This window comes from Camellia sinensis, chromosome 3 (genome assembly GCF_055761805.1).
Source record: "Camellia sinensis isolate YWXY chromosome 3, ASM5576180v1, whole genome shotgun sequence".
Taxonomy (NCBI): Eukaryota; Viridiplantae; Streptophyta; class Magnoliopsida; order Ericales; family Theaceae; genus Camellia; species Camellia sinensis.
The window spans coordinates 42,297,548-42,369,636 of NC_138963.1; the positions used below are offsets into that span (position 1 = coordinate 42,297,548).

General features: G+C 35.9%; 1 protein-coding gene across 1 annotated transcript; it reads right to left on the reverse strand.

Moving 5' to 3' along the window:
- Positions 1-25,007: 25,007 nt before the first annotated feature.
- LOC145822499 (uncharacterized) lies at positions 25,008-34,819 on the reverse strand. The gene is made up of 7 exons (XM_082919626.1): positions 34,600-34,819; positions 33,653-33,676; positions 28,316-28,360; positions 27,697-28,111; positions 26,298-27,138; positions 26,161-26,205; positions 25,008-25,473 (listed from the first exon to the last, which is right to left on the reverse strand). The coding sequence occupies exons 4-5, from the start codon at positions 28,031-28,033 to the stop codon at positions 27,086-27,088; spliced, it is 390 nt and encodes a 129-aa protein (XP_082775752.1). The 5' UTR covers positions 28,034-28,111; positions 28,316-28,360; positions 33,653-33,676; positions 34,600-34,819; the 3' UTR covers positions 25,008-25,473; positions 26,161-26,205; positions 26,298-27,085.
- Positions 34,820-72,089: the final 37,270 nt, after the last annotated feature.

A 72,089-nucleotide genomic window follows, 5' to 3' on the forward strand; every position in this document is an offset into this window, starting at 1 on the left:
ATAATACTATGCGGCATTATTTATAAAATTGATAGATGAGTTATACAAAAACACACTAATCAAGTATATTGTCTCAAAAATTATTTAATAAAGATGGATCATTATTGTCTATATTATAATTTTGAACACCACATACATAATCTTATGTAATATTTCGAAATTATTAAATGATCACATTTTTGTCTCAATAAACTATTATTAATTATTATATCTGAAAATTTGTTTAAAGTTTTTGAATGATTACCTCAAGACAAGAAACATGATCATTTTTCAACCTATGATGCTATACGCATTAATTGATATATCAATTAGTGCACCAACATATGTTATGATATTATTATTTTAAAATTATGATCTCATTGATTATACAAATAACAAATATTCAAAATTTCTAAAATTATATCATATCATCTATTAATATATTAATTAATATACCAATTAGTTAATATAGCATTATTCTTTTTTAGCATAGCAATTATTATTTTAAAATTATGATCTCATTGATTATACAAATAACAAATATTCAAAATTTCTAAAATTATATCATATCATCTATTAATATATTAATTAATATACCAATTACTTAATATAACATTGTTCTTTTTTAGCATAGCAATTAGTATTTTAAAATTATGATCTCATTGATTATACAAATAACAAATATTCAAATTTTCTAAAATTGTATCATATCATCTATTAATATATTAATTAATATACCAATTAGTTAATATAGCATTGTTCTTTTTTAACATAGCAATTCGTAATTAGTTAGCATTATTAATTAATATACCAATTAGTTAAATTATATCATAGCATTGTTCATTCTAATTATAATCAATTTGTTTTCTCATAAATGCTAAAGAATATCTTAGTGCATTGTTTGGTATTGACATTAAATGAAAAATGTTTTTAAAAATAACTCAAAAACTTAAGAAAAGTTCTGAAATCAAAAATGTACAAATTTTCTATAGATTTATATATTGAAGATGGGAAAAAAAAAAAGAAAAAAAAAACATGTGTTACTTTATATATATATTGAAGATGTTAAAAAGAAAATTAAAAAAAAGAACATACACAGAGAGAGATAACCTTAAGGAGATGATCTTCAATATATAAACATACGCAATATATATAAACATACACAGATTTAAACATGTTTACATATCTCTACGATATATGCAAATCTGGCACATGTTTTATCTTGCTACGCAGTATGACACATGTTTATAAACATACGTAATATATATTGTCCATAATACTTGACTATATATATATATATCTACAGATTTATTTTAACTTCATTTACAGATTTATCAATATAACTTCATCTACAGATTTATGAATTTAACTTGATCTACAGATTTATCAATATACATTCATCTATATATATATATATATATACAGAGAGAGAGAGAGAGAGAGAGAGAGAGAGAGAGACTCGTCGCCCGACCACCGCTACCTGTCGTCACTGCCGCACCACCACACCACCGCTAGCATGCTCGCCGTTCGTCGCTCGTCCAGAGAGAGCCGTTCGCCTTCGTAGCTCGTTTGAGGATTTTGGGGGAAAAAAATTTGTTTCAAACATTTAGGGATTTGGATCAAATGATTGAGTGGCAAGATGAAAGGGAAGAGCAGGGGGCCAATTTTTTTTTTTTACTTTTTGCGACGGTACGTTTTACACCCTCGCAAATGGTAACTAATTAGTTCATAAAACGACGCCGTTTTCATAAGCCTTTTTTGCGACGGACATTTGCCGTCGCAAATTGTAAACTATTTGCGACAGCAAACAAATGCCGTCTCAAAACAATTTTTTTTGGCGACGGTAAAAAACGCCGTCGCTAATGCTTCCGCATTTACTACCCTATCCGCATAGTTTTATTACCGATGGGACAACGCTGTCGCTAAAACCTTTATTTGCGACGGTTTAAGCTGCCGTGGCAAAAAACCATTTTTTGCAACGGGAGACGCGCCGTCGCTAATTCTTCTGTGTTTTTTACTCCTTTTTCTTGTAGTGCCCCTTGTCCGAAATTTTTTATTTAACAAAATTAACTAATTTTTTTTTAACTGTTATCCTATATAATGACAAAATTACTTGAATCATTAATTGAAATAAATTTTTAACATTATTAAAAACTGTTAATTGACTTAATGATTAATTAATAAAATGGGCCATTTGTCATGAGATTAGAAACTTCAAAGGGCGAGATGTAATATTCAGAACTACAGAGAATAAATCGTATTTTAAGTAAACCTGAGGAGGTTTATTATAATTCACTTGTTTATTTATTTATTTATTTTTATTTATTTATTTGCAAATCTCAAAAACTGTGATGTAGAAAATATAGAGTTAGGAATTAATATATTTGAGAATGAGTAAGAGTAATACTGATAGAAGATAAGTTGAGAGAGAATATATTAAGATGGCTTGGTCATATACAATAGAGACAAACAAACGTAGTAGTGAAGAGATGCGATACAGTAACAGTAGATAGAAGTGTTAAGGGAAGGGGCAGATTCGACTAACGAAATAGCCTTGAATAGAGTAGAGTGAAGAAGAAGGATTCATATAACTGATTTCGTTTGATGGGATTTAAAGCTTGTTTTGGTTTGGTTTGATTTTATAAGTATTATAAATTAATAAAAGACATTATATAGTTAAATTTTTATTTTAAAAAAAAATTGAATTTTTATAATGTCCTTAAAAAATGGACATCAATTTTTATGGTGAAATTATTTTATAAGGGTAAGAATAATTATTTATAGTATTTTATTATTTATCTTCTACAATGGCTATGTGATTGCCTTTATTTAATATATATTTTAGGATGAATTACACTAGTAGTCCTTATGGTTTGGGGCTCGCGTCATTTTGGTCCACTACTTTTCAATTGTGACACATTTGATCCCGAATTTTGAATCTTGTTTCAAATAAGGACAATTGAAGATATCATTACTCAATTTCAATGACAAAGTCGTCAATTTGGTAAAATATAAACTAATTTGACAAAAATAAATGTCAAAAAAATATTTTTGAATTTTTAAAAATAATTTCTACCCACCAATGATAAAATTACGTAAAATTGATAAATCTTTTAGACATTTATTTATGTATTTATTTTGCAAAATTAATTTTTATTATATGTTTGGATGATGATCATGTAATAGGTGGTTGTTAGGCTTTTAATGTGTAATCGATATATTTAATGTATGAAATATTTTTAGTTTTAAATTTTTTAATTTAATAGATTGATTTAATAATGATATCAAAGTTATCGCCATATTTAACTTTTGAAAAAATAGAAACTAATTTAATGGAAATAAAAACAATCACCCATTACAAAATTATCATCCAAACACATAATAAAAATTAAAATGGTAAAATAAATAAATAAATGTTTAAAAAATTTATCAATTTTTTATTATTTTATCTTTAGTGGTTATAAATAATTTTTTAAAATTCAAAATTTTTTATGGACATTTATTTTTATCAAATTAGTTTATATTTTATCAAATAGACGATTTTGCCCTTAAAATTGAGTAATGGTATATTTAATTGTTTTTATTTGGAACAAGATTCAAAATTCAAGGTTAAATGTGCTACAATTGAAAAGTGAAGTACCAAAGTGGCAGAAGACCCCAACTATAGAGACCTTAGTGTAATTCACCCTATATTTTATTCATAGTTTTTAATTGATTATTTTTAAGTTTTTTTTTTTAAATCTTTTTTTATAACTTAATTAATGTATTGTTTTGTTCTATTATTAGTTACAGTGAAGTGTTATTATTTAAACTATCTAATTCTATTTTTGTAGTATATTTAATACTCACATAATTTTATTGGTGAGATAGAGAAATCAAACTCTAATACTAATTTAAACACCGAATGAAATAAAATACTTTTCAAAAATAAAATAAAAATTTAAATTTTTTTATAATAAAATATTAATTAGTGTACATATATTTGTATATATTTATATATTTTAAATTAAATAAATTTTAATTAAATATTTTAAAATTTTAATAGATTTAATTAATAATTTAAGAAACAAATAGATTTAATTTATATACTAATAGTTTAGAAATAAAAATAAAAATAAAAAGTGTGAGAAACAAAGCCCTAGAGGTAGGAGTAGCAGCAGCAAGCAAATCAGCGGCTAAGGGTATAATTTTGGCCCAACTCGGCCTGACCCATGTCGGGCCTTACGGGCTCCTGCCAAAAAATTGGGCAGGGCCGAGCTGGCCTACGGGCCAAAAAACTAGGCCTAGGCCCAAGTCCGGGGGTATTCGAGCTATGTGCGGGCCAGTGGGCCGGGCATACCACGGGCCAAAAAACTAGGCCTAGGCCCAAGCCTAGGCCCAGGCCCAGGCCCAGGGGTATTCGGGCTATGGGCGGGCCAATAGGCCTGGCCTAAACAATTTTTAAAAATTTTTTCTACCAAAATTTTATTATTTTTCATTAAAAATAACACTGGGCCTCGGGTGGACCGGGCGGGTCGAGCCTCGGGTAGGGCTTGGGCCTAAACGGGCCTTAACGGAAAGGGCCTATCTCGGGCCGCGAGCGGACTTCGGACCACCAACGGGCTGCGAGCCAAAATTACAGCCCTATCGGTGGCAGTGGAAGCGGCGAGGGAGGCTGAGAACAACCAGATGAGCGTAGGGTTTGGAAACTTGCTTGATCTTGAGTTTGGGCTTGCCCTCTGTTGATCTAAAACTATGGCCATCTCTTTCATTTCCTTACATTTATATATACAAAAGTAAATAATAATTTGATTTAAAGTATTAAAATGAATACAAACATTAGTGGATGAAAGGGTAAATGATATGCGATTAATTTGATTTTTTACAGATATGTTCTACGTGATCTATTCTAAAATGTGAATAGTTCAAATTATCTAAATAAATCCCAAAATAAATCTATTTAGATGCACAACAGTGACTGCTGTGCGGATGCGGTCACCCCAATCCATGTATTTTGGTCTCAAAATATAGCCCCAAATGGCCGAGTTTAGTGCCTCAATGGGCTCTAACGATGGATCATTAAAATGTTTGGTTTTTTTTAAAAAAAAAAAAAAAAATCAAAATAAAAAAATTAGATTGCTTTTTAAATTAATTTCCCAAATGGTCAAAACGGATTTGTAAATATGTTTTCAAATACGTATTTTACAAATACGCTTTTTCATTCAAAACGTATTTTGTAGATGAAAAATAAAGTAAAATTTCATTAAGAAAACGTATTTTGTAAATAGAAAACATATTTACAAAATACATTTTCAACATAACTTTTTTTTAAATACTTCAAAAAAAAAAAAAAACTGAAATCATAAGTTTTTTTTTCTTATAAAATACGTTTCCATAATAATTTGTGAAAATGTATTTACAAAATACATTTTCATCATAATTTAAAAAAAAAAATTAAATTGTGTTGAAATGATAAAAGTATTTTGTAAACACGTTTTCAATATAAAAAAACTTATTCTATTTTTTTACAAATGCAAAGCGTTAAAAAATGGGGTATTTTTTTTAAGGTCCCTGATATTATGATTTTACAATATAAAGGACATCAAATATTTTCATGATGTCTAAGGTCCCTTAACATCAATCCAGAGAAAATTCAAGTCAGAGAAAATTGATCCAGAGAAATTTTCCTTAGCCTTTCATGGACTCTAGAAATTTCTCTGCCGTGGGTTTGATCCTCCACCATTGTTGCTATTGTTGTTACCATCTCCACAGCCACTCGAATCTCAGATCTAATATGAGAAACTGGGCAATGCGTTTAGGTGAAAAGAAGTTGCCTGTGTCTAAGAATACAACTTTCCCCATTTTCGCAACATTTGAGGCAGCTTGTAGGCAAACCTAAACAATTATAAGATTTTGTATCATCGATACTGTAGTGGTGATCACAGGTAGGCCAAGCAAGCATACAATAATAATTTAATGATAGAAAAACTAATAACATCTTAATCACAAAACTCAGAAGCACATTTAATCAAAACTAACTAGGAAAGTTTGGATAACTTCAGTTGCGAGTGAATGGATTCATGCCTGTGTTTTACAAGATGACGACGGACACCAGAGAATTTCTCTGGATTTAAAACCAGAGAAATTTTCTGCATCACCAAAAAAAAAAAAAAAAAAACAACAACAACAACAACCCAGAGAAATTCTGTTTTTGGTCTTTGAAATTTCTCTGGACACTTCAACCCAGAGAAATTCAATTGGGTTGATCCAGAGCAACTGTGGGGGGCCGACTGGAACGGGGCCGAGGTGGTGAGTGACGGCGAAGTTCTTCGATGGGAACTTCTTCGGTGGAGTTTTGTTTCCCATCTGCAGAACAATTAGATACGAAACAAGTGCGATTGGTCTTCGATCGAGTCGGGAGAATGAGGGATTTGGAGATGGAAGAAGAGGTTGGAGAGGAGGAGACAGAAATCGATCGATGCAAAGAAAGAGAGAAGTTGGTGTGGGTTCGGTGAGAGCTGAGAGGAGAAGAAAGAGTGTGAGAGAGAGCTGTCGAAGCCATTGATGTCTGAGCAGAGAAGAGAGAGAGAGAGAGAGAGAGATGAGAGACAAAGTCAATTTTCTCCGATATATGTTTAGGGACCTTAGACATCAAAAAATAATTTTGTGGATCTCTTCCATTACAAAAAGTGGGAGAGGGACCCTAGACCGATTTTCCCTTAAAAAAAACTAAGTTAAAAGCATGTTTTTAATATTAAAAAAAATTATATTGAAAAAGAGACAAACCACGCAAGTGACAGCCAGGGATTTAAAAAAAAAGACTTTCTTGTAGGTTTTACTAATGCTGGGTTTGGTTGGGGGATTTAGAACGGGATTTAGAAAAGAAATAAAAAATGTAGGTGAAATACGAATAAAATATACTTACATTTTACCTAATTTCACACATTTCCCCCTTTTCCTTTCCAAATCCCTTCCCAAATCTCCCAACCAAACCCATCATAAGTAGACTTGTTGTTCAATAAGTCTTATGATAATTAATGACGTATTTTATTATACACTATTAAAAAAAGTCATTAATTATTAAATTTCAGCGATAATTTAAAAATTGTCACAAAAATATCACTAATTATAAGTTTTAACGACAGTTTAAAAAAATTGTGACAAAAAAATCACTAATTTTCAACTTTCAGCAACAGTTTAAAAAATTCGTTACAGAAAAAGTCACAAATTATAAGTTTGAATGATCATTCCATTTGTACGGGGAGCAAATATTCAGGCGAGCCCGCACTCCTTTCTTCCAGGCCCCGCTTCTATCCGGTCACCTGCGAGCAAATAACGGTGAGCTACCCGGCGGTGTGTGCCCGGAAAAACCCTCCGACGATCAAGTTAGCGCACACCTTAGGATAGAGAGAAAGAGGGGAGTGTTTGAGTGTAAGAATTTCCTTACAAAGTGTTCCTGTATCGCGTATGGGGGCCGCAGACATGCTTATATACCCTTCTACGCCCCAAATCTACTCCCGTTGGTCTCTCGACACGTGGCTCTGTTATCCCATCTGTCAGCACAAATCTTGCTATACGTCACCTAACCCAACTGCCAGCCCACTCTGCTAGGAGCACGGCAGCCGGGCAACATTATCTCGGCTATCAACGGCCATACTGAACATGCCCAAGTGCAGTTGATGTCGTAGTTTCCTACTACCGGGCTTAATTCCAGCCGTGCTCAACTGTATTTCGGCGAAGCTGAGTTGGAGATTGGTAACGCCGGTCAGCCAAAGACCTTCTCGGCCAAGCTCCAAGCACAGGCCTTCCTACCGGGTTAAGGTGCGTGCATTACAACCTTGCAACGCGTGAGCCGGGGAGCCTCATCTAGGCTGTTCCTCCACCTGTCCGGCCTTCGCGGAACCGAGATCATATAACTCGGTTCCACGTGGGCTTTGCCATTACCGAGCAATATCACGACCTGATCTTGAAGCCCAATACCTCGGCCCAAATCTTGTTCGGCTAACGTCACGGCCCAATCTCAGATCATAAATCTCCCTCTCACCATTTATTAAAATCGTGACAAAAAAGTCATTGATTGTCAATTTTTAAAGACAAAAAATATCATAAAAAATTATTTTTAATGACGATTGTACTGGAATTTATTTTTAATAGAACTTGATAACAATTAAATTCAACTATTACGACCTATTGGTAATTTATAAAAAAATATGTGTATAATGGTAATAAGATGCAACACACACAAAAAAAAAAAAAAAAAAAAAACACGTGTTTTTAATATAAATAAAAAATTATGTTGAAAGAAGATACTCTTTTTATTTTTAATTTTTAAATTATATTGAAAGGATATGTTGTAAAAAATATCTCGTACTTACAAAATAAACTTTCATTAATTATTTTAAAAAATAAAAATGTATTTAGGAAATTTTTCTCCATGGCCTCTCCTTCTCTGTCTTCCTCCATGGCCTTTGGGAACTCCTTCTCTGTCTTCCTCCATGGCCTCTTCTTCTTCTTCTAATTTCCCCTCGTCATGGGTTTCGTCCTCATCAGATGACAAATCTTCCACATCGCCAGCGAAATTTTTCTCATTTCCATTCTCATTAAACCGCGATCGGAGGAGTGCTTGCTTGAAAGATTTTGCTGATTCTTTATTGCCCTCACTAATTTCCATGTGAGCTCTAGTTGTGCTTACCTCGATTTCATTAGGGCTTCCTTCTTCCAGTTGATTAGCACTGCTGCTATCTACCCCTGTTTCGGTTTCCACCAACAGGGGCTCATTCATGGTTTCATCAGCTTGAACGATGGTGCTCTTGATCTTTTTTGTGCTTCGGATTCTTTGAATGCAATTTTAGTCTTAAAAAAAAAAAAATCATCGGTTGTTTTGTCGATAATTTGAGTTATAACTCCCTGATGCAAAAAAAAAAAAAAAAACCCACATTGTTGTTGATATTATTATTATTATCATCATCATTTATTTGCTTTCACTACAATTTATATATTTTGTTTTATAAGGAAGATAATCCAAGGATATGTGATTAAACATGTGTATGTCAAAGCAAAAAAAAAAAAAAAAAAAATACACACACACACTCTAATTTCATTGATAAAAGAAGTAAGGACTCAACAATCTGACATGAATAAATAAAAAATAAAAAGTCATAGGACTTCAAGAACCAATACAACAGATAAAATATAAAAATTACAAATATAATTTTATCTTTAATAAGAAAAAAATGAATGACAAAAGAGAGGGAGAGACCTTGGATTTTTGAAGAAAGCCATTGGGATCAATTGTCACTGTCCAAGGAAGTCGCCAACCTGGAACAAACCATGTCTTAGATATAGAACCAAGTGTGAATAAAATGTGATGGATTTATGGATTGGAAAATTTAGTCAAAATCTCTCTATTGGATCCTTATTTGGTGAAAATGACGATCTAATTTATGTTGATTCATAAACTCCTTAACGAAAAAATGCATAATTAAGTAAGGATAGAGTAAAATATTTGTTTTTTTTTTCTTTTTTCCCTTAGATAATATTGCCTGAGTAATATGTTATTGTAAACTAAAGTAAGATGTTACAGTGAGACATAATAATATGTTATTGTCAAATAGAATAACATGTTACTGTTTACATTAATTCCGAAGTTCATAAATTTTTTTTGGTCAACAAAGAATCTGATAGATCTTAATAAGAAAATTCTAAAATTATCAATTTTTATTAAAAACAAACTTTTAGATAAAAAATTATATTATTTTAAAATTTAATATTTTGATAATAATAGTTGTACGAGCAAGAAATAATCTTCTCGTATAATCCTGTTGATCAAGTCCGCGCTCCTCCAAACGTCGTCGCTTTACTCCTTGAAAACACAAACGTGAGCTATCCGGCGGGTGTGTGCCGGATACCTCTCCGATGCCTAAGTCAGCAAAATAAACAAATAGACAAAAGCTCTGTGTATTCGTGAATCAAAGTTGTGTTAGCTCTCAATAGGTGATATTGTGAGCTTTTATAAGTTCCGTGTGGTACAATCCAAGTAGAACTCTTACTACTCCATGTAGAGTCCTCCTAGGAACCACCTTTCTGAAAGATAATGCTTATCCTTCAACACCCCCCTCACTGCTTAAACCAAGTGAGATGGTTCTACCACGGTTGGATGTCAATACGACCGAGATGACATGGTCAGGCTAAAACCGCAGATTAGACCAAGTTTCCACTAGCTCGGTTCTTCCTTTCACTGCGTGTACCTCGGTTTGACATATTCCAACTGTGTTGTCTGAGACCGGACTGATCACATCGAACTTGGACCGAGCTAACCAATAGCAAAGTTCTGAGGAAAGCTCAACATACTTCGGCCCAACATAGTATGACCGAGCTAACTATCACCGCACCGACCGTGGTGACCGAGCTAACCACCAAGCTCCTTCGGACCGGGCTATCTACAAGGCCCCTTTTACTCAGCCCTTCTTACTATGGCCCACAGAATGACTCATTACCCAGCTCGGCCCAATTTCCACAGAAATTACCCTCTCAATAATATGTGTTGGACTTTTGAAGAAAAACTTTTAATATTTATCCTTATCCTTAATATATCAAAATTTTATTATGGAAAATTTTTAATCAAATACCCTTTATGAATTCACAGATTCAATGCGTTGAAGTGGAGAAATAATTTGTTCACCGAAAATAAACAATTCACAGTCTTTCATTAGTGAATGAGTGAGATGGTCCTACCTTTTACTTTCAAAAGGAACAAATCAATGAAAAGTGTAATCTTTTTTTTTTTAGAGTTGTTAAAAATAATTTTTAAATTTTTAAACCATTTTTTTTTTATATTTTTAGTGATTTTTTAAAATATTTTAATATATTTTTTTAACTTTTAGATCGACTTAATCTTAATATATTTAAAAAATATAAAATTTATACAAAAATCTTAAAAAAATTCATTGAATACGATAAAATATGAAAATGTATAAAATTTTTATATTTTTTATTTGATGATTTTTTATAATTTTTTATTTTCACAAATATTACACATTTTAAGTGTATCTAAAAGTAAAAAATTTACATAAAATATTTAAAAATTTACTAAAAATAAAAAAACACAAAAAAATCAAATATTTAATTTTCATAAAAATAGAAATAACCAAACTTGGTGAATTCAAATTCTAATGTCAAACTACTTATTATTGAGAATAACTTGTCTCGAGTTGAAATTTTGATTAAATTAGACAATTTAAATCTCTTACTGATAAGAGTTACTAAACAGAAGTCTCTTATCAAAAAGAATTAATAAAATGATAGTTAGATCAGACAATTGAGATCTTTATTGATAAGAGATGATTCATTAACTCTTACAGATGAAAGATCTTAATTTTCTAATTCAGTTGAATTTTCAATTAAAAACAAGCCATACTCTTATTATTATCGGTGATGTGAGTTGTCGAGCTATTTTTCAGTTCAAAGAAATAAAATAGGAATTCAAATTTGCTTCTCCATGCATGCCTTATCGTGCAAAGAACCATTGGTGGGTCCCCACTTGTCCATCATTTCCATTGCATGGAACCAAAATTAACGCCCCGTTTCGGCACTTATCTCATTTTTATCAAATTAATTATTTTTATTGTTTCCTATCTAAAAAAAAAAAAATTTATTTTTATTGTTTAGTTAAAATGGTGAATGAATTATTAAATTTTATTTTTATTAAATTAGTTATTAAAATTAGTCATTTTAATTTTGGTAATTTTGCTTCAACAAATGTAAATAGTGATTTCACTTAATCAAACATTAAAAAAATATTACTTTTCATATTTTGAAATTAATTGTGTTGAATTTATAAAAAATAATTCTAAATTAAAAAAGAATAGAAATAATATTTAAATAATATAGAAAAAGAATAGAAAGTTTGTTGGAGAATATATTTAAAAAGGTGTATAACCAAAATATAATAACAAAAAATAACTTTTAAGTCAAAAATAATAAAATTTTAATTGGTTTAATGGAGATGCTCTTGGATTTATAGTTAAAAAAATATTAAAAATCATCATATTTTAAAATATTTTTTTTATAAAAAATTAAAATAATTAATTTTTAAATGGGACCTAAATGTCGCGTCTTGACGGTGTCTATTTGACCGATATGTTCGCTGGATATGTAGGGAAGGGGGTTATATATATGAGAGGGCGTTTCGAGTTTATTTTGATGATTCAAACTATTTATATTGTAAGATTTATTGAATAAATTATTTATAAAAAAAAAATCAAAGTTATCGGATATTTGTAACCCTATAATAACGGATATTTGTAATATTATAATACGGTCACATTTTTTTTTTGGGTAAAAAAATAAATGGGTATCACAATTTTAATAAGAATTTTTAAAAATAATTAGAACCTGATCATCGGGTTACGAATGTCATATTAACCTCATTGTTTTTTATATAGATGATATGTTCAATAAACTCTATAATATGAATGGTTTGGATAATCAAAATAGACTCGGAAGAAGCCTTCTACGAGCCTCACAACAGTGATTGTAAGTCACAGCAGCAAACTTGGATCCAAATATGTGGGATAATATATACATCTCTTTTGGGGTGTGTACTATATGCAAGTTATGACATTTATAGTGATGATATTATAAATGCCACAACTAAATCACTTTTAGTTATAATTAAAAAAATAAACACAATGGATTATAATCAAATATCACTTAAGACATAAACAAATACTTTTTTAATAATAACCAAAATATTAATCACAATAAGTTGTAATTAACATCATAATGAATTATAACCAAGAGTTATAACTAAATATTACTTAAAAAAGATTTAATCAAAGACCTATTCCGTCACAATCAAAATAAAAATGATAAGAAATCATAAATTTCCAAGTCACTACTAATACTACAATAAATCATAACCATGGACATATAGTACATATCTTTCTTGAGATATAAATTTTTTTAGAATAAGGATATTTTAGTAATAATGGTGTATGCTGGACTTTTGAAGGGAAACATTTTGTATTTGTATTTAATGCATTCAAGTTTTATTATGAGAGAGTTTTAACCAAATTCTCCCACTTTAAACTAATACCATACAATATTATTTTTAAAAAATTACAATAAATCTAAAAAATTTGACATAATTATATTAATCTTCTTTTTAATAATAGTAAAACAAGGAAACTAATGAAAGCAATGTATGAGTACATGCATAATTAAAAATAAAATATATATTTCAATATAAAAGATAATATAATATTATTTTTCATTTATATTATTAACGTTATGATTGATTATACAAGCTCAAAATGTTATATGAATTTAAACTTTTAAATAATTATAGTATAATTATATTAAACTTATAAACTCACTCTTATAAACTTATCATATTTTCTTAAACCTCAAGGATGTTAGTGTAACTTACGTCGCCCCCCCCCCCCCCCCCAGCCATAGCTAACCCAATGCCAATAATAATAAAAAAATAATAGTAATAATAAAATGGAACATATATTTTTAAATCCCTCTTCACTTATTTATGTTTCACTTAATTCAAATTATTTTCTTATATTTCAATAAGTTTTATAAGTGACATACTTATTAAAATACTCCTAATAATAAATAGGGTGAAGCGTGCATTAATGGTTACATTGACAATGTGAATGTTCCGTGATGTGAACAATCACATTGTCAATGTGAACATTTCACACGTTAATGTGAATATCTACACTGGCAATGTGAACACTCACACTGTCAAATATGAATGTTCACATTACCAAATTGCTAAGGGTTCAAAAAATATTTGTAAGGGTAAAATTGTCTATAAAATACTTTAAATATAATAATTAGAATTTGATCGATCAAATATCTAAATAATAAGACTTATCAAAATACAAAAATATATTATGAATTAATTAAGATACAAATACTTGAAAGAGAATTTTCTAGTAAATTTCCATTATTTTTATTAAGAAGAGGTTAACACCAATAAAATATTTTTTACATATGCAAAAAAAAAGTATAATAAATAACATGTAATTTTTTTATCAATCAAATATTTTGTACATTATGCGTAAAAAATGTATAAATAATATGTAATTTTTTGACATATTTTGTAAAGATGCACGTTAATGAATTTTTTAAATAAATTATCCACCATATATAATTACTGTAACTTGATTGAGGGAAATTAATTAATATTCCCGGAGTACTACGTGTCTATACTTCTTAATTAATCATCATTTAATATGTCCCCTCATGTTCTCCAATCACCCAACACAATACTCCATCTATCCACCTTCTATGGAATACCACGTGTCCATACTTTGGGATTGTTAGTAATGGGCGCCCATGTGGCATGACCATTTGAATTTGAATTTGGAATCCTATCCAAATAGGTTTTGAAATTGAATTCAAACCTATTTAGGATAACCACTCAAGATACAGATATTATCAGTTTTAACTGATATGGATAGATATAATAATATATTATATATCTGATATATGGTTATGGGTAATCAAGAGAGAAACAACGTATGATCTGTTTCTACCCATATACTGGCTCTCTCCCAAAATAACGATCAAAGCCATTTGCACTGTGGTTTGTGTGGGTGATATTCAATATTGTAATATCACTTCACTGCTGAGTTGATTGACTAGATTCAGGAAGCACGTGATTTATCCACGAGGTTTTAGATCAAAAAAGGTATGATCTAAACATTTTATTCCGCTGCATGTTTTATACTTTGATTTACAGGGATTATTGAATGATTACCCATTGATTGATGTTGGTGCCAAAATCATTCATTTATTACCATCAATGGTGTAGCTTCGGGTGGAGGGGTCACTGCTGTTAGCCCCTCACTGTTGTGTCTGTTGTGCGGATAAAAGTGGCGTCGTTTCATGTGCTTTTGGTTCAACTTGTATTATTTGGTTTGCAATTCTACTACAAACCCCCAGTGAAACATGATCCCCAGGACCCCCAATGAGCTAGCAACAGATGTGGAAGAAGAGCATATACATGCACGCGCACGCAGCTATGAGAAAAAAAGAAAAATAAAAATAAAAGATGGATATAGCAGGAGACCAAACCAAAATCCCATATTTCCACCTTTCCTTGTCTGTCCTCCCCTGTCACCGCCATAGCTCTCCGCCGTCCTTTTCCTCTACCGTAGCTCTTCACTGTCGACGACCATAGCTCTCTGGAAACTTTGGTTGTCCTCTGTCTCTCGCTGAGCTAGATGTACTTTGGCTGTGTCTTTGTCTGTCGCTGTCTTCAATCTTTGGTCGTGTCTCTGTGTCTTCCTTTCCGTCTCAGTCTCAGTTTCACATGTACTTTGGATCTACAGTTTATGAGCTAAACCTTTTCCCCCAGCTCTCTATCCGTATCAGTTATGGATTGCTTAGTAATGTAAGCCATTATGTACAAACAATTTTAAGTAAGAGATGTGCATTACATACAATTTTAACTGATCAGACTTACATAAGAGATGTGCATTTTTTTAAATGTGTTCTGTGTACATTTTATATACATCCATGTTATTTTTTACAATATATAAGTAAACTTGAATATATGATGATTTGGGAATTTTGATGCTTTTGAATAGATATTTGATGCTTTTGAATAGATTTTTGATGTGTTTGGGCATTGTGTTATATAATCAGTCTAAAATCATTCTATTGTTATTTCATTATGCAAAGTGGAAGAATGGAGATTGATTCAAATGTTGGTGACAATCCTTCAGTAAATGAAGGTGAAGAAATTGAAGAACCTAAGAAGGGTATGTGTTTTAGCTCAAGGGAAGAAGTGTACACATTTTATGGCAAATATGCTAAACATGTTGGATTTTCTATAGCTCATAGAGCACAACATTTTGGAGATGATGTGCAATTAAATAACTTTGCAATTGAATGTTCTCGAGCGGGGGAGAGAAAAAAGAAATTAGAAGTCAACCCTCTGAAGCCATCTTTGTCCATAAAAATTGGTTGCAAAGCAAGGGTACGAGGTAGTGTACAAAAGGATGGGAGATATAAACTAACCACAGTTAACCTTGACTATAATCATGATTTGATTCCCACCAACTTACGTCATTTTGCAATGAATAAGAAAATTCTTACTCCACAATTATAGGCAAGCACCATTCAACAAAACCACTACAATCATTACAAGAGTAGAATAACTTGTTTTTGTTTCGATTGGTCTTAGAAATTCGAATAGTGGCCTTTTTATTACATCTATGACAATTTTTGTTGACGTATGTCAACCAATTTGAGCTACTACTATTGGAACTTGAACTTGAAATCTGCAAAAAGGGAGAACCAACAAGTTATAAAGGTCAATAAAATAAGAAAAACTAGAATGTTCAGATGAAAGAGTGGTAATTGAATTATAGGTGCAACAGTTGTGGAACAGTTGTGGTAATGTCTAACTTTGCTAAACATTCCTAAACATTCCCTAAACATTCCCTTTGGAACAGTTGTGGTAATGTCTAACATTCCTAAGAACACTAGAATGAAGCAGGTTTTCATACGTTAACAAAAATGTGCTGAAATAATTAAAGAACACTAGTAATGTCTTACTACTTCATGCTTCAACTTTAGAGAAGTAGTTACATTTCTATTTTTATAAATGTGCTGGAATAATTAAAGTTCAATTTTGATATGTAAGGGTGATTGTCAATGATTGCTTGTCTAAAATTTTCAATTTTAAGTCATTGGCAATTTTGATGCGGCCTAGGTAAGAGAAAAAATGGTACCACTTGAGTGGAGAACATTATGAGATTTTTTTTTTTTTTATACCAGTTATACAATCACCAAGAATTAGATCGTTATGATAACGGTTCAACTTAATTGTCAATAGTTTTTTATGAGAACATGAAGAGACTTTACCCTTTGTTATGCAATCATACCACAACCTACATAATTGTTAATTAGATGGGAAACTTACACACAAAGGACAAGCAAACCAAAAACGTTAGTAAATGGAACAACAGTCCATTACAAATGAAGAGGATTTTCAACCAGCACATGAACCAAGATCAGGAATGGATGAATTTCATAATGAAGTAGGTTTTCATAATTTCATAATCAAGCAGATTTTCATAATTTTGCAAGGTAAAACTCCAAATCAAAAGGCCAAACTCAATTCCCAAATCAAAAGGCTAAATTCAAGTCCCAAATCAAAAGGCCAAACTCCAACTTTCAATTTGTTTATCAAATTGTCAAAAGTCCTAAATCCAAACATTCAATCCAATTGTTTATCCCAAGCCTTCATATATACAATATACACAAATATATATACACAGATATAGACATAGATACAAATATATATATATACGCAGATATATATATATATATATATATACAGATATACCTCTTAACGATGAGAGGGAAAGAGACATAGGGAGAGTTGGGGGTAAAGCACAGACAGAGTCGAGAGTTTTACCTCTTAATCGTCCTTCGTCGGATGAAAGAGGAAGAGAGACAGAGAGAGTCAGGAGTCCGGCGTCGGAGTCAACGAAAGGAGGGAGTCGGGAGTCGGGTGTCGGAGTGAAGAGTGGGAGCTGTCGCCGGCTCGACAGTCGGGAGTCAAGGGAAGGATGAAGAGGCAACCATAGAGATAAGAGATATGTGTTTGAGGGGGAGATTATTTTGAATTGTGAAGCGTGGGTCAGATATACACGTGAATATCATGTGACTTGCCACATCAGCTGGGGGTTTGTGGGGGTCATCCTAATTGGGGGTCATCCTAACTGGGGGTCGAAAGCATTTTTCTTTGGTTTGTTCTCTGTGAATGGGTTGGGAAAAACACAATTGTACATTATAAATTTATTTTTTTGTTTTGCCAATTTTTTTTAAAATTTATTATGTAATTTTTTAATATATATTATGTATTTTTGTAGCAAATATTATATAATTTTTTAATAAAATTTGACAATTTGTGATTCTTGTGATGATTGATCTTGTTACACGTCTCTTTATTTTCGTTTTCTTTGGGATTGTTGTGTCCGGATGTCCTTTCTTCAACTCTCATCCTTGTTTATCTCGAGTCGGCCTTCCTTTTGTTTCGGTGGGTGCGCGGTCGAGTCCGGAGTGCCCGGGGACCGAACTAGGAATTTTTGGGCTGCTGGGCCAGGTTCGCACGTGCGGTGGCCTAGGGTCGCACGTGCGGTAAGGGTTGAACACTAGGGGGTTGCACACTATCTAAAAGGTTCGTGCGGAGTGAGGTGCGGAAGGGGGCACCGCACATGCGGGGGTGAAGGCCGCACGTGCGGGAGAGCCGCACCGCACGTGCGGCCAACTGGGCAGTCCAAAACTCTATTTTTCTTCCCCTTTTTGGCCGAATTTATATCACATTTGGGGCTTTTCTATCTCACCCTAAACCCTATTTTTCTCCTCCTTCTCTCTAAAAAACCTCCTCAAACACCAAAACTCTTTGATTTTGCAATCCCTTGGATCTAGATTCATCGTCATTCTCATCTCTCCCTCTCAAGCTTTGGAGATCAAAAGCTAGGGCTCCTTTGGTATAGTAGAAATTGAAGAATCTTCCACCTTGAATCTAGGGTTTCACCTTCTCCTCTTCATTGAACATTGAGGTAGCGTTTCCTTTGAGTTATATATATATTTATGTAAGTTTTTGGTAGATTTTGTGAGCTCCTCCTTGTATTTCGAAAAAATGGGGTTTTGGCTCAAGAAATTGTTGATTTTGTTGAAGGAAAACTCATCCTAAACCTTTTTAAAAAGATTTTGGGAAATGTTGAGCCATATGGGTTGAGATTGGGGTATGTAGTGGGGTTTTAAAATGAAGATGAGGAAATGTTGAGATTTTGTGAAAACCTAGGAATTGGGGGTTTTCTTGAATAAAATAGATGGTGGACTCATATGATATTATATATATGTAGATATATAAATACGTGTTTATAGATGTATTGTGTGTGCCATGATAGACAAAGAGAATGAGAAATGTGTAATGGTATGCAAATGAAAAATATATACGTACATGGATTGAAGAAGTTCTTGGCCTGTGAAAGATTTTGGATCATGAAAGTGATCTCTATTTATTGCTATGGCTTGAAATGGGTAAAATGTTGAACAAGCACAAAGTGGGGTTTTGTTGTTGCACATGGGCATTTGATGGTAAACTTTTGGCTATTGATGGAATGACATGGAAAGGAGAAATGGGAATTATGAACCTCTAGGGAAGGTTAATTGTAATTATAATCAACGTAAAGAAATATGAAATAGCATGGTTAATTATCGCATTGGCATTACGAACATCTTGTATAGCATGAAAATTGTTTTGAAAATTGAAATCTTCATTAAGAATGATATGTGGTGATTGAAATTATCGAAATATTATGGGGTAAATACGTTGGTAAGTCTGGTTAGGAGGTGTAGATGAATTTGATAAGTTGGCTTGAGTGTCCAGAGTGAAAGACCAAAAACATGCGCGGAGGAGGTATCACTTCTCTTTCGGTTAGCAACCGGTAAAGTGGGGTTCTTGGTAGTGCTTGTTGAGCCTACTTGCAGACACTAACTTAGGGATTACCTGAGTCATATTTACTGTCCCTTATGATTTAAAATTGGAAATTTGGAAATTGATGAGATTGCAAAATGTCATTGAAAACATGGTGATTATCAAGGAAAGCATGGCATGTGATTATTTTGAAAAGGCATTGCAAGGCATTTGCACTTGCATTTAATATTGGATATCTTGCATAAATGTATGTACTTTGTTGAGGTTTCTCTACTGGGCTTCATGCTCACCCTTATGGGACTTTGGTGCAGGTAAAGATGTGGTGATCCCGCTGAGTTGAGGGCGTGGGTTGATTTTGTGAAGAGTATATTGCTCTCTTATTTTTGTTGTTGATCTTTGTGAGCCAAGGGCTAAACGTGTATAGGTCGAAGAGACGATTTTGTGTAACCGGATTATTGCCTTGGAAGATGTAAGCCCATAAGGGCATTTTATTTTTTTTGAGACCAGATACTTCACATGCTATAGATTCATGTATCCTCCTTATCATTAAATGTATATCCGCATGTGAAACTTTTGTATAAAACTTTGGGAGACTTATGATGTAAAGGTTGGAGAATGGTTACATTTAATTAATGAATGTGGCTTGGTGTATTATTTATGTTGGATTATTTCGGGGCGTTATAATTCTGAAATAAAGTTTGTACATTTTGTGGTAATGTTATGTAATTTATGATTAAAAATTTTTGAATAAAAAAATATAACCTTGACTTAAATTTTGAATCATAAATGGTCGTAACTCAAAAAAAATAATATAACATTTGTGACAAAAATACAAAATATATAGTCAAAAAAATATATAATAAGGGTATATATGGTTCACAGTAGACCAAGTGTTATGTCATTTTTTTGATGTATTACGACAATTTAAGATTTAAAAATTAAGTTATGCATAACTTTATTTTTGAACCACAAATTATTATAATACTATCAAAAAATTATATAATATTTGCTACAAAAATATATAACATGTACAAAAAAATTACATAATAAACAATAAATAATTGGCAAAAAAAAAAAAAGAAAGAAAATTTTATAACATACAATTGTGTTTTTCACAATCTATTCACAGAGAACAAACTGAACCATTATACTTGTTTAATAAAAAACACATGAAAACTGTTGGTATTTTTCCATAATACAAGAAAAATATATAAAATAAATTAAATAGAAATGACAAAACAATTGTTTTTATTAAATGGTGAAATACAGAATAAACGACACAATTAAATATAGAAATAAATTAGATTACATTACTAGAAGAACAAATTATTAACATGGATAACTAAAGATTAGAACTCGTCGAGGTAAACTAAATTTTGAAAAATGAAAGAACAAATAATAAGAAAAGAAGCAAACCGAAGCCTGTGTGATGCTACAGTTTCCTTAAAATAGATTCACCACTTCTCGATGGATGTTAGAGATATGCTGGCGTCTGCCTCCCAGGATATGACGGTCGAAACCAGCTAATGCAGAAACATGTTTTGAATAGCTTCGGTGAACTTAACAATGGATATACTCTCTCTAAAAAGAACCAAAGAAGAGGCTAACAAAAGAAGATAGGAAAAATTTTCTTTGGTATAAAAATCCATCTCCAACTTTTTATCTCAAAACACTTTCTCATTTTCCATCACAAAACCTATCTAAAAACAACCTACTAAGTTGGAGGAGAAAGGCCTTTATTTATACTAGTAGGGGAAAGCCTTCGCCATGAAGGCTAACATTAATGGGGTCATCAAATGCCATCAACTCTAGCCATCAGGGCTAGAGTTACAAAGGTTCAAAACTCCAAAACCATTATATAAATCATAATGTTTATATAATGTATAGGTTTTGAGAATTAAACTAGATGGGTTACAAAATGTATACGAGTGTTGGGTCACAACCCGATCCAAGCTCAATCTTAAACACATGCACAAATTAAGCCCATCATAGCTCCGTCCAAAGCTCAAGACTAGGTCCAGGTCCAAGTCCAAGTCTAAGACTGAAACCAGTAAATGCACAAGTACAAGTTTAGGTCCAGTCCAAACTAAGACTAAGTCCAAATCTAAACCCAACTTTATTGATGCCCACTTTATGAGACAATTTTCATTCACAACTCAATGGTTTCGACTCATTATTTTTGTATTGCAATCTTCTTACTTAAGATAATACAAAACCACTCAGACCCACCTCAACCGGTAATTGGGTCCCACTTTAATTTCGAATTGAAGTTGTCAAAAAATCATTATTTTCCAACAATCCCCCACAGGAATAAAATTGGCCGAATAAAGAAAAAAGAAAAATGCTTAACAACAAAGACTCAGAGAGAGAGCACACAGAATAACCTTGCATCAGAAAAGGTAGCTGTTGGCCTTGAACCTTTCATAGTGAAAGCTTATCGAATTTACTGGCTGACCAGTGAACGTAATGTCTTGAACTGTTCTGCCATTTGTATAAACCAAGACAATAGATCTCACACAAGAGTTACTCCAACCATTGTTCTTGTTTTCATTGGTGTGTTCGATTTGGCCCTGGAACACTAGCCTGGTTCAGTGAGTGTTTTTAAAGAATTCAGCCTTGTCAATTCTTGAAGAAGTGGCCCCACTTCACACTTACATAGGTGACCTACATAAGGTATCTCGTTATACCATGGTTGACTATTCACAGTACTTAGGTCATTAAAAACATCAGATTAACCTTCCACCCCATAGGGTATCACTGTATAAAGAAATGGGTAGAAGGATTTTTCTCCACAGTGACTCACTCGTTACACGCAATTAGGTTGTCCCTTTGAACCTAAATCTTGGAATCTCTAGTTAACTAGGTTGGGTTTTCCATTTCGATAACATTCATTAAAGGCCTTAACCTCATTCCTCTCGACAACTTTCCTACTAACTCTCGATTTAACCCTTTGGTTAACGGATCTGTAATATTGTCCTTAAACTGTATATAGTCTATAGTGACAATACACGAGAGTAGTTGTTGTATGGAACTATGTCTTCGACAAAAATGTCTAGACTTTCCATTTGTGCCCTACCAACACTTGATTGGTTGTCGCAAAATATACAAAATTGCTAGCACAAGTTTTGATCAATAAGGAATACCCTCAATAAAATGGCAAAGCCATTCGGTTACTTTAGTGGCTTTATCTAAAGCACTGAATTCTAATTTCATCATTGATCTCGTGATACACATTTGTTTGGAAGATCTCCAAGACATGGTTACAGCTCCAATAAGATAAAACATATCCACTAATGGATTCATAGACTTTGTATCAGATATCCAGTAGGCGCCTTTGTACCCTTCTAGTACAACTAGATATCAAGTGTTATGCAACCCATAATCTCGGGTGTAGTGTAAATAACTTAGTATCCGCACAAAAGCCCTCTAAAGATAGGCATTGGGATTACCCGTGTATTTACTTAGCCTATTTACTAAGTAGGCTATACATGGTCTTATTAGATACTTTAAACTTCCAATGACCCGAGAATATTCTAGTTGAAATACACTCTCACCATTATTCTCGGCCAAATGTAGACTCAAGTCTACCGGTGTCCTTGACACACTTGTATCTGATTTACTAAATTTCTCAAGTATCTTATCAACATAATGCGAGTGAGAAAGTATAATACTACCAGATATTCTAGTAATCTTAATACCTAGAATCACATCTACAAGGCCCATATTTTTCATATAAAACTTAGAATACAACATCCACTTGGTAGTATTGAATATCTTCTCAACTATTCACACCTTAAAGATTTATTCAAATAAATGTTCATATAGGAAAGCTATTTGAACATCCATCTTGATGTATTCCAGATGTCGCACAATTGCGATCACACTCACTATAACTGGTGATCTCGTATCAAAGTAATCCAAGCCTTCTCTTTGTCAGTATCCTTTGATAACAAGCCTATCTCATCGGCTTTCATTCACTTGCATCCCAAGGCTTACTACCTATGCAAGATAAAGCTAAATTTTCTAGAGAAATCATAGCTTCAAAGAAGCTTTTAGCCTCACTAGCCACCATATAGGTTGAAGAAGATTAGATAGAAGAACTTTAAAATCCTAGCATATTAACATCTAGGCTCATCTATTTTCTCATGAAAATTGCATCCTCAATTTCATGATAATAATCTTGTGTAAATCTGAATATCAGATTTGTCCACACAAAAAATTGATATGCACTATTATATTGTGCATAATCGTTAAATACAAAGTCAACGGATTTTAAGGCTTATCCTAACCATATTGGGTTTAGGTATTGCCACCTTTTGCATGACACCCCCACATTTGTAGAATTATAAGAAGGCTCCCGGCCTCTCCAAAAATTCATATAGGGTCTTTAAACAATTTCATGTGTCACAATGATTATGAAACTCTCAAAATCATATCACAGAAAACATATTTCCAGACCGTCATTAAGCGAATTAGGTCTTTCTCGAATTCAAGGTACCAAAACAAGTTTGGTCCAACATGTCACTCTGAAGTCAATAGCCTTACTACTTGGAATCACAAACCTAGTGATCAATAGTCTACTATTCAAAACTGCATAACATAACCAATAGTCTTATCATTAGGAATCACTAATTTCTTAGCATGTGGTTAGTAGACTTTCTACTACTAGGAATCACAATGTTTTGACTTATGATCAGTAGTCACTTTACTACTAGGAATCATAACGTCCTGACATAATATTAATAGACTGTTATATTACTACGAATCATCATGTCTTGACATATGATCAATATCATCTCCATTACTAGGAACCATCATGTTTTAACATGTGATCAGTAATCTGTTCACTACTACGAACCACAATCTCATAACTGCGCATCCAGTGGTCTAACACCTCCTAGGAACTACCAGTTTTCTATCTCTGTGATTAATGATTTTGTACTCACTAGGAGCCACCAATATAAGAATATATCTGGAATTTAAAAAATTCAAAAATATATTCACCTACCCTAATGGGATGTCTCATCTTTGCTTTCAAGCAAAGTCACATAGCAATTATACATGCTATAATTGACACAAGTGTAACATACTAATTACCTCTGATTAAGTCAGAGATACTATCATGCAATCTTATGATTTCCTTTAATCACACGTGATCTCTCTAGATTTTTTAGAACCTCGCAAGGCTTAAGGTTGTCAGGTGGAACAACATTTTCTGTTGTCACCTCTTGAATCCATTTTTGAAAAATCATAACATAATTTCACTATTCTATTTTTCCAAAAACTAAACTTAATACTAGAAAATCCCACAGTCTGAAATTTAATTCAAAATTGATCTTATCACTTACTCTAGAATCGAACATGGTCAGGAAAGTTTCCAGGAAGACAAAAGGGGTCACACCGGTCCCACTTAAGACCCAATTAACCTTAGACAAAACTTTCTAGAGCATGTTGACTCCTAGTCTATGAGAAACAAATTTAGAATTAAGTTTTTCAGGGGATATACTAGCACTACTAAAAAAATTACTTTTTGCGATAGCTACAAATTGTCGCAAATAATAAAAAATTAGTTGCAAAAGACCTTTTGCGATGGCATGTGCGATGGTAAATGGGGGTCGCAAATGTGGGGGTGGAAAATACTTTTGGGACCGCAAAACAGTAGTTGCAAACTATTTGCGACCACCTAATCTACCTATGGCGAACCTATATTCTCATATCCATATATATATAGTCAATTATTATATACAATAAATGTAAATTGATAGTTGCAAAAATTTTAATACTCATGTATTATTTTCCATCACTTCCCTTAACAAAATTATCTTTCTTCAAAAAAAAAAAAAAGAAGTGTGCATACGAAATATAAACTTCTATACATGCAAAACAAATATCCATCAACCATCCTTAAAAGTATCTATACAAAATACTAATAGATTCAAGTACTCAAAAAAGAAAAAAAAAAGAAAAAAAGACAAAAAATCTCAGTTTAGCTCTCAATATCACCCACTCAATCATATCAATTACTTCCTCAACATTACCTGTAAAAATATACATTAATATATTAGTTGACTAACTTGGATGCCAAAATAAAAATAGATACAAAGAGCACATTAATTGACTAACTTGGATGCCAAAATCTTTTCCAAGGGTACAAAGAGGTTCAGAATTGCTCCTAAAATCAATACTAGTTTGAAAAAAGTTAATCATTTAATAATCTCATAGAAATATCACAGAAAAAAAATTAGGAAATAAGACATTCTGTCAGATGACACTTGAAGACCACTTAGATAATAAAATAAGCGAAACAATCTGTTGTTTTGAATTCCATAATAGAAAACGCATCTTAACCTAAACCAAAATATCCAGCTTAAGATTTGTAGGGTTGAGAATTTATTTCAAATAAAAGACCAGAGTAAATCTGATTTGCAAGGCCCCAGACAATTAAGGCTCGAAATTCAAACTTCAATATTTCAAATAGTTTCCTTATTCATAGCCAAACAAAACAATATGGTTTTTTTTTTTTTTTTTTGGGTGAACTTCATCACATAAACAAAAACAACGAATCAAATCACGAAACAAAAATTCAATGCTAGAATAAGTAAAATATATTTATATATATATTTGATAACTTCGCATACGGACCGACTTAATCTAGAGACGAATCCCATAGTCAATTGTAACAATATCTCTATTCATCAAATGAACTAATAAAGTTAGAGAAGAACCTCATCTTCTTTTGAAGCTTATTGCCCACTAGATGCCTCCGGCACCTACAATATGTTAGTATAATGTATTAATAATTTCTATATGTATATATATAAATTTGATAAAATGTAAAATTCATCAATTTTATATAGCTTACCACCTTTGGTCGCATTGGTCATTTCACGCTTACTCTCTTGAAGCGCCCATGTCATCCATAGCAGCGGCACCAACATCTGCCTTGTTCTTACACAGATAGCTTACCACTTGTGCCTGTCCAGACCATGCTGCTAAATGTAGTCTAGGGTCCAATCAAATTAATGAAGCAAACAAATTAGAAGTAAATGCTAAAATATGAATTGCTAAAATTGAAAATACTAAAAAAAAAAAAAAAATTTCACTGCTCTGGCTCTATACATTAAAGAACCATGAAACAGTAGAGGATTGGAAAATAGCTATCAAAAACACAGAAATAAAACCTTGGGTCCATAACTACAATATTAAAACTATGAGATCATCAATTACCTTTGTAACGAGATTAACCTCATTGCAGCACTTAAGTGCAGCCTCCTTGTGAGGAATGGTACAACTACACAAGAGTCAATCGCATTACTTTCATCTATAGACTAATTTGTGCATAGTGTTTCAATTGGTAGCATATAATCATAAAAATCAGCAGAAGCAAAAGAATCCCCATGTGAAATTTTTGCCAACTAGATAAAAAGGAAACTAAAGAAATTGAAATATGGGGGAAAAACTTAGAGAGTTCAAAGAATTGAACACACTACTTACGCCTCTTACTTGGGAATGAATGCTACATTTGTGATGTCCAAGGCGGTTGTTGCAATCTTCATAATGTCAGCTCCAGTTGATTGTATTTTTATCACGAGGTTGCCAAGATCCTCAACAGATGGAGTATTTTCATAGTTATGTGAAGAAACGATTAGTTTACATTTTGCAGGCTTCTTTCCATGTATGGAACTGTTGAACTCGTGAATAACCTTCAGATGAATGGATATGAGTATAGGGATTTAGTCTTTACAAGTTCAGTTGCATACCAAAAATGAGGACAAGAAAAAGAAATCTGGCATCTTGAAAAAAAATCACTTGGCAAAGGTAGATCTGAGTTCATGCCCATTCATTAAGAAAGTATCACTTCGTTAATATTTTTTTTTTGAACGGCAAAGATAAGGACTACATTGATGAAAAAGTAGTACAAAGTACCAAACAATTACACCAATAAAGAGTAAAAGAGGAGTGGTAAGTTGGTGAGGAACCAACGAAACCAGCAAAACAGATCGAACACCAGCAATAGCATACTCAGATCAGTACAACGGTAGCAAATAGAACAAAAACACCAGCAAAACACTTGCAGCCATTAGAGTAGAACACTTGCAGCCATCAAAACATATCAGAAACTTGCATACTCAGACCAAAACAGATCAGAACAGATCACAGCAGGTTGCATACACAGATCAAACAGATCGGAACAGATCACAGCAGCTTGCATACTCAAATCAAACAACCTTTAAGCTAGAACAGTTCAAACTATAACAGACCTTGCCTCACTCCTGAGATATTGTAGAGGAAATCTGAGACTGAAAAATGAAGCTCCTTTGAGGCAGCCTTTAGCCAGAAAGCCAGCCTAATGAGAATCAGCTCTTGCAGCTCCTGCAGATTTGGATTAGATGCATTAAAGAAACAATCATTCCTATGCTTCCAGATTGACCATAGTGTTACCAGAGGTAAGGCACGCCAAATCCGCAGCTCAGCTTTCCTGCAAGGGTTTCCTGACCACCATTGCAGCAGACCAATGACAGAGGCAGGAATAACCCAAGATACACCCCACCACTGTAGAAGACCTGACCGTACTCTCCAAACAAGTGGGCAGAGCATGAGAACATGCTCCAAAGATTCTTGCTGTGATTTACAAAATACGCACAATGAAGAGGCAGAGCTAGGCAAGACTCCAATCTGCTGTTGTGAAAGTATCACTTTGTTAATATAACCACAATATTAAAGGTTACAGCATGTCTATCCAAATAATGGACAGGGAAGCCACAATATAACCTGGGGCCCATAATTAGATGGTTACAGAATATAGAGGTAAGAAAAAAAAATTAAAAAAAAAGACAGCATGAAGCATATTATACTCCCGAGATATAACCCTCAACATGCCTTTGTAACCTCTAGGAAACCTTTGCAAGTGTCTTCAAAATTAACCTGTGGAAGTGATAAAAAACAAATTTTAGAAAAATATATATATATATATATATATATGTTCCACAATCTTCAATGCGTGAAATTTATTCACTAAAGTAATATATCAAATTCACTTGGTAATCTACAAGTATAAGACTTGAAGTATTAGTGTTGTTAAAGATAGCCCTTGGGAAACTCTTATTGCATTGATTACTTATTTTCATGCATATGCTTTGGGGATTGGAGAACACAAGTCATCCTTTCACAATAATGCCAAGAAAAGTACAGCAAGATTTGGCAGCAAGTAATATGGACAGAAGGCCCAGAAGTGAACTAGTAAGAGATCAAAGGAAAAAATGTGAGAAAAGCAGAATATTACCAATAAACACCAAGCAAAATATTTAATTTCCTTTTTTTTCATCTAAAAAGTTAAAAAATAAAAATATATCCCCCAAAAGGAAAAACCCTTCAAAGAGAACATTCAACAATTCTGTTTGTTTTCTTAGAAAATGGAAGAAAGGACAAAAGTAAGCAACAAAAATTGGCATTATATCACTCGTATTGATAAATTAAAATTTAATGATAATACTTTTTTTGCTAATTTTGGTATTATTTATGATGGTTTGTATAAATTAAAATTTAATGATTTATCGAAAATTTAATTTATCTTGCATCATTATGTTGGTCCTAAATATAGCTTCATAATGAAAACTCCTTAAACTTGAGGCATAAAAGATTGTACTATTTATTTTTATTTATTTTTAAAGTTATAAAAACTAATAAAGACGAGATTGTTTTGAACTTAAATTTTATTGCTTTTAGTGGGAGTATGAGTTGCATTAAAGAAAAGCAATTCAATCACATTATGTAAAGTGCCACAAGATATATATGGCTTCTTCATATTACCCCCAATAGACATTAATGTACCTTTTTGACACTTCATGTTTGGTAAATAAAATTATTTTATCATTTTTATAGATAAATTTTCACTTCATGATTTTGTTTATTTATGCATAAAAGATCTCTAGTAAATTGATATCATTGAGGTATACATTATCAAGGAAGAAAGGCAATTAAACAAAAATGTGAAAATCATAAAAATAGTGTAAAGCACAAGTCTATTTGCTAAACTCTATGAAAGACATAATATTTGTGAATGCCTCAACAGAATGATGTAGCTGAGAAATATTATTGTGCTCTAATGAATATGACTAAGAGTATGTTAAATAACTTCTAAATACCCATAACATTGTGGATGTATGTTGTTGATCTATTGTTTTCATATAAAATCGGGTTCCTAGTAAGGCAGTTCCAAACATTCATTCTGATAGTGAACAGAAAGGAAACTGAACTTAAGGCACCTACATGTTTGGGGTTGTCTACGAAAATTAGAATTATTGATCCACATGAAAAGAAATTGGATTTTAGAATATTAGTGGTTAATTTGTTGATTATCTTGAAAATTCAAAGGGTATTAGTTTACTATCTTAGCCATAGTATAAGAGTTGCAGAAGCCGATAATATCAAATTTAATAAGAATAGTGAAATCAGTGGGAGTAATAAATCATGAAATGTGATTATTCAATAGGTTTGGGTACAAGTACCATTATCCATAATTTGAAGGAAATTGTTGTTCCTATAGTTGTTAAACAACTTAATGTCTTGGAACAACAAATGAATAATCAATTACTCCATAATGTAATTATCACCAATTAAAAGTTATAGAAGAATCACTAGAAATAATATTAAGAAGATCTCATAAGGTAAAGAGATTTATCATTTCAAATGATTATATGGTATATCTATAACAATCGTATTATAATATTGGGATAAGTAAAGACTCGGTTTTATTGCCACAAGCCATAGAAAATATTGATTCTACTAAAGGAATTGATGTCATGAATGATGAGTTGAAATCAATGGGCCAGAATGAAATTTGGGATTTCATTGAATTACCTAAGGATACAAAAATATTTATTGTTCTAAGGGCAATATAAAATGATATAATGCTAGATATGTGGCCAAAGATTTTACTTATAAAGTAAACATTGATTACAATGAGATATTCTTTTTTCACTTGTATCTTAAAGGGTTGATTTAGAATCATTATGGCATTAGTAACTCATTATGATATTGAGTTGAATATATGTGAAAATTAATTTTCTGAAAGAGAGTTTAGATGAAGAATTTTGTGTAGATCAACTCAAAGATTTCTCTGTTGAGGAAAATGAAAATATGACTTGCAAACTTAAGAAATCAATTTATGGACTTAAATAAGCTTTCTAAAAATTGTATCTCAAGTTTTATGATACTATTTTTCCTTTGGATTTAAAGAAAATATTTTTTGATTAGTGTACATATCCAAAGATCAGTAACAGCAAGTTTATATTTATGATTTTATATATTGATGATATTTTGCTTGTCAATAATGTACGTGATTTATTGCACAAGTTAAGAAATTTCTATTTAAGAACTTTGAAATGAAATATATTAGTAAGACAACCTATGTGATAGAAATTGAAATATCTCTAAATGAATCACATGAATTGTTGAGATTGTCTTAGAAGGTATATATTAAAAGTTCTATAGAGATTTAGAATGAGAGAATATTCACATAAAGTTATCTATGTTCCGAAAGGAAATAAATCCAGTTTTATGCAAACTTTTTTTTTATAAAATCAATTGGAATGGAAACGATTCTTTATACATTTATTGTAAGAAACTTAATGCTCAAATAAGGAAGTGATAAGGTAATCATAAGGAATAAAAGATTACTTGCTCACATTTATGAAGCCTAATAATCTTGAATTGATTAGTTACTTAGATTCAGACTTTAGATGATATATTGATAGTAAAAAATTCACTTTTGGTTCTTTGTTTCTATTATGTGGAGGAGCAATATTAAGAAAAGTGTAAAACGAACTATCATAAGTATCCTCTATGAAAGTTGAATTTGTGGTGTGCTTTGAGACCACAATTCATAAATTGTTATTGCAAAACTTTATCTTAGGACTTGGGATTATCGACTTTTGTTGCCAAGTCATTGAGAATTTATTGTGATAATTTTGCAATTGTTTTATTTTCTTAGAATGACAAATATTCTAATGATGCTAAACACATAGAATTGAAATACTTTGTCGTTGAAGAAGAATTTCAGAAACAGAAAGTGTCAATAAAACACATAAGTATATAACTTTTAAGTGCAAATCTATTGATGAAAGGATTACTTTTAAAGACAATTAAGAAACTTGCCAATTGGGTACTGAATGTAATCCATAATAGTTGTTTATGATTGATTGTGTTATTTGACACATTGAGATCTCATTAATTGTGTTTCTGATATATTTCCTGTTATGCAATGAGTACGTACATATATGAGAATGAATGAATGACAACAGAAATAGTCTTTCATAAAAGACATTATCGTTGGACCTCTTTATACTCTTCACTTAAAGGGCTATGTTAAACTGGTTGCTAGTGTTGTAGTACATGGAAGGGACTATATCGCAATATTGGTATAGAACCGCCATGACTCATATTAGTGAACTATTTAATTATAGCATTATGATGATGACCAAATTAAAGGTAATACTGAATATGGTTTATTGCACGCCTAATGTTAACCTTGTTAAATCTTGACGTAAGTTATCATATGGGCCAAGTGAGAGAATGTAAGACTAAATTAATTATTTAGTCATTATGTTGACCCACATGATATGGTAATATGAATTAGAGATTTAGCAGGATTATGATTCTATATTTTTGCTATAATTAATTGGTAAATAAAGAAGAGTGTTTTCCAAGTATCCTACTTTGATGGGAAAGTGGAATCATTGTTGAATAAGGAAACTGATCCTCTTTCTATCTATAAAAGGACATTCAGACTACCCATCAAAATAATTACAAATTCAATGTATTCTAAAGAGGGTCAAGAGAGAGAAACCTTTTTCCACTAATATTGATATTAGGTTTACGTTCAATCAATCATGGATCACTTGAAGGTTTCGCATAACTGATCCGGGTATGTTATTTATTTTTTGCATTATGTTATTATTTGTGAAAACCATGATAGTTCACGATTTTGGATTATGAAGGTTGTTATATGCATAACACCGTAAAATTATTTACACATCCTGCATAGAGATTAACATGTTGCAAAGCCATCCTGTCTATCCAATCTACATCCTGCAAATTCAATGTTTTCCACATAGTGAATAAGAGAACAGCCTGGAATAGCAACTCAAAGTATAAGAAGAAAAAACTACCAAGAAACACTTCATTTTGAAGTGACTGCTTCCAAAACTATCAAAAAATACTTCATTTCATTTGAGGATTGATTCAACTTGTACAGATGATGGCTATAACCATACAAGAACTAAAACATAGTTTTAATCGAAATTCATTCTTTTTTAAGTTGCTTTTACCTGAACCACTTAGCAAAAAATTTAGGTTTCCTAAAGCAAAAGATATTTTTCATAATGCAACTGCATAATAGAGAGATGTTTTGTTAGTTATCGATCAACATAATAGCTACATATTATTATACATACAAGAGTGGGCAATTGTTATCCTTTAACATGATAAGATACAAATGATTCTTAGGTTTCTTTTTAAATTCTACTAGATTCTTTGAGATTTAATTTCATATCACTTAAATGGAGTAACATTACGTTATATAATTTTCACTTATATCTTATGGAACAATCATGGAATACTAAAATGAAAACCTCAGAAACTAGAAGTTAGGTAGCCAAGCAAGAGGTAGCAACATTTTAGGATGCCTCAGCTCCAAGAAACCTCATTTATCAAACAAATGTTATAAAATTTATCATCCACCAAATTCCACCAACCCATAAAAGTTCCTAATCATATTCCATGCCACCAAACTCGACAAGAAAAAAAAAAATACAATAAAAAGGAGATGGAATTCTCACTTCCCCCTTTTTTTTTTTTTTAAGTGTTGGAACATATAAAGTTAAAAAACTAGCTAAAAACTTTTAGCTGCAGCAAATCAAGTAGAAATTCTGATTTATGTTATAATGCCATCTAACCACATAATGTTTTGCATTTTTCCATAGCAACATTCCAATATTTAAAACATATATAAACATAGGAATAGAAGAAAGAGAGAAGAAATACATATAGGGGGTCTCTCATCATTTATATTGCTAATATATTTAAATCATTAGTTTAGTTTTTCCAAGTGAAAGAAATACAGTTTGATGATTTCATGCTATAATTGAGAATACATATTCACACACATACCTCATTGGGAATTGATAAAAAGCCGTAAAGTCATACCTAAGAGCTCACTTCTTGTGTAGCTTCATCATGGACCTTAGAATGCAATTTGCCAGATTAAACAGACTTCGATTCTTCATTGTCATTCGAATAATTCAAAAAACAAAGAATAAAACATAGAGCATTGCCCCAAACATATGTAAATTCGATAAAACCTATGTTATTTGGCCTAAACTGGATTTCTCTTACCAAAACAAGGAACCAATTCGAATTTGGATACTAAACATACATACTTCTGAAAGGAAAGCGTATCTGCATCAAATAATGACACTCCTAGGATACTCGTAGATCCGTATCCAATTCTTCCCAAACTGATTCATAATTTGAAATTAATTTTATTTACTTTTGAGAAGTATCAAATACTCTATGTCATGTAACTAAACGATATATAATTAAGATTGTAATAATTAATTTTTTTTAAACATAATTCTAGCATTTTTAGGATAAATACAATAAATATTTTTCTTAAAATAGTGATATTAAAGTAGTACCATGCTTGCTTTTCAGTGCATGTATCCATATTTGCATCAATACTAAATAGAAAGTAATGATAAGTTAGAAGATATAACCATACTAAAATCCAATTTCAACTATTAAACAAGTAAAATTGCATATACCGCTATTGCATTAAAAAATGTGGTAAGGAACAAACACGTGAACAAGAACAATATAAATAGCTTAAACTTGATATTTAAATTTTTATAGCACCTATAAAGCTTAAGTATGATACAATAATAAAAATTATGAAGCCAAAATTTGTCAATTAGCTCAATTTTTATTTATTTATTTAATTTATAAAACTACCTATGATTTCAATAAGCTGCATAAATTAGCATAATTGAAGAGCTTCTTCACTCAGATCCGTAGATCTAATTTTTTTTGGAGTTGAATCGATTATTGTTCTTAAGATTTATCAAAAAATATTTTGAAGTAAAAAGAGACGAGTTTTCGAGAATTACCTGAAACCTGGAATTTGAGGCCGAATCTAGATTCGTATCTTCAAACTGATCGATGATCGGCAAGCTATGGATTACGTAGATGGATGTTTGAGGGCTCTGTGTTGAATATGTTGATTGGAACCCTTGGAACGAAAGATTAGGGTTGTGTGTGTGAGAGAGAGAGAGAGAGAGATATTCATACCGGTGTTGTTTAGACACCGACAAGCGAGTGAGACAAAGAGTGCAATGTTAAGAGTTTGACTGAGCCTGAAAATCACATTAGATGTTGAGAGTTTGTAACAAAGTATATGAAAGAAAATAGATAAACCTATTTGAAAAGAATACCGCACCCTTTCATTATTCCATTCCCTTTCTAGTAAAAAAGAGAAGAGAAAAAACAAAGAATCAACATAAGCACAAAACTTGGTGAAACTTAACAGCATTCAAGAAGTGAAATGAAGTAACAAGTTGGACAATGATGGTATAAAATGATGATAACAGTATTACAGCTCTAATTTCTAATTATTTGACAAAATACATAAAAATAATCTGTGGCCAACAAAAGTCCAATAACATCCACTATAATAGTCTCATTTTATGGTCAAATAAGATGTCCACCAATTAAATTTAATACAAATTGATACATCTGCATGGAGAAGTGGCGATTAAACAAATTTCATTTCGATGATAGGATTGTCATAACTATTAGCCCTATTAGGATAGTGGAATGAAGAATCAGAAATGAAATCTTATTAGGAGGAATAGGATGCCACTATACATAGGTGCCATGTTCAATTGTTCAAACAAGACAAAAGTTCTACCCTAGAAGAAAGGCATTCTCTGCATATGAAAGTCTCACTAAGCTTTATATAGACATTAGTAGTTTTATGGGTGATTTAAAACCCTTGAAACAAAGTCAAGGTTTGAAGTTAATTTTTTTTATATGTTTTATAAGATATGTTACTTCCTATTCAAAAGAATGTGTGCACAAGCATGAACTTAAAAAAATTATTATATATATATATATATATATATATGTATTAAGCATATTTGGGCCCATAAACACTCCTAGGAGCCAAACATCACTACATTAAGCAATCCACTTTATAGGTCAATATTTGTTATTATTCACAAGTGAATAAGGGGCAATATTTGTTATATGAAATGAAAAAAAAAAGAAAAGAAAAGCAGAGCATTGCCACAAACATATTATATAAATCATCATTTGTTCATATATAATTAATTAAAAAAAAACAATCAAAAGGAATCCAAAAATAATCTGCAACATGAAAAAGAGCATGATAAACATCTTATGAGCCCTAATTTGATCAGGTGTATAAGAGTTCCCATTTTCCTCTGCCAATCAAATCACACTAAAAATAGAACCTTAACTATGATCAAAACACAAATAAAAGATCCTAATTAGATTTCCAAAACACAAAGCAAAGCACTAATTCAAGATAACCAAACACACACAGAGGCCTAATTCATACTAAATTGAAGAAAAGAAACAAAAATGGAATGGCCAAAATTAAATTGAAGGATACAGGCATTAGTGAACTAACTGAACACAAAACTAAATGAAAATTGCAAATTAGAGTGAGTAAAAAATTACAAATTCGCATTTTTGGGAGAAGCAATGGGAGCCTTTGTTTGTATCTGTATCTCTATCAGTGAGTGTGGAAATTTAAAAAACAAAAAAAATAGATTAAGAAGGAAAATGAAAAAGTGAGATGATGATGACCTTACCTCTGATGAAGGATTGAGCAGTGTTAACTCTCATCAAAGACCTCGTGCAAAATGAGTGAGAGAGAAAATTCCACAAAACATCAATGAACAAACCCTAACTCACTCTATAACGATTCTGGTTTAGACCCGACCCATTTTGAATTCCAGACTTGGGTTTCATGGTTTCATATTGTTGTTCATGTCTTACTTCCCTTGTACATCCTTAAATTTGGTTATTGGATTGTAGTGGCTGTGTTTGGAACAGGTTGGTTGCTTAGTTTTCAAACCTTTGTTCCCCAAAACGTTGCTCCTCCGCTCGAGCGGGATTTGAGAACTCTCAGTACTTTTGTAGGTTTGTAAAACTACTGAGAGAATGTATTCTACGCTCGAGCGGTTCTTTTTATGCTCGAGCGGCCTCAGCTTAAGCGGCTTTTCTTGAGCTCGAGTGTTGGTCTGTTGTCTACAAAACTACTAGGAGTGTGCATTCTGCGTTCCAGCATCACTTCTTGCGCTTGATCGGAACAACTTATTGTGTCTGATGCTCAAGCGTCACTTTTTGCGCTCGAGCGGACTGTGCGTATATCAGATCACAGTAGCACCTTTTTACATCACTTTTCATATCTTTTTCTCTCAAAACCCTAGATCTAGAGCCTTTCTCTCTAAAACCTACCTTATCTCTACATTTTCACCTAGATCTAGTGATTTCTTTACTCGTGTGCCTTTGTCAAAAAGTTAGAGCATCTCAAGGGCTACGTTTTGATCTAAATAGAGTTGCATTTGAGCATCTTTGAAGTTGCCTCCTTGCTTTGGTCGACTTCTAGCTTTGAGGTAAAGATTTTCTACACTTTTCTATGAGTTTTAACTTAGTTATTTGTTGATGTGTAAGAAGTATTAGAACTTGGGGTGATTTTGAACAAACCTAGGGTTTTTGGTTTATATTCAAAAGAAGGGCTTTCCAATGTATGCATTAAAATTGGTTATGGGAGTAGATGTGAAGTTGTGTTGTGATAAATTCAGTGATTTTGATAACCGGGGTGGATTTCGAAAGAAAAAGGAGTTTTTCCCTAAGTGTCTCAAATAGTTATTTTGTATAAATACATGAAATTGGCATTGGGAATATGAAATTGGATGATTGTTTATATGAATGGTGGAGTTGGGTATGTAATACCTCTCACTTATGGAAATTTAGATAATTTATTTGTCATGAAGATTCTATGTCTATTTAGAAATATCTGTTTGGGCTATCAGTGGAGGATAGCTATGATTGTTGTAGAAATTGCATGAGGATTAGGTGAATTGAAACTAATCTCTTATCCGTTGTCATTGAATATGACTACATTTTAATACATTGTAAATATATGTTGTGTAGGAGGAGAAAGGGGATGTACTCCATGTTTGGGAGAAGAAAGGAGATGGACTCCATTGAATTAAGTTGGCCTATGTGTCTAGGTTGAAAGTCTCGAAAATTGTATCTATATATGGGCGCCGGTTGCCGCGGACGAAATATCCGTAAAATGGTAAATGGAAGTGTTCGTAAAATGGTTGTGTTGATTAGAAACTCATCGAGTTGTACCCTCAGTGTGGTTGTCTGAATGAATTGGTGAATGAATCATGAAATAAGATAAAATGAATTGAGATAACATGAACTGTGATATAAAGCTTGGTATGGCATGGTTTTACAAAAGACTTATAAATGATTTTTATCGTGGACATTGAATATGCATCTCATATTTATATCTTTGTTAAGATTTATATATTGTGTTAGATTGTTTCTACTGGGCTTTGGCTCACCTTATTTGGAAAAAATCATTTTCAGGTGTTAGAGATATGTCTCCGCCGAGATAGTAGTTTGCAGAGATTTGGAGCAAGAGCTTCTTTTTTATTATATTTACTTGTATAGCCATGGGCTTGATTGTATTGAGCTAGACTCATTTTTGTTGTAACTAAGCAGCAACTTGGAAAGATGTAAGCCTTTAGTGCATATGAACATCTGTTTACCTTTCATTACTTTCTACTATTTGTAACACATGCTGTAGATTCAGGTTGAGCTAGTTTGAATGTATATCGCATTTGTCACCTTTTTGTATATCAACTCTGATGAATGAAAGTAGTTCGCTTTAACTTTATTTTCCTTTATGAGATGGGTTTATCATATTTATTTTGGAGCATTATAACTTGGTATCAGAGCGTACCGGGTTTGAATACTTTGGATTCCTGGGAAGTGGTTAGTACTGCAATGAGTTTGTCTCGTTTGATAGAGACTTTAGTTTGTACAGTGTGTTTACATGATAGAAAAATGCTTGAGACCCCCATTTTTTGGAGACCCCCACAACCCCCTATGGATCTCTACCATTGATGTATGTGTAGGACCCATTGATGTATGTGTGGAAGGGGTGGGCGCGGGTCTGTTATGGCCACGAAACCTCCAATCCGCCATTCGTTCGCTAGATTGGTGGATTGGAGAAAATCAATCCGCATTCGTCCGCCAATCTGGCAGATGTGGATTGAGTAGATTGGCGGTTTGGCGGATGGATGCGAATCAGTTTGGCAGTTTGAAATTTTATAAATTTTCAACATAATTCAACTTGTGCACTTCCTCAAAAAAAAAAAAAAAAAAAAAAGAAAAAAGAAAAGAAAAGAAAGTATTACAGTTAATGATTTAAAAAAGTATTACAATTAGTGCATGCATTATCCAAAGAAAGAAAGTTCGAAACTTTAGAATATCACAATCACTGCATGCCTCATCCACATATTACAATCATAGCATGCCTTATCCACATAAAATATTACAATATGTGGTTCTTAAAATATAAAAACAATGCAAGCCACCAAAACCATGAACAAAACAATAGTAGAGATTGTATGTCTATGTATTGTTACATTTATATATGTTTTTGAAAACAAAAACCAACCAGTATATATTATATTTTCTATTTATTACTTTTAGAGTTAGATTTAAAAACCAAAAAATATAAATAAATAATATGTTTATTTTTTTCAATTCAAAAAATATATTCAAGTTAAAAACTTTTTTTCAACAGAATATTTGAACTCTTTTTCAATTGAAAACACAAACAAAATATTCAAACAAATTGAAAACACAAAATCTTATAAATTACTAAGGGTACTCGCGGTTTGGCGGTTCAGTTGCGGCCAAAGAAACCTCAAATCCGCCATCCGTCCACCAAATTGGAGGATTGGAGAAAATTAATCCGCAATCGTCCGCTCAACATCATGCATCCGTCCAAAATGCGGTGGATCGGTTCGGTTCGGTCAGTTTTGGCAAATCAGTATATTCGTTGCTCACCCCTAATGTGTGGGGCCCACACCATCAATGGTGGAGATCCAAAGGGGGTTGTGGGGCTCTCCAAAAAAAGGGGGTCTCAATCATTGTTGTTATATGATAACATGCTTATGTGGTTATATGGGTTTGGGATTTAATTTCTAGAATATTGATTGAGTCTATGGGTTTCTAAAAGTTCTATTAGAAGAGCACTTGATCACTACTGTTTCTAATTGGAACTCTAGCAACGTATCGGGACGGTCATTATCCGGAAATGAAATTTGTATGTGTTTATGTGACAATGTTCTTATGTGTAGTGAATTACTATTGTCCACCGTATTAGGACGCGGATGAGTTAGTTTCGGCACATTTGTAAATGTGCTAATCTCTTGTGTTACCTTCATTAGGATGTTAGGACGTGGATATGGTGGTGGTAGGCGTGGTAGGCCTATGAGGCATGAGGTGCCTTTACTAGATGGCATTCCGGCATAAGAGGAAGGGGTTGGTTAGGCCAATGTGGCCGAACCAATGGGTCAGCAGGCCATGGGCACCTTAGTCTGCGAAATGGACGGAGCATTGCAGGAATCCATGGATATTCTCAGGGCTGAGAATCAAGTCCATGCCCAAGTAGTTGAGGCAGGGCCATCTTTCTTGAAGTGAGAGTTTTTCCGGTCGAATTCGGATGACTTTGTGGGTGATCCCAAAGAGCCACTGAAGGTAGATGAGTGGCTAGAGCAAATAGTGAAAACATTCGAGATGCTTGGCATTGAGGACAACCAGTTGAGAGTGACCTTGGCATCTTTCCGGTTGAAGGGAGATACGGGTCGGTGGTGGAAGTATCCGCATAGGTGCATTGGGGTGACTTGGGAGGCTTTTGTCAGCGCCTTCCAAGATAGATTTCTACCCTCCATGGTTAGGGAGAAGTTGAGAGACCAATTTTCCAAACTGGTGCAGTTGAACACTCTTGTGGCCAAGTTTGAGGCCACATTTACTAGCTTATCGAGGTTTGCACCAGAACTTGTGGCGACCGAAGATTGCTGTTGTTTATAGTTCAAGAAGAGATTAAGGACCAAACTAATGTTTAAGGTGGCCGGGTTGATGATTAGGGATTATGGACGCCTTGTGAAGGCGGTGGCTCATCTTGAGACCGTAATGTAGATGGAGGAGGAGAGGATGAGAGGCTCCAGGAGGAGTTAGGATATTCATGGGGATAGTAAGAGGCAAAGGGGTTCTAACCCCCACCAGTCCCAAGGAACTCAATCGAGGTCCACTTTTCCAGTACCGAGTTTGGGTTCTGGGAGAGGTGGTCAGGGAGATGTCACTTGTTTCAAGTGTGGTCAATTAGGCCAAGTCTCCACCTTGCCCGCAGAGAGGAGGAGGGTAGCGGTCTGCATCGTCTTCGGCTTGTTTTTAGGGCCAGAGTCAGAGGAGAGGCCAGCCGCTCCCTTGTTATCAGTGTAGGCAGGCGGGCACATAAAGAGGTTTTGTCCACAGTTAGGTGGCACATCTAGTGCGTTTGGTTCGAGGCAGACACAGAGCCACCAGCCTGCACAGTCAGCACATGCCTTGAGGGCCAATCAGGGAGCCTCTTCGGCTCAATCAGTGCATCAGGCTTATACTCCGAGGGGTGAGCAGGTTGAGCAGAGACCTACAGGGCATGTGTATGCTGACACCGCTCTAGACCTAATACCAGCGCCTTTAGTAGTGAGAGGTACTTTCTTGTTTTGCAATTCAGTTGTTAATGTGTTGATTAATAAGGGTGTATCCCAATCATTTATTTTTTCTACATCTGCATCAGTTTTGGGGTTAGAGTTGGCTCAGTTAGCATCTCCTATCTGTGTAGAATCACCTATTGGTGGTGAGATTGTTTTGAAGTAGGGATGTCAGAGTTGTGAGATAGAGGTTGTCAGTCGCCAACTTCCTTTTGTATTTGTGTTGCTTGACATGTCTAGTTTTGATGATATTTTGGGAATGAACTGGTTGTCATCATATTGGGCTATTGTAGATTGCTACCGGCAGAGGGTTATTGTATGTACCTTGAGTGGTGGTTTTTTTTTTTACTTCTTGGGGGACTGGGTTGATAGAGTCTTATCACCGGTGTATGATCCGTGTGGGCAGAGTGAGCTTAGTCGCCTTCTTGCCAACTTCTTGAGTACTGAGTGTGATGAAGTTTGAGTTAAGTTGCCAATGGTAGTTTATGAATACCCGGATGTTTTTTCGGAGGATCTTACCAGTTTACCACCTCATCGAGAGATCGATTTCTCTATTGACTTAGTGCCTACTACGACACCGATTTCTATGGCACCGTATAGATTTGCAACTGTCGAGTTAAGTAAGTTAAAGATTCAACTCCAGGAATTGTTAGATAAGGGTTTTATCCGCCCTAGTATTTCTCCTTGGGGGAGCACTGGCTCTTTTTGCCAAAAAGAAAGATGGTGTGTTACGACTTTGTATAGATTACCGGAAGTTGAACCGGGTAACTGTTAAGAACAAGTACCCAATGCCTCGTATAGATGATTTGTTTGTTAGTTGAAAGGGTCTTGTTGCTTCTTTAAGATAGACTAGAGATTGGGTTATCACCAGTTGAGAGTAAGGGAGGAGGATATCCCGAAGACAACATTCCATATGCGGTATGGCCATTATGAGTTTCTAGTGATGCCCTTTGGGCTAACCAATGCACCAACTGTGTTTATGGATTTGATGAACCGGATCTTCCGTGAGTTTCTAGATTGTTTTGTGGTCGTCTTTGTGGACGACATCCTGATTTACTCACCCTTTGAGGAGGAGCACGATGAACACTTGCGAGTGATACTTGAGTTGCTTAGAGCCCACAAATTGTATGCTAAGTTTGGAAAATGCGAATTCTGGCTGAGAGAAGTTAAGTTCTTTGGCCACATGGTATCCGGGGAATGAGTGACTGTAGACTCATCCAAGATAGAGGCAGTGCAAGATTAGGAACCACCTAAGAATGCTTTTGAGATCCGTAGTTTCTTGGGATTGGTCGGGTATTACCGTTGGTTTGTGAAGGATTTCTTTAGATTAGCTTCACCATTGACTAGATTGATGAGGAAAGGAGTTAAGTTTGTGTGGAATGAGACTTGTGAGAAGTCTTTTTAAAAGCTCAAGGTTAGAATTACCACTATCCAGTTTTGATTATTCCAAAGAGGGATTTGGTCTATTCAGTGTATTGTGATGCCTCATGGGAAGGTTTGGGTTGTGTTTTGATGCAAGAGGGGAATGTGGTGGCCTATGGCTTGCGGCAGTTGAAAACTCAAGAGAGGAACTACCCTACTTATGACCTAAAGTTAGCGGTGGTGATCTTTGACTTAAAGATTTGGAGGCATTACTTGTATGGTGAGAAGTTTGAAGTGTTTTCTGATTACAAGAGTCTGAAATATCTGTTTACACAAATAGAATTGAATTTGAGGCAGATGAGGTGGATGTAATTTATAGAGGATTATGATTTTGAGTTACATTATCATCCGGGAAAGGCCAATGTTGTGTCCAATGCCTCGAGTAAGAAATCCATTAAAAGTGTAGCTTGTATTGCCATTCAGGAATGGGAGATGTCGGGTGCTATTGGGGAGTTTAACTTGCATCTTGGTGAGTTTGTTGAGTCTGCAGCCTTGTTTTCGGTAGTTGTATAACCTACACTTGTGAACCGAGTGATAGAAGCACAGAAGGGTGACCTTGAGGTAGAATCCCTCCGGGAGAAGATTTCCAGTGGGAAGGTAGAAAGAGGCTTGAATGTGTACTCTGACTTGAGTGTTAGATACCTTGACCGTCTCTTCGGGCCAAAGTCTTGCCGATAGGAAATACTCTGAGAGTTTCATCATTCATGCCTTGCGGTGCATCAGTGACGCACAAGATATATCACGACCTTTGTTGCCAATTTTGGTGGAGGGGAATGAAGAAAGATGTGGCCATGTTTGTGTCAAAGTGCCTTACTTGTTAACAAGTGAAGGTCGAACATCAAAGGCTAACGGGTTTGTTGCAACCCTTGCCTATAGCCGAGTGGAAGTGGGAGCATGTCACAATGGATTTTATTGTGGGCCTTTTGAGGACTCAACAGGGTAGTGATACGATTTGGGTGATAGTTGATTGGTTGACCAAGTCGGTGTACTTTATACCTATGCATGTGAGTGACTTGGCAGATTATCTTGCCGACTTTTAAATTAGGGACATAGTGAGGTTGCATGGAGTCCCTATGACGATTGTATCGGATAGAGATCCGTATTTCACGGCTCAGTTATGGCAGAGCATACAGAGTGCCTTGGGCACGAGATTGACCTTTAGCATTGCGTATCATCTTCAAATTGATGGGCAGCCAGAACACACCATTCAGAATTTAGAGGATATGTTTCAGGGCTGTGTCCTTAACTTTAAGGGTTGGTGGGAGATGCACTTATCCTTAGTGGAATTTGCCTATAATAATAACTTCTAGTCGAGTATTGGCATGACACCGTTTGAGGCCTTGTATAGCTGACTGTGTAGATCCCCTGTGTGTTGGGCTGAGGTGAGTGATGTACCTATGTTGGGTCAGAAGTTAGTCAGGGAAACGACAGAGAAAGTTGCACTTATCCGAAAGAGGTTGGTTACGGCCCAAATTCTCCATAAAAGTTATGCTAACCGTAGGAGGAGACCTTTGTCTTTTGAGGTGAAGATCATGTCTTTTTGAAGATATCACCTAAGAGAGGTTTGATGAGGTTTGGAAAGAGTGGGAAGTTGTCCCCTCGATTCATTGGGCTTTTTGAGATCCTGGAGCAGATTGGAGAAGTAGCTTATCATTTGGCCTTGCCGTCACAGCTTTTAGGGGTTCATGATGTGTTTCATATTAGCATGTTCGGAAGTATGAGCTAGATTCATCACATGTGTTGGATTGGACCGATTTAGAGGTAGATGAGGATGCCTCATATGAGGAGAGACGGGTGAGAGTCTTGGATACACAGGACCAAGTCTTACGAGGCAAGACAATTCCTTTTGTTAAAGTATTGTAGAAACATCACGGGGTTGAGGAAGCAACTTGGAAAGTGAGTTAGAAGTCCGTAAGAAGTATCTGAACTTATTTGTTGATGTTTGAGCATGTATTGAAATTTTGATTATGTTAATGAAACACGAAAGCATTGTATATGTTTTGAGAATATGGAAACGTTGTATATGTGGTATATGTTTTGGAAACATGGATTTAATGTAAACATTGTAAGTGTTTTGGGAAAAATGTGAATGGTATTTTCAATGTTGGAACTTGTGTATCGAGTTGATGAGAATGGATACTCAGAGAATTGGTCATGGTATTGGAATTGATTAATTATTGTTATTGTGTTTGGTTTAAACATAACTTTAAAACTTGATTTGAAATTTCAAGGACGAAATTCCCTAAGGGGAGAAGATTATAATGACTTTGGTTTAGACCCAACCTGTAATGACCCAATTTTTTTTTTTAATTTTAAAATAGCTAGTGCATAATTTAATTGAGCAAATTTTCGAATTTGATTGCTGTGTAAATTTTGTGTGAAAACAGTTCAGTTTTGTATTTGTTAAAAAATAGTTCCCGATCTCAGAAAATTATGAAATTTTTATATGTTGTTCTTGTATGGGTCTAGCACATTAGATAAAAATATAAGAATTAAATTATGAATATTTATTTTATGAAAATTCACGGACTGATTGGTGTACAGTTTAATTTATAGCAGAATTTGAAATTTGAGTTTTGGGTGTTTGGACCATGATTTGAGATAAATTTGTTGGGTCTATTTTGGTACATAATTGGACCATGTTTGACTTATGGGTGAGACCCATGATTTAGATTTAATTTAATTTCAGTTTGTTTAATGACTCATATTTAACTGTTTGGTCCTTTTTAATTATGTGATTGATAATAACCACCTTGGAAGTTGTTATTATTTATTATATAGGATTATAATAAATATTTGATAGTTGATTTTATGGTGTGTACCATATGGTGAAAAATTATATATTTTATAAGGAATGAAAATGTGTATATTTCGTAGTGAACAAAATATTATCTTTTGTGGTGTACAAAAATATTTTGTGGTGAGAAAAATTATATCATTTTATTACTTATATTATAAAATTTTGAGGTATTATTACAAAAATTATATTTTTCTTTTGGGGAAACCAATTTTGGAGAAACGAACCCACTTGGGGTTGTCCCCCACCTCTCTCTTTCTCCATTGTCCCATCTTTCTTTTCCCTACCTTTTCTTTTCATTTGCTTTGTTTGAATTGGCAAAGAGCTCATCTCTCTCCCTCTCTCTCAATCTCTCTCTCTCTCTCTTCATTGATGGTCAATCTTTGAGCTTGAAATGAGAGTCTTTAGAGTGAGATTTTGCCAAAGTATTGTACATGAAAGTCGGAGAGCTCGTCGTGATCTTCGCAATGGCGATCTCGAATCCATGATCGGGTGATGTTTTCATTTTCGGATTAGCTTTTCTTCATATTTCAGATAGAGACTTTCTTCATATTTTTTACATTAAAGCTATGTTAGGGTGTAAATAAAAAACACAAAAAACATGCAGCGGAATAAAATGTTTAGATCATACCTTTTTTTGATGATAGAACCTCGTGGATAAATCACGTGCTTCCTGAATCTAGTCAATCAACCCAGCAGTGAAGTGATATTACAATATTGAATATCACCCACACAAACCACAGTGCAAAATGGCTTGATCGTTGTCTTTGGGAGAGAGTCAGTATATGGTTAGAAACAGATCATACGTTGTTTCTTTCTTGATTACCCATAACCATATATCAGATATATAATAGATTATTATATCTATCCATATCAGTTAAAACTGATAATATCTGTATCTTGAGTGGTTATCCTAAATAGGTTTGAATTCAATTTCAAAACCTATTTGGATAGGATTCCAAATTCAAATTCAAATGGTCATGCCACATGGGCGCCCATTACTAACATCTCCCACTCGCACATGAGTTGGCATGACACTGCCACATCTCTATCTCAATCTCCCAAAAATAAACAATCTCATACTAGCCACTGCACCGTGCGACTGCTGAGAACACCTGCATGTGGGAGCTCTATACTAGAAACTCAAAATGAGCCAGCATAGAGACATCAACCAAATAAGAACAGAAATAGTGTCTCATATACCCCAAACCCATCTAATTGCACCGGTCCAAAAAACATCTCTAATCCCTCAAAAGGAGCATGCTTGACCCTCTCAATTCTTGCAATATATTCACACTCAATTCGCCTCTCATACAGAGCGATATGAGTTGCCGGCAGTGAATATACAACAGTGGTGTAATACTAGATGATCTTCCCTTTGCACTCATGCCATTTAGTTTAGGATTGACCGCTTTCCCAGTGATGTCCCTTAAGGCCGAATCATGCATGACCGCAGGCAACATACCAAAGTAGCAGAACATCAACCCCTTACCTTATGACATAGTCAAAAGTCACAAAAGGGTACATAAATGAAAGTCATATCAATAATGACACGTAAGACTCACACGGTGAGGAAGCAGGGATCCATTCTCTCACCTCATTACTCGGTCGCCAAGCACATATAGTATGAATACATGCTACGGTGGAGTAACTCTTCCATAAAGAGTGACGTCATACTCGATACACCGTACAGATATTAGTCTAGTCGCTTTCTAGCGCCTAACCCGAATTCTCTATTTGCTCGCCTTCTAGGCGCCAAATGAGATCTCGCATCTGGCTAATCATAACAGGCACAACATGGAAAGTGGGTACTAACATCCATGTTTGGTCCTTAACACGACCTCATCTTGGTTATAACCAAGGCGACATACATAGTGGATGATTTAAGCCTCTCTTGGCTCCAAAAAAAAAATAAACCACCAGTCTCATCCTTGCTCGCTCCCAAGCGCCAAGGGCGATTGCTCGTGTGAGTGAGCCAATCTTGCCTGCTGACATCATCATCTGCTAATCATTATGACACAAACCATAATAGTGTCAACATCCCATCATCTCAAAATAAGTGATCGATTTAAAAAAAAATTGACCATAGCTTGCGCAATTATAGATTCCAAACATAAGCCTTATCAGCACCTCTTGCGATAAGTATATACAACGGAATCCACCATGTGCGCCTCACATGAAATGATTTAAGATCACTACCTCTTGCGCAATAACCTCTCTAAAGATATTTTTTTGGTGACCAATTTGCGTTCATTCTTAATGCGCCCAACTAGCGCAGATGCGCCCAACTAGCGCATTGAATTTTACAAGGAGCAAATTAATATGCTTCTAATAAAGCATTTTATCCACAGTCTAATGAGCAAGGTCAATGTCTAAACAACTCAGTTAACCATTTATCAAAGATAAAACTTATCATGCCGAATACGCCCACATAACGTACTTTAGGCTCCCACAACAAAGAAAAGATCAAGGAATATAGGTCATCTGTTTCTCCCAAAGACAATCTGAGGATTCACTCAATAGCTAAGGCTCTGGCTTTTACCGATAGGTAAGTCAATGGGTTTGCAATTTTGCATCTAGAATCATTCTAGGATATTCCTTATGTAAGTCATCGAAGACAAACCGAGAATTTTCCTAAAACAATCCCTAAGGATCGTACATCCGAGCATATGAATTACATCACCCATGTCCATCATATCTAAAATGGAGGACTGCCCACCCTAGGTGGCGACAACCTTATAAATTCCTGGCTCATAATGACTAAGTAAGGAAAAAACTTCTTTTGGACCATTGATCATGCCTCAGTGGTCTTCATCGATCATCGTTGGCCTATCATGGCTTGACGAAATCTAAGAGCCACTGTTTGGATAACTGCTTTAGGCTGTAAAAGATTTATTGGAACTAGCAACCTTTTTGCGCTCCTAACTTTTCACCATAAAAGCAGAAGGTAAATCCCTACGGATCTACTTATCCAATTCTCTGATGAGAAATCGGGTCACAATGTCCACAAATCAATGTTCCGAACTTATGTCAATCATAGCCTAAGTCAAAATAACCTCACTCCCCCGGAGGAAGTCTTCTCATGGTCTACACTTTCCTCAGTGGTGCGACCATTCGGTATCTAGCGAGCCTTATGCCTCAACAATGACTATCCAAATTACGCATAACTTTATAACAGTTTTGCGTCATAATGGAAAGTCAACCAAATTATAGAAATGGTTAATCCTCAAAGACTTTGTCTTAAACTGCGCAACATTGATCCACTTTCTAAAAAACAGGGGACTAGAGCCTTTGGCATTATCCTAGGCTCTTTTATTATCTTGCGGAGCAATCATGAATGTTTCCCTCTCAATCACCCAGTGATGACGTGGAAAATTTTCACATTCGCTACCACGCAACTAAGAATGTAGAGTATTTTTCTCTAATGGAGTAATCCATTAGTAGGCACATCGCTCCCACTGTCCCTAGGATATTGGAAATTTCTTTCCATTCTCAACTAGGCTACATAGAGCGCTATGCTTGGAATTCTCCATCTTATAGAGTTCCAAAAACTCTATTCACGTCACCTTCACTAAGAAAACTTTATGTGACTTTGTTATACTACCATAAAGCTGCTTACCTATATGCACATGACCCGGAGGGTTTACATGACAGCATACAATAATGCGCCACACGATCCTTTGTGTTTACAAGACAGCATACAATAATGCGCTGTAGAACCCTAGGTCTTAACTTCGCAATCTTATGAGAAGTAGAATAAAGATAAGCTGCTTAATGGTTACAGATCGCCCATAGATGGCTCTCTGCTAACCCATTACTCAAAATGGAGTGTAAAATCTGATATGGAGGGCACTTAGTTAGGGATATAGGCAACAAACTAGTGCAATTCCCAATTGGAAAACATTTTGCGCCATTATCCACCTAACATTAACAATATTTAATTCCTTATCTCTACTACACCATTGTGTTGTTGAGTACTAGGAATAATCAATTTTCTAAGCATCCATCTCTCTTCACAGAGTTTTCTAAAAAATAACTCAAATAGATACTCGCCACCTTGGTCAAAACTAAAAAGCATGAAAGCTGTTATCTAATTGATCTCAACCTCATATGTGCAATGTCAAAAATCATCTCAAAACTTTTGACTTATGGGAGATCAAATAGTCTTAACTCAGATGCGTATCGTAATCTATAAATGTGTCGAGATTGAGGCTTAGCTATCATACCCTCACACATATCTAGTCACAAATATCATAGTGGACAAAATGCGCCAATACAAATGACCTTCTACGGCTTTCCTACTTACTTGTGCGCACCTATTGCGAACAAAGTTACACATTCATATGAGAGCAGGATGTCATAAGCGAGTGGGCTCGAGAAGGCCTACTCAAACCATCGTGTCATTAGCTCATTAATGTGATTAAGTATAATAAGCCACTGGTTCATGACCAATGTCATAAACTAATTCCAATCATCTTAATGTGTGAGTTCTCAAAGACAAGTTTTAAAGGTTTAGGCCCAACTAGGTAATGACTCACGACTAAGTCATATTCATTAGATCATAAAAAAATGTCATGGAGATATCAACTGCGCCTAAGTCGCAAATTTAACTAGTAAGTGCTAATCCCCTGCATCTTCAAGTCAATTTTATTCTCCATACACTTTAATACATCTAGTTAAAAGATGACGATACTCCTCTTGCCATATCTATTTCTCGCTTCATAGTTACTTGCAATTAATTCTACTATCCACAAGAAGGAGAGAATAAGCTATCAACTTATGACAGCTCCAAAGTAACTTAAGCGCGAATTAGGCTAAAGAGTCTAATTCAACACAATGCTCTCATAAGTGATGCGTCAAAATTCTTAGAGTCATAACAACCTTGTCGGCCTTGACCTTTTCATCACTATGCCGCAACGTTTGCGCTTAGTGTTAAACGTTATTAAAAAAAACGTTAGCCTAGCTAAGGAATTATACAAAGAAGCCCCTCCTCATGTCTCACACTCAAGTGTGGAAACAGTAAGTGTCCAGACTTAGACAAGTTGGCAATGCTTATAGATTTTGCAGCCACTAAGCGCTAATCTTTTCACTTAGTGTTAATAGATTTTGCAGCTTCTAAGCGCTAATCTTTTAACTTCACGTGATATTTCAACGCACACTCTTATAGTGCATGAAATTTTGCTCCATCCAACTCCTAATAATTGGGTAGAGAGCAAAACACTGCTCATACTGGCTACTCGTCTTACACTTAATGACTAATTTATTTAAGCTCGCATTACTAGGATGACGTGACTCTTGAATGTTACTTCATCCAATGATGTAACATTATTTACAAATCAAATTACAAAGTCAATCCGTGCAGCTCATTAGTCAAGATCATATACTGATCTATTGAGGGCTTACTAATTTCATAACTCCAAAACTCGCCAACCAAAACTACGTAGTATGCCGCTAACCATAGTGCACACATTAGTTTTTATTGCGCCAAACAAGGCAACAAAACCACGGCGACTTTGAATCATGTTTCCTTACTTTGGCACAATTAAGGTTTGACCTAAAGTCTCCAAGACTTTTGCTCATCTAAAGAATGGGATTAGTTTGTTCACATTTGAACATCTCTACTAAGTTTAGGTCAACCAAATTAACTTCCATAAGCTAAATCAATTTAGAGAGAAATTCGCATTGGGATTAATTTGATTAGCATAATATAATTTTGCCACAAAAATCTAAATTAAATAGTGACAATATTACACAAGTCGCAAGATCGAAAATCCGCTATGCTCGTAATCATCTCTTGCGCCACAGGTGACAATTATCCAAAATTTAATTTAATTTATGCGCAAAATATTAGTTTTCGGGAGTTAATCTACAAAGATTTCTCTCAACCGAATGATAAATTCCATACAATAGCATCTTAATGTAAATTTACAAATAACTCATGCTATATTCATTTAATAATGGAATTCTAATAAATAAATAAATAAATAATCATGCTCCTCTAATTACAACATATTACAAATTCTAAAAAAAATATGCTGTGTTAAATTATGCCATAACAGAAAGTACATTATCCTGAAATTTTCTGGAATTTTCTGGTATTTTCTGGAATTTTAAATAACTAATTAAACACACATAAAATTAGAAATAAAAAATCCAGAAACTAGTAAACAGAAACAATATTCAGATTATGCCATAATTAAAATGTACATTGTTCTGAAATATTCTGAAATTTTTCTGAAATATTCTGGAATTTTAAATGACTAATAAATACACATAAAATTAGAAATAAAAAATTCAGAAACTGATAAAATGAGACAATATTACCAGTAAATAATAAAACCTTTCAGAAGCCTACAATAAATATTTCAGCCCCAGAAAATTATTTATGCAATACCAGAAGCAGTTTAAAGCATAAAACATGAATTATTAACACAGGAAAAATAATTTATATTTTCTGAAAATTTTCAAAATTTTACAGAATGTAGAAAAATTAATTCTGAGTCTAACAGTATAAGCCACGCATAAAACAAATATGTAATGAATTAATTATGACCAATTAACGCAATTCAGAATTAAAAACAAACAAACAGAGCCTTAGAGCCGAGCCAGTGCGGAAAAACGGCTCGGCTCGGCTCGGCGCCGCTCAACGCAACTCGGCGCGAGTCAACGCGGCGCGACGCATGGCGCGCGTGTGTCTGCACACGTGGCGCGGCTGGAAGCGGCGCGGCTAACGCGCGCGTGTGGAAGGGAGGGGACAGATCGCGCGTGTGGCGCGTGGGGGGCGTGTGGCAGCGCGTGGTGGCGCGTGGCGCTGCTGCTCGGCCTCATACAGCGCGTGAATCACACGCGCCGCCTTCCCGGGTGTTTTCCGGTCCGATTTTTGTACTGTCGGACTCCATTTTTCACAATAAAAACATTTATGGCATAAAAAATAACATTTAAGCAACATAAAATTGAGGTATATCACTCTCTCAATCTAAATGGAGTTAAAATGCAAAAAATAAAACCGTGCACTTCATCTTCCTCCTCCATTAATATTCATGCATATACATGTATATATACACATGTAAAAATAGAAACACGAAAATATCCATCAATGGCTCTGATACCAATGTAAATCAAAAACACAAAAAACATGCAGCGGAATAAAATGTTTAGATCATACCTTTTTTTGATGATAGAACCTCGTGGATAAATCACGTGCTTCCTGAATCTAGTCAATCAACCCAGCAGTGAAGTGATATTACAATATTGAATATCACCCACACAAACCACAGTGCAAAATGGCTTGATCGTTGTCTTTGGGAGAGAGTCAGTATATGGTTAGAAACAGATCATACGTTGTTTCTCTTTTGATTACCCATAACCATATATCAGATATATAATAGATTATTATATCTATCCATATCAGTTAAAACTAATAATATCTATATCTTGAGTGGCTATCCTAAATAGGTTTGAATTCAATTTCAAAACCTATTTGGATAGGATTCCAAATTCAAATTCAAATGGTCATGCCACATGGGCGTCCATTACTAACATAGGGTTATTTTGAGAAACTATATCATTATTAGAGGTATTGCATATATATATATATATATATATTTTCAGATTTTTGTTAGGTAATTTTTGGAAGAATAATTATGTTGGAATGTTAAGAAAAGTGGTATTTTGAGGTTGATTTAGGAAGACCACCTTGTGTTGAAATTTTGTTGCTATGAAAATTTAATTTTAATAGTTGTATGGATTGTATTTACATCATATTATGATTAGATGATTTATTTTGAGAAATATTAAGTTAAAATATTTTTTATCTTTGATTTGGAATTTATTTTTGAGAAAAATAAATTTATGTTGATGAATATTGAGTAAATGCTTAAGTTGAGATTATAGAGTTGTTTTGGGATTAAAAATTCTAAGAGTGTTATATTCATGATATTTTATAAAAGATGATATGTTGATAATTAAGTTGTGTTCATTCTTATGAAAATAAAAATGTGAAATGTGGACTTTCAAACTCATAACCTTGAAAATGTTACTATTGGGCATATTTCATAATTTTTGATATAAATATCATGTTGGTTAAGTAATTTTAGAAAAAGTTGCGAAATTGTTATTGGTAGAGAATTTGGTAAAAATATTACCTCTTTAAATAGCTTGGCATGAAAAATGGTTATGTTGCAATATAGTTATGTTTGAGGGATGAGCCATGTGAAGTTAGGTTTGGTATTATTAATTTGAAATTTTTTTAATATAATAAACTTACTAATTTAGTCGATTAAATTAGTTTTGGTTAAAAGGTTATGTCCGTTATGGTTAAAAGTGTGTTATTAAGATTATACCATAACTTTTGATATAGTAAGATAGAAATGGTAACATTTAATAAGTACGGATTTCCTTTGAGTTATATATATGTTTTTGCAAGATCTAGATGATTTTCGAAATCATCGTTTGATTTATTTTGAAAATTGATTGTTGATTCAAGAAGATGAGAGGTTTTTTTTTTGAAAGTGAGTTTACTTTCTTGTTCCTTTTTAAATAGAAATTGAGGGTTTTGAACTATGAGGATTGAAGAGAGATTTTTTGGTGACTTTCTTTCAATAAATGAAGATGAGTGATTTTGGTGAGAAAACCTAGAAATTGGGGGTTTTAAGAAAGATGTTGACAATCTTTGAAGATGTTGTTATATTTATTTTGTGTGCCAAAATAAATGATTTTTGAAAAATTGTTTATTTGTTTACATATAAATGATGGTTTTCATGGAATATGAGAATTGTTGAAGTTTTGGAAATTGTTGTTCAAAATGTTAATATAGTCTTGAAGTGACTAAATTGTGGAGATTACTCTAAGTGTGAGAATTTTGTTGTGCCATGGATGAATTAGAATAAAAGTATTTATATTCATCTTGAGAAATTATATTGAAATGAGAAATGAGAATTTTAATCACAATGGGAATATTATGTGGAAGTATTAAAAGTGGAAGAAATATTGCATTGTATTATTAATCATTGCATTGGCATATCAATTCATTTGATAATGATGAGCTTTGAAATTTGATTTGAAAACTTTGCATTGAGAAAGGAATGTTGGGAAAGAAGTTTTCATGAAATGATTTTGGGGTAAATACGGTGGTAAGTCTTGAAAGGTGGTGTAAATGATAGGTGTCGAGTCTTTCAGTTAATACTGGTAAAAATAACGGATTACAGGTGTCGAGCCTTCCAGTTAATACTGGTAAAAATGACAGATTACAGGTGTTGAGCCTTCCAGTTAATACTGGTAAAAATGACAAATTGGTAGTACTTGTATAGTCTACTTGTAGACACCAGCCTAGGGATTACCTGAGTCGTATTTACCATCTTAGAATTTTATTGAAATTGTTGGATTAATGTGTTTTCAAAATGGCATTGTGTTTAAGATTTTCAAAAGATGGGAAAAATATTTTGAGCATGACATGGCATATGCATTCATCTCATAAGACTGTATAAAATGGATGAGTATTTTGGTACCAGAATATCTTCTAATGTTTTAATATGAGATTGTTTGGTGAGCTAGTGGTTGCTCACCCCCTGCTTGTACATGTGTACAGGGAATGCTTTTCGGATTTGAAGATCAAACAATGGTTTTTACCATTTCTGATGGATTGTACTACTTCATTTGTTATTTGGCTGAGTGCTATTTTTTTTTTTTATAAAGAGTAGTGTCCTCTCTTTTATTGTAAGCCTCATGGCATTTTTTTTATTTGTATATAAATGTCATTGTTGTATAACGAGAGGGAATATGTATATTTAATTATTCATCATTTCATCGAAGGATGAAATGTTATTTGTAAATGGACTTAATTAATGAATATTGGTAAGGTTATCCGAGTAATAAAATACGGGGCATTACAATATGGTATCAGAGCTAGTTGACTTGTCACTTGAGTGCAAGCGTATCACACATGGGAACTCTCGCTTGTGACTGTGTCACCGAAGCAAGAATCTCCGCCCATGAGGTGACGGTGTACCGTTGGTGTCAGTGGCCGGCTAGGCTGATAGGTCCAGTTGTTGGGTGACGTGGTGTACCCATGATCAGTGACACAACCCATTTCGTATTTCGGACTTGGGTTTCATGGTTTCGTATTGTTGTTCATGTCTTGCTTCCCTTGTACATCTTTAAATTTGGTTATTGGATTGTAGTGGTTGTGTTTGGAATAGGTTGGTTGCTTAGTTTTCAAACCTTTGCTGCCAAGAATTTTGGTCCTTTGCTCGAGCGGGATTTATGAACTCTCAGCACTTTTGTAGGTGTAAAGTCAATCGGCCTCAAATCGATGACATAGGTAGTCCTCACTGGATACACATTAATTGCTGATCCGGTATCTACTAACACCACCGGGATCCATTTCTTTCGACTTTCCAAGGTTACATATAAAGGACAGTTATGGTTAATGCCCTCAGGTGGTAATTCTTTATCTGTAAAAGATATCATTGGCGTAACGTCCCCAGATGTAACCAATGATACCAATTGGTCTGCAGTGGTATCGATAGGTTGTTTAGTTCGGTTCATTGCCTCTAACAGTGCCTGCCTATGCTCCCGAGATGCCATTATCATCCCCCAGATTGATATGTCAGCTTGAATTTTCTTGAGCTATTTCAAGACCAAGTCTTTTTCACTATCCTTCTCTTTTGATGTCTCAACCTCTTTTTTAGAGGATTCTGGCTGATCTAAAGTTATGGGTTTGAAGTACCGACCACTCCGGGTCATGTGATTAATCTCGTCTGTATACCACGTATCATCGGGGGTAGAGTCCCACCCTTCGTCTGTGTATGCGTAACTCAAATCATTATCTTCCCACCACTCCCCTGTAGTCATGGCCAAACTTTTGTTCGGTTTCACCTGGAGCATGTTCACATCACACCTCTCAACATACCATTCCTTTTCCACGATGGTTTTGGCTTTTGTATCCCAGTATTGTTTAGGCTTCCATTCAGTCTTTTGAGTGATTATGGTTAACTCAGCTTTTTCTTTCCCTTTTTCTTTTTCTTGTTTCAAGATGCCCTTGGATCTCTTCTATCCTTTCCTGTTGGAATTGCTTCAACACTTGTTCTTTTATAGTCAAGGGTGTTGCCTCAGCCTTTTTTTTCATGATCTCTCTTGTTTGTTCTACCTTATTTGCCTCCTCATTGCTAAACCACCCATTGTTTGTTTCTGACTAGCTTGGATCCCACCATCCCATCTGCACATAATTTGTATCTTTTTCTTCGAAGGAGTAGAGATCCTCCAGATCCTCTTCCAATTCTATTAGATCCACTTCTAGGTTCGCTAAGTCATACAAACCCTGTCCAGGCCAATCATTCTGACGTTACCCTAGCTCATTCTTCCCGATAGCATTGATGCTGAGGAAATTCGGTAGTATGACTACTGGCTTTGGTTGGTTAATGGCCACAATGTATAAGCTAGGGCCATATTCCTCGGCAAGTGAGGCCCCTTTTTCTATGACATGGGTAACAGATGACCCTGCCTCTAGTGAATTCTCCTCTCTCTTCATTTTTACTGCCACAGACATGCACATGTCTGTGCTTTCTGGAATAACCACCTCTGGTTTTGGTAAGTAGGATGAGAGAATATATGTGCTAGGGTTGAAGGTGGGTGGTAGTGTATGGATATGGTTAATATTTCTGGGCAGAGGGACTTGATTATGTGCAGGAAATGGGTTGGTTGTTATGTTTGGTTGGGAAGGTGGGGTGATGATTTTGTTGTCAATGAGATCTTGGATCTCATGATGTAGACGGTAGCACATGTCCGTGGGATGGCCATGTTGTTAGTGGAAGATACAATACTAAATGGGGTCATGTTTGGGTGGCAATGGGTCTGGAAGTGGACGAGGATCGAGAGGTTTAAAATGTCCCTTTGTCATTAACAGCTTGAGGGCGTGGGTCGGGGTCATATGGAGGAGAGTAAACATTCTTCGATTGCAAGATGGACCAGTACTTTATGAAGGTTGTGAGGTTGTGGCAGCAATGAAGGGATTGGCCATCTTGGCCGATGTAATAACGGTACTGACATCTGCAGGCCGTGGAATGGTGCTATCACCAGCATTGGTATTCCTGGTGAATGGTCTTTTTGCAGGTTCACTAGTTCTGTGGATGATCTCCTTTTGGAATGCACTTCCAATTTGGACCCCCAACTCATGTAGTGAAGCAAATTTAGACAATGGTGCCAATATCATTCTTTGTAGCAGATCAGGCTCGAGATTCAAGACTACCAGCCGAACTTGCTCTCTTTCGGAAGGCCTATTTGTCATCTGGGTTGCCTTGGCTCTCCACCTGGCAACAAAATCGATAAAAGATTCTTTGGGGTTTTGGGTAGTGGCCTCTAACTCACTGATGGTTACCTCTATCTGAGTGTTATAAGAGTATTGGTTCACGAACCCTTCAGATAGCTCTTCCCAATTTCACTTAGTAGAGTCTTCCAATTTAGCATACCAAATGGCTGCTACATCAGACAAAGTTCTCCCGAACAATGACAATTTTTGAACACGAGAAAGACCCATAGGCCTCAGAACATCCAAAACAGGCAGACATGTACAATTGGATCCCCATTTCCATCAAATCTATTGTTGCGGGGCATCTTAAACCTTTTTGGTAATCTGAACAAAGCCTTGTGTACCCGTCTTCAATATCCGGAATGGAATTGAAGCCTTGGGATTTTTTCAGCGCTTTCACTAGCCTAGCAATTTTTATCATAGCTGGAATATCGTTAATGTCAAAGGGAAGAAGTTTCCCATGGGGGCTGTGCCGAGGGTCTATAAGTTGGAGCCTGCGGAAATATCTCCCGGGGACCCGGGACTTGGGGATTTTCCATTGGTGGAAGGGGATTGGGATTCGGCTAAGTAACCGGGATTGGATGCACTGTAGATGCTGATGCCCCAGATGGGCATCGCAGATCGGCGATGATTTCATCTTGTGCAGCCAACCTTTGATCCATGGTTCTCAAAGTTGCCATCATGGCAACAATTTCTTCTGTGTTCTATGCCATTTTTATAGGTGGGTGAGATACTGGTGAATTGCGGGTATGAATAGGTGTTTGTGGAGTACTTTGTATTGGTGCTGATGCCTGTTTGTTCTTTCTTCGTCGAGTGACCGGTGGGAGAGAGACTAACATTGGCTGACCACCAACAAGGTCTTGAATTTTGCAAAGCCTAACAGAATGAGTCCACACAACTTGGGGAATATTGGGTCTTTCTGAAGCTATGATGGTAAACTACCTAGCAAAAAGAAAGAAAAGAAAAACAATAATAAAAAACCGGACAGCACTTCGGCCCCAATTCTCCACAATCATAGCTAAACTAAAATCCCCACTAAACTTTGTTCTCAAACTTATACTAATATGAACCATTCTGTCTAGTCTCACTATAAAAGCATATATCAAGTAAAAGAGCCAAAACACCAATATGAGGGGGATAGGGTTACCCTATCCTAGATTTTTGGCATGATCTAGGCTGCACTATTTCAAACAGAGCGGTTTCATACAATCCTGAATTTCGGGTGAGCATCTTGTCCTAGTTTGGAAAAGTCACTATAGCTTCATTATATGTAACTAGGCCGAATGGTCAAAAAGGGTACCTCAGTAAGATTACCTAATATACCTCTCACACCTAACACCGAGAAGTGAAAGGATGATCAAACGGTACAACGGTAGTCCAGATCCAAGGGTTGTGTTCCCATCGTGGCAGAGCCTGCAACTGGTTAGCCTTTTGGCAAGCCTTTTGGGCGAGCCTCCAGCAAACCGTTCAGGAATAGCAGGCAGCAAACACAGTAACTTAGGTACACCAATGCAAATGCAATGCAAAGAACATATATAGATAGATAAAATTTCACATCATGAAGTTCGAGTCAAGTTCTCTAAATTTCTCCAGCAGACTCGCCAAAAACTGTAGCTCGACTTTTTCGCACCTCCTTTCGGAAGGCGAATAAGCCCTACAATGTCGAACTCTCGTGGTTCTGAATCTTATTTCACAAGTGCAATGTAAAACAGTAAAAACACAAAAGAGTCCAAATCCGACAATTCTTTTGGAAAAATAGATGTTTTGAATCAAATGCCAAAAATGGACTGCTTTGCCAGATTTACAGAGTCGCCACCTGAATATTTTGTTTTGGAAAATTTAGGAAACCCGTGACTCATGCCAAAGGCCGTTAGTCTGTCATCACCAAAGTGTCTCGGCTCGGGAACTTAGGTACGAGAGGGGAAGGCCATGAATTGAACACCCCACTCGCCCGATCAAAGATCCGCCTCTACTAATCATGATGTGATTCTTATTTACATTATATGTCCTTGTTCCAGTTTATTTAATAAATCCTAAAATTTACTATGTGAATCATACAAGTATAGACTATGCTATTCATTTTGGAATAATTTGATTTCATGTATTTTGAAAAAAGTTTTGAAGATGTACAACCCAAATAAATTGAGTTACAAACATAAAAAAATCAACATCATTCCAAATTAAGTACACAACCTCCATCCACTGGCATTCATATAGTTAGATCAAGTAAGCAAGTAGCCACATGGTAGGATGCTTAAACATAATAAAAAAACACACACAAGCAGGATGCTAAAGCATAAAAACTCACATATTTACCGACGTCTGGCGAACAACTACAAAACAAAGTTAGTAAAATATGCATGATCTTATATAGAAAATCTTAATGCAATTCACTCATGAGATGCAACTAAAGATTCAGCTTCTAATATATGACACGTTAATCATCTCAAAAAATGAGGTAGCGCACATAATCACATAGGAATTGATTAAATTCACAAATGCAAACCTAGTCGAATCAAGATGCATGAAACATGGATGCAAAGTATGGATATAATGAAAAACAAAATACGATGCATAGTCACAAATAAAGAAAGCAAGTAAAAGAGTGGGATAGAAAGAAGCGGGGCGAGGAATTCTTACAACATTTTAAATATTACAAATTCGAAGGAGATGAATAAATATTACAACATAATATAAAAATCGTCACAAACACTCAAAATAAAATAAACATAAGAAAGTGGCGGAGGTTGATCTTCTTAACGTCGAAAGGTTGCCCGGTTTTGCCTAGAGGTTACAGGCACGGTCATGAAGGTTGCGGGAGCGATGATGTACTTTTAGGTGGCTACCCGGCCACCTAATGGGCTAGGTAGCTCGATAGGCTCGGCCAAATTTTGTTTTCCTAGATTTCAACAATAATAATAGAACTAAAAACAATATCTATGGGAGTCTCAACATAAGTATAAAATATAACAATATACAACAATATACAATATAACAAGAAATCAAAGCAAAAGAGCAAAATAAGTATAAAAAAAAAGACAATGGGTTCAATATGACGTCTGATTGAACCCAACTCAATTTTATTATCTTGTACCTCTTTTAGTCCAATTTTATTATCCCTTTTTATTACCTTTCCACTCTTTAATTCATTAAGTCCAAAGGTGAGCTTTAAGTCCTCTAATGGAAAGAAGCACCAAACCAAGAGTTGTTTTAGGCATGAGAGAGGTTTCATGCCGTTGGTAATGAACCCCCAAAGGGATTAAACCATTAAGCATAAGACCTCAATCTCAAGCTTAAAACAGGCAACTAGTTTGAACTTACTTTCAAAGCAAAGCAAAAGCCAAGAAATGAGGGAGGTTGCAGAGGTGATCACAAGTATGGAAAGCCACAAATCAAAACTAAAAAAAAAAAAAAAAAAACAACATATTACAACAATATACAATATATCCACAATATACAATATATCAAAATAAGTAAGAAATGCAAGAAAATGAAAGGTTTGTGAAATTCACCTTCCAAGGAAAGGATAAACTCCTTAGTTCACAAACTCTCTCTTGATCACCCTCAAGTGTAGGAAGTGTGTTCTCAAATCTTCAATTTGAAATTATGGAGTTTATGGAAAGTGGCTAACTCTCTATTTTTTTCTCACTTTCAATCACGAAACACTCTTTCTTATGATCAAGGCAATTGATCTTTGGCTATATCAGAATTTTTTGGATGGTTTTGGTGTATGGAAATGAGGAATTTCAGTAGCTATGAAAGCTTGGAAGTGTTTTGGAAGATAGAAGTGTGTTTAGCTCAAACAACTCAACTTTTCTCTCTTTTCTTCCTCTTTTCTCTAGCTCAAATATTTTCTCCTTAATCTATCCTCTTGCTTCTCTCAACAATATGATGTATATATATAGGCTAAGAAAGGTTAAGCAAGTAGAGAAATGGTGGAAGACAAGGTGGAAGACAAAAGGAAGATATTGAAGCTAATGGAGCACTAATGGAGCTAATGGGAGACAAAAGTGGAGCATTATCTCTAATGGATCAAGCCTTAGGTAATGGAGGTTGAGTGTATATATATTTGGTGGTGAATATATCAGAAAATGAGTTAATGAGGTGTCCCAACCGAACCAAAAAAAAAAAAAAAAAAAAAAAAACGGGTTTGATGCTATTTTGGGCTGGTTCAATAAAATCTTCTCTTAAGCCCAACTTCAAAAAGGCATATCTCTCTTATCTGGACTCCGTTTAAGGTGATTCTTGGGTCTAAATTCAAGCCTCGGAAGTCTAATTTCCAATGGAGGTGGTCTCACATTTAAATTCCAAGTGTACAAAGAGATATGGCTAATTTAGTGAAGCCTGTTCATTTTAGGTCAACAAAATCTGATCGTAAGCCCAACTTCAAACGGGCATATCTCCCTTATCCAGACTCGGTTTAAGGTGATTCTTGGGTCCAAATTGAAGCCCCTAGAAGTCTAACTTCCAATGGCGATGGTTTCACATTTAAATTCTTAGTGTACAAAGAGATATGCCTAATTTAGTGAGGGCTGTTCATTTCCTTCTTTATGATTTGATGCTCATTCTTTTCCTAAACTAGTTTTCTTTCATCCCCTCCTATTTTCTTCAAATCCAAACCTATAAACAAGATGTTTTTAAATATTTCTCAAAGATTTCACCTCTCTTCCATTTATTTCCACTTTGTCCTTACTCGGTTTACTGAAAAGTGTAATATTTTAATCGAAATGGGAGCCTCGGAACATCGTAAAAACATTTAAATAAAAAATATTTTGAAAAGAGGGTTTTAAGGTCTAAAATAGTTTGGCCAAAAAAATGTGTAAAGGATGGGATTAAAGTTCAAATTCCATCTCTCTCACTGAGGATTTTGTGAGAAACACATTCTAATTGTCATCATCGGGTAATCAAAAGAAAGCGCCCCAGTCTTAGGGCTGGTCAAAATGGGGTGTCTACAGTATGAGAGGTATATTAGGTAGTGTTGCTGAGGTACCCTTTTTGACCATTTGGCCTAGTTGTATTTTGAAAGCCATAGAGATTGTTCCAAACTAGGATAGGTTGCTTACCCAAATCCAGGATTGTGTGAAACCACTTTGCTTGAATAGCGAACCCTAGTTTTTGACAAAACTAGGACAGGGAAACCCTACTCCCTCATAGGGGTGTTTTGGCTCTCACTTAACTGGTATGTGCTTTTAGAGTGAAACTCTACAAGAATGTGCATATCAGTTGCAAGTTTGGGTATCAAATTTGGGGGCAGAATTTAGTGTTGAGTACAGTGCTACAGCTTTTGATTACAACTGTGTCTTGTTCACATCTGAGCTGAGGTGCTGTGCGATTTATGATTTTCGTTTTCTTTTTGCTTTATTTATTTTTGCAAGGTAGTTTATCACAATTGCTTTAGACAGTCCCGTTACCTCCCAAGCACTCTGTACCTGTTAGAAGACTTTACAGATCCGGGGATCTTGTCAGGGGACAACCTATGTTTGCGTTGCTCCTACCAATTACTAGACGGAGGAGGGTTAGGCATAATTCACCAGTGCAACAAACACGTGCATTCAGTCAGGGACAATCTTCTATATCCAGGCCAGCAAGAGATCACTCGCCTGTTCAAATGACTCAATACCCTGTAGCCAGTATGGAGGACTTGATCCGTCATCTCCAACAAACAGTGGAAACCATACAACAAGATGCTGTTCGCCAAGCTGAAGTTACAACCTATCAAGCCGAAGTGATAAACAAACTGCAGCAACAGCAACCACAACAAGTACTGGCTTTTGCTTCCCATGCACCTCCAGTGGGTATCCCAGCACTCGGAATCACTGCTAATGCTCAGGCTGAGAATCAGGGCAACTCGGTAGACCCCATCCCACCTCAAGCCTCCAAGGCACTAGTGTACCAAACTAATGCACCGTTTGAATTCGAAGTTAACCCGACTGTACTAAAGGTCAACAAGCTGGAGAAGCTTCTCAATTGGGCATAGGGTGTGAACTCAATCTCTGACATCAAAAATGGATATACTGACTCCGCTGTAACTCCGCTAGATAGATGCAAAATGCCACACATAGATCTGTTCGATGGCTTTGGGGATCCCATGGTCCATTTGCGGTTATTCTCAGACATCTTGCAGCTAATGGGCCTCGCTTGACTTCAAAAGCTATCGTTTTTCAGCTGAAACTTGTCAGGTGTGGGGAGGTAGGTTTGGAAATACTCTAGGATCCTGAAGCACATCCTTGATCCTCTGATCGTCACTTGGAAAAGGGATTAACACTCCAGTCAGGGGTGCCAGAATTAGCACTCTGACGGACAAGTTAGTGTAAGTCTATTGTTTGCTTGAGGCTTAAGTTTTTTGGATCTATTCTCACATACCTTTCTTCGGTTGATGCTGCTCTATCTATATTCCTTTTTGGGCCCCAGGGTCGGGCCCACTCTTAATCCATCGTGTAATTGCTTATTCGGCCCCTTCTGTTGTATACCAATTCTCACTCGGCTTTTTGTTCAACTGGTTCTTTGGCCGATTAGATATGCGGCTTTTGGATCGTACAGTACGGAGCCGAATATAATATATGTATCCCGATTTTCCAAGTGTACCCCGCATCTCCACCGTCACCATTATTTCACTCCCACAATTGCCCCTCAAACATCCCACTAACACCAGTTAGTCTGCGTGTTTGGTTTCAGACTTGAAAAGTCAACTAAAATTCGGCAGTTAACCTTATTCCAACGCAAGTGTCAGAATGCATACGCTTTTTAAACATCATTACGATTTCCCATCCCTTCGTACGCTTCTTTCATTTAATGTGATTTAAAACTCTGTCCCTTCGAATGTATGTTTTTGAATACTCAAAGTTTTCTATTCGCCTCTCAGTATAACACCTTCATTTTGCGACCTCTATAACTTCCTTCCGTTTCTCATTGTCTTCTCTGCTTCTTGTAAGTTCCCTTTTCCCCTATTTTGAATCCGATTTCCTTGCTTGTTTTTAGTTTAGCATACTCCCTAAACTGGTTAGGATGGCTAAACATTTGAAAGCCCTTCTTTCTGTGGATTGAGTCACTGGTTTTCGACGCCATTTTGCCATTCTTGACGACGTCCACCTGTCACTTGTGGCAGAGAGCACACTTGATATGGAGATGACTGATGAGAGTACAATCATCTTTCCTTTCTTATCAATTGCTGAGGGCAGAGTCCGTTCCCCCCTTCATCCATTTCTAAGGACCGTCCTTCGCCACTGGGGTTTAATCGCTTCCCAACCTAATGTAAATTTTTACCGAATCGTAATGGGAATTGTAGAGTTGAACCGATGCCTTAGGATCAATCTTGGTATTCGTGCTATTCGGCATTGCTATGCCTTGGCCAAATCTTCTGGCCGGCAAGGGCACTACTTTCTCAGGGCTAAGGACACCGACCATCATTTGGTGACTATGCTTGCCAGCTCTAGCAAGTGAGTTGATGATGTTATGGTCGTTGTCCAAGCAACTGAGAATTCGGCGAGGGCGAAGATCGCCTAGATCCTGTGCCTAGATGAAAAGGTGAACCAAGTGGCCGTAAAGCTTCTTACATGTATTTGATATATCTTTAATCGACTTTCCCATAGTGTACTTACCGTTTTATTTATGCAGGAAACGATTTGAAGAAAGTTCTCGTTTCGGCCGACGATGCTGTGCTTGTGGAAATCAAAACCGCACTCCAGTTTTTTGGCCGTCCAAACCTCTAGAAACAAGGGAGGGCGGCTCATATACTTCTCAGATACGAGCCAACTTACGCAACATTTTCGGCCGCAGAAAATATTCCGATTCCAAGGGGCGAACAACAGCTCACAGCTCTTATCTTTCCCAACTTCAAAAACCTCAGGCAGATTGGTTTGGAAGTTTCTAACTCAGAGCAGGCAGAAGAACCAGTAGCCGAGGAAGTAGCCGAACAACCTAATTAGTCCACTTCGGAAGTCGAAGTTGACGAGGCTCTGAACTTGGCTTTTGAAGAAGCCGACCTTGATCAATCCAACCCTCCATCTACTTTTGGCCGAGGGGAAGCCTCTTTGAAGACAGTTTTACTGACTTAGGGGACTTTCTCGGCGTGTACCCTGACAACATGGTTGGGGAGTCGCTAACGTAGATGGCTAGGAGGAAAAATACCAAACGAATGGCCACCCGGATAAGGGCTGAGACTACCCGATCCGATCTTCCCCCTATTACCGTGGCTGAGTCTTCTCTACCGGATACCGAAATGGAGCAAGTTGAGACGACCCAGGTTGAAACGGTCGAGATAGAACAAATTATTGAATAGTTGGATCAGGAGGCCGAGCAGAGGGGAGAAAAATGTCCCGCTGAGTGCAAAGCCAACCCTGAGGAAGCACTTACCGATAAATGGCCGCGCTTGGAGGAGTCGGAGTCGGACTCAGACTCGATCGTGCCATTCATCGTCCAACCAAGGATAAAGAATGTGCCGATTGCATCCAATGTGTCGGCTCTGAAAGATCCGGCTGTGGCCCTGAGCATGGCTTCCTTAATTTCCCTGCCGGTTGACAGAGCGACTTTTCGGGCAGAGCCAGATTTGCTGTCAATTGCCTTAGCCGCTCAATTGGCCATATTGGTATGTGACTTAACCTTATCTGTAGTCTTCCGCCTATATATATATTTTTATTTTTTATTATGACTTAACTCTAATTCCTTGCTTTGCAGACAGCAGACAGGTTAGCCAAGATCGGCCGCCGTTAACATGATGCTATTGAACAGATCTGCTTGTTGAAAGTCAAAATAAAAAATGAGAAGAACAAGGCCGTGGAGGCCTCTCAAAGTGCCGAATCTGAGTCGGCGAGAGTGACGGAGGAGAGCGCAAGAGCTGATGTCGAGGCAGAGAAGGCAAAGAGTTTTAGGGTAATTTTCATGTGTAAAATGACTACTATCTGTACTCAATTTATTAATGAAAATTTCTTTTGCTTTTCACTACTGTCTGTTGTGTGTGCTAGCTATTAATCTAATAGGATGTAAGATCATGAGTAAATTAAACATCCGATTAAATATCTACCGATTAGATAACTGTGTATCTTTCAATTTAGCTGAATGAATTAATGAATATGCCCTTGCCCTAGCCAATGAATGAACTTGAATGCCGAATATCGGTGGTTCATGGAGTGGCTGGGGCACATGAACCAATCGGCGCAAGGCCTTTAAATTTAGAAAATCATTAGCCATTAAGATTAACGAATCTGCCCTTGCCCCAGTTAAGGAATGAACTGGAACGCCGAATATCGGTGGTTCATGGAATGGCTGGGGCACATGAACCTATCGGCGCAAGGCCTTGAAAATTAGCTGATTAGATTAATGAATCTATCCTTGCCCCAGTTAAGGAATGAACTGGAACGCCGAATATCGGTGGTTCATGGAATGGTTGGGGCATATGAACCTATCGGCATAAGGCCTTGAAATTTAGCTAATTAGATTAACGAATCTGTCCTTGCCCCAGTTAAGGAATGAACCGGAATGCCGGATATCGGTGGTTCATGGAATGACTGGGGTATATGAACCTATCGGCGCAAGGCCATGAAATTTAGCCGATAAGATTAATGAATCTTCCCTTGCCCCAGTTAAGGAATGAACTGGAGTGCCGAATATCGGTGGTTCATGGAATGGATGGGGCATATGAACCTATCGACGTAAGGCCTTGAAATTTAGCCGATTAGATTAACGAATCTGCCCTTGCCCCAGTTAAGGAATGAAGTGAAACGCCGAATATCGGTGGTTCATGGAATGGCTGGGGCATATGAACCTATTAGCGTAAGGCCTTGAAACTTAGCTGATTAGATTAACGAATCTGCCCTTGCCCCAGTTAAGGAATGAACTAGAACGCCAAATAATGGCTGGGGTATATGAACCTTTCGGCGCAAGGCCTTGAATGTGAGCATTGATGAGATTGCCTCGGGAGTGCTGCCCCTATAATCAATAAATGGGGCGGGGGCTGCGTGTGCGGAGGCTCCATTGTTGCGTTTGAATCCAACAAATCGGGAGAGGAAAAAAGAAGTGTGGACGACCGTGGATGGCAAGGAGACCATTCTTTAATAGCAGAGGGGAAGGTATGACAATCGCGGAGCTGGACGCAGAGATGAACTGAGGTGGCGAGCCTACGCGCATAGGGAGTAAGGTGTCGAGGGAGCGTGAGAAACACCAATCCCCATGTCACCAAAGTAGGTCACCCAGAAAGGAAAGACAACAATGAGGTAACTCCCCTCGTTCGAAAGGTGAAGCCAGTGCGACACCGCGCCCGTTGAGTTTCTCGATTTTTGTTTGGAACAAACCGATGACGGAGGCAGATTCCATTATTCGTGACCCAAATATAGTAGTCAAGTTTGCTCGACAAATTTTTTCGCTAAAAGTTCAGCAGTCCATGGTCGGCCGGGCTGATTATGAAATTTTTCGGGAGGGTGTTCATAGAGCAGTAAAGGGTTTGTATACCTCCTATGAAATTAGCATGCGCCTGCGTGCCACGCGAAGAGAGATAGAGCAAAGGGATGCTTGCATTCAGAGCTTGCAAGCCCGTGTGGAGAGGGCTAAAAATGAGCTGAAGAAAGCTACCCTCTCTGAGACTCATTCGGCGAGTTAAGTGAATCCGATTGTCGTGGATCGAGTAAATCGCCGAATTCTAGATCACGCGATTGCCGACCGAGAGACGGCCAGTATGTTCGCAATAGAATCTACCAAGGCCAGGTCCTACAAGAAAGGCTTCCATGAGGGCCGTAAAATTGGAATAGAGAAGACAAAGGAGAAACTAGCCGAGGAGGTCTGTCAATACGAAAATCGCAAATTTAAGCATGGATGGACTAAGGCTCTTCAGGCCGCGGGCGTTGATCCGACATCACCCTTATATCAGAGTTATACTTTTTCGTTCGAGGCTTTAAAAGCTGAGAAGACTGATGACGAGGGCAGAGCTGAATAATTTTGATGTATTTTTTTGTTTTGTTGTAAAGTTATGTACTTATTGAATAAAACATATTATTCTGAATGTCTCCATGAGTGTAATTTCTTTACTGAAAATAAATACTAGTTTATCTGATGTTTGTAGAAAGTAATCAATCTTCCTTGCCAATCTAGTTGTCTAATACTTTACGTCGATCGTAATATCCCTGAAAGAAGCTCCGAATTCGAAGGCTTAATCGGCCCAAACGTCATTGAGGGTGCTTTGAATCTGGAGGATTATTTGTATTAGCCCAAGCGTTACGAAGGGCGCTCTAAATTCGGAGGCTTAATTGGCCGAAGCATGACATGCACGAAAGGCGCCCCAAATTCAGAGGCTTATTTGTATTGGCCCCAACGTGACATTCATGAAGGGCGCTCCAAATTCAGAGGGTTAATTATATTGGCCCAAGCGTGATTCACGAAGGGCGCTCCGAATTCAGAGGCATAATCGGCCCAAACGTGTCATGCACGAAGGGTGCTCTAAATTCAAAGGCTTAATTGTATTGGCCCAATCGTGATTCACGAAGGGCGCTTTGAATTCGGAGGCCAAATTGGCCCAAACGTCTCGTGCACGAAGGGCGCTCCAAATTTGGAGACTTATTTGTATTGGCCCCAACGTGTCATTTACGAAGGGCGTTCCAAATTCGGAGGGTTAATCATAATGGCCCAAGCATGATTCACGAAGGGCGCTCCGAATTCGGAGGCTTAATCGGCCCAAACATGTCATACACAAAAGGCGCTCCAAATTCAGAGGCTTAATTGAATTGGCCCAACCGTGATTCACGAAGGGCGCTTTGAATTTGGAGGCTGAATCGGCCCAAATGTGTCGTGCACGAAGGGCGCTCCAAATTCGAAGACTTATTTATATTGGCCCCAACATGTCATTCACAAAGGGCGCTCCAAATTCGGAGGGTTAACTATATTGGCCCAAGTATGATTCACAAAGGGCGCTCCGAATTCGGAGGCTTAATCGGCCCAAACGTGTCATGCATGAAGGGCACCCTAAATTCAGTGGCTTAATTGTATTGGCCCAACCGTGATTCACGAAGGGCGCTCTGAATTCGGAGGCTTAATCGGCCCAAATGTGTCGTGCACGAAGGATGCTCCAAATTTGAAGACTTAATTGTATTGGCCCAAGCGTGATTCACGAAAGGATCTCCGAATTTGGAGGCTTAATCGACCCAAACGTGTTGTGCTCGAACAACGCTCCAAATTCGGAGGCTTAATTGTATTGGCCCAACTGTGATTCACAAAGGGCGCTCTGAATTCGGAGGCTTAATCGGCCCAAACGTGTCCTGCACAAAGGGCGCTCCAAATTGGGAGGCTTAATTTGGACGCTTAATCGGCCCACACGTGTCATGCATGAAGGTCGCTCAAAATTCAGAGGGTTAATTATATTGGCCCAAGCGTGATTCATGAAGGGCGCTTCGAATTCGGAGGCTTAATCGACCCAAACATGTCATGCAAGAAGGGCGCTCAAAATTCGGAGGCTTAATTATATTGGTCCAACCATGATTCACGAAGGGCGCTTTGAATTCGGAGGCTGAATCGACCTAAATGTGTCGTGGACGAAACACGCTCCAAATTCGGAGACTTATTTGTATTGGCCCCAACGTGTCATTCACGAAGGGCCCTCTAAATTCAGAGGGTTAATTATATTGGCCCAAGCGTGTTTCACAAAGGGCGCTCCGAATTCGGAGGCTTAATTAGCCCAAACGTGTCATGCACAAAGGGCGCTCCAAATACAGAGGCTTAATTGTATTGGCCTAACCGTGATTTACGAAGGGCGCTCCGAATTCGGAGAGTGAATTAGCCCAAATATGTCGTGCACGAAGGTCGCTCCAAATTCGGAGACGTATTTGTATTGGCCCCAACGTGTCATTCACGATGGCACTCCAAATTCGAAGGGTTAATTATTGGCCCAAGCGTGATTAACATAGGGCGTTTCGAATTCGGAGGCTTAATCGGCCCAAACGTGTCATGCACGAAGGGCGCTCCAAATTCGGAGGCTTAATTGTATTGGCCCAACCATGATTCACGAAGGGCCCTTCGAATTCGGAGGCTGAATCAGCCCAAACATGTCGTGCACGAAGGGCGCTCCAAATGCGGAGACTTATTTGTATTGGCCCCAACGTGTCATTCACGAAGGGCGCTCTAAATTCGAAGGGTTAATTATATTGGCCCAAGTGTGATTCACGAAGGGCACTCTGAATTCAGAGGCTTAATCGGCCCAAATGTGTCAGGCACGAAGGGCACTCTAATTTCAGAGGCTTAATTGTATTGGCCCAATCGTGATTCACGAAGGGCACTCCAAATTCGGAGACTTAATTGTATTGGCCCACGCGTGGTTCACGATGGGCTCTCTACATTCGGAGGCTTAATTGGACCAAACGTGTCGTGCACGAATGACGCGCCAAATTTGGAGGCTTAATTGTATTGGCCCAACCGTGATTCACGAAGGGCGCTCCAAATTCGGAGGCTTAATCGGCCCAAACGTGTGCTACACAAAGGGTGATCTAAATTCGAAGGCTTAATTCAGAAGCTTAATCGGCCCAAACTTGTCATGCGCGAAGGTCGCTCCAAATATGGAGGGTTAATTATATTGGCCCAAGCGTGATTCACGACGGGCACTCCGAATTCGGAGGCTTAATCGACCCAAACGTGTCATGCAAGAAGGGCGCTCCAAAATCAAAGGCTTAATTGTACTGGTCCAACCGTGATTCACGAATGACACTCCAAATTCGGAGGCTGAATCGGCCCAAACATGTCGTGCACGAAAGGGTGCTCCAAATTCGGAGACTTATTTGTATTGGCCCCAACGTGTCATTCACGAAAGGCGCTCTAAATTCGGAGGGTTAATTATATTGGCCCAAGCGTGATTCACGAAGGGCGCTTTGAATTCGGAGGATTAATCGGCCCGAACGTGTCGTGCACGAAGGGCGCTTCAAATTCGGAGGCTTAATTTTATTGGCCCAACCGTGATTCACGAAGGGCACTCCAAATTCGAAGGCTGAGTTAGCCCAAACGTGTCGTGCACGAAGGGCATTCCAAATTTAGAGACTTATTTGTATTGGCCCCAACGTGTCATTCATGATGGGCGCTCTAAATTCGGAGGGTTAATTATATTGGCCCAAGCGTGATTCACAAAGGGCACTCTGAATGCGGAGGCTTAATCGGCCCAAATGTGTCATGCACGAAGGGCGCTCTAAATTTGGAGGCTTAATTGTATTGGCCCAATCGTGATTCACGAAGGGCGCTCTTAATTCGGAGGCTTAATTGGCCCGAACGTGTCGTGCACGAATGACGCTCCAAATTCGGAGA

What these genes read in the sequence shown, in the direction of transcription:
- LOC145822499 (XM_082919626.1), bottom strand. Translation starts at nt 28,033, where the DNA reads ATGCTCTGCCCACTTGTTTGGAGAGTACGGTCAGGTCTTCTACAGTGG. An exon ending in TATCTCAGGAGTGAGGCAAG is followed by an intron (nt 27,139 to 27,696) that starts GTCTGTTATAGT and finishes ATTCATCTGAAG; the next exon opens with GTTATTCACGAGTTCAACAG.